This window comes from Armigeres subalbatus, chromosome 2 (genome assembly GCF_024139115.2).
Source record: "Armigeres subalbatus isolate Guangzhou_Male chromosome 2, GZ_Asu_2, whole genome shotgun sequence".
Lineage (NCBI taxonomy): Eukaryota > Metazoa > Arthropoda > Insecta > Diptera > Culicidae > Armigeres > Armigeres subalbatus.
In genome coordinates this window covers 111246975-111307922 of record NC_085140.1, presented here as the reverse complement: position 1 = coordinate 111307922, position 60948 = coordinate 111246975, and the positions used below count along the sequence as shown (strand labels likewise).

At 40.4% G+C, this 60948-nt stretch overlaps 3 protein-coding genes across 3 annotated transcripts; 1 reads left to right on the top strand and 2 right to left on the bottom strand.

Moving 5' to 3' along the window:
• Positions 1-8985: 8985 nt before the first annotated feature.
• LOC134214944 (E3 ubiquitin-protein ligase NEURL1B-like) lies at positions 8986-9985 on the bottom strand. The gene has a single exon (XM_062694218.1). It carries the CDS (start codon positions 9914-9916, stop codon positions 9365-9367), a length of 552 nt encoding a protein of 183 aa, XP_062550202.1. The 5' UTR covers positions 9917-9985; the 3' UTR covers positions 8986-9364.
• A 4855-nt stretch (positions 9986-14840) lies between these two features.
• On the top strand, positions 14841-16891 carry LOC134210662 (GDP-mannose 4,6 dehydratase). Its single transcript, XM_062686839.1, has 2 exons — positions 14841-15147; positions 15228-16891. The coding sequence occupies exons 1-2, from the start codon at positions 15016-15018 to the stop codon at positions 16242-16244; spliced, it is 1149 nt and encodes a 382-aa protein (XP_062542823.1). The 5' UTR covers positions 14841-15015; the 3' UTR covers positions 16245-16891.
• On the bottom strand, positions 16773-29622 carry LOC134210661 (F-box only protein 9). The gene is made up of 5 exons (XM_062686838.1): positions 28961-29622; positions 27512-27953; positions 27130-27441; positions 26895-27075; positions 16773-17091 (listed from the first exon to the last, which is right to left on the bottom strand). Exons 1-5 carry the CDS (start codon positions 29265-29267, stop codon positions 16966-16968), a joined length of 1368 nt encoding a protein of 455 aa, XP_062542822.1. The 5' UTR covers positions 29268-29622; the 3' UTR covers positions 16773-16965.
• Between the last annotated feature and the right edge of the window lie 31326 nt (positions 29623-60948).

Genomic DNA, 60948 nt, shown 5'->3' with positions numbered 1-60948 from the left:
AAAAGTTGAAAAGTTACCATCCATAATACAAAACTTGGTTTCGGTTCACCTCTCGTCGAGGTCTCTACTCGAACACTGGATATTAACACCGTCCCTACCTTCCGGACAACAGGACCGAAATTTCATCCATCTGCTCAAATGACGATCCAGTGCAATGTCTTCAACTAACAATTTTAATTGAATAACTGAAATATATCAAACTTGGCACGACTAATTTCATAAATGTTTTTTGTTTTCTTATACTGTTTAAATGAGAATAAGTTGCCTCCACGAACCCACCCTTCTACGAGGTGCTTCTCTAGCCTCTTAACTAATGAAGAAATAAGATTTTATTTTAAAATTCACTATAATAAAGCATCGGCGAAAAAAGTTATTTCGTAAAGTAGTTATTTCAATGAAATTCGTCACTGTAATTTTAAACTAAATTTAATTACTGCGTATGATTATGCTTCTGGCGGTTATCATTGCTCCATCATAACCTCAGTCAGAAATGATGATCTCTGTCAGTGACAGCCGATTGCTTCAAATATCAGTCTGATTTGATAGTGGTTGCATTGAGCGCTGATTGCTATGATAAATAATGACTTTGGTTGTAACACTGCTATCAATATCACCTAAATCGTGGTAGTGATAGTGATACTGAGCAACTCTGGATGTAGGTAACGCGACCCCGGTAAGGTAGCTTACTGAAGCCTCTCAAATACCACGAAAAATGAAGATAGAAGAAAAAGAGAACGTTATTTTTGGCAACCGACCCGGCAACGAAATAAGGACTATGATTGGAAACTCGGTACCTGGAATGTCAGGACCCTAAACGAACCTGGACGAGTGAGCCTTCTGGCTCGTGAACTGCAGAAGGTTGGAGTGAACGTGGCTGCTATTCAAGAAGTCCGTTGGCCTAGATCCGGAGAACGTGAATTCCGAGCCGTGGACCCCACGACCAATACTGCATTCAAGTATAACATCTATCACAGCGGCGGTGAAAAAGCAGAGCTTGGAGTTGGTTTCGTAGTGATGGGCAAGCAGATGAAGCGAGTGATGCGGTGGAAACCCATTAGCGAACGAATCTGTGTGTTGAGGATACGGGGCAAATTCTTCAATTACAGCCTAATCAACGTTTACGCACCGACAAACGATAAATCCGACGACGTGAAGGACACGTTTCATGAATGTCTTGATAAAGCCTATGGAGAGTGCCCAAAGCATGACGTGAAAATTGTTATCGGAGACGCTAACGCTTAGGTCGGTAGAGAGGACTTTTTCCGTCCCATAATCGGTAGGGAGAGCCTTCACTCCGTTACCAATGACAACGGCCTACGGCTAGTAAATTTTGCTGCTGCCAGAGGGATGGCCATCAGTAGCACCTACTTTGCACGAAAGAACATCCGAAAGCACACCTGGAGACACCCAAATGGTGAAACTTGCATTTCTCGGATGTTATCGATGTGCGGACATTCAGAGGTCCGAACATCGACTCTGATCACTACCTCGTTGTCAGTAAAATCCGATCACGTTTGTCGACTGTATCGAACGAAAGATCACAGCGAACGATGCGTTACAATATCCAGCGATTGTCGGCGGAAGGAGTATCGGCTGAGTACCGCTAGAAGCTCGACGAACGGATAAGTGCAATCAACGTTAGCGACAACATCAACGATCTATGGGAGTCGATCCATGGAGCGGTGAGTACAACAGCACGAGAAGTGGTAGGCACTGCACAGAGGCGACCCAGGACGGGTTGGTTCGATGTGGAGTGTCAGAGAGTGACAGACGAAAAGAACGTTGCCAGAAGCCGGATGTTGGTGTCAGGTACCGGAATAGAGATCGGTACAAGGAAGCAAGAGCAGCCGAAAAACGAACCCACCGCAGGAAGAAAAAAGAGTACGAAGAACAAGTGATTAGTGAGGCGCAGGAAGAATGGAATAGAACGATATGCTGAGGTTTTATGAGGCTGTCAATGGCGTGCGGAGAAAGACAGCGCCATCTCCCGTCATGTGCAACGACCAACAAGGGAATTTGCTGACAGATAAAACTGAAGTGGCTGCCAGGTGGAAGCAACACTTCGAGACTTTGTTGAATGGAGGAAGTGACGGTGCATCGGTGAACAGAATAAATATTAGCGACGATGGACAAGCTGTGGAGTCACCTACACTAGATGAGGTTAAAAAAGCTGTTAAAGAGCTGAAAAACAATAAGGGTGCGGGGCTCCCGGCTGAACTTCTCCAGGGTGTCTACTCGAGATCTGGGGGAAAATTCCCTGAGTTTTCCAGGTTTTTCCAGGTTCTAAAATCATATGAAAAAATCGGTTTCTGCAAATCAGAATTTGTAAATGTATGCGGGTTATTATCTTCATAAAACTAGTATGAATACAGAAAACTTGAAGAATTCTAATTGTTTTTGACTCTAACTCGAAGGGATTATTTTCACTACTTCGAGTTCTTGCTCTTGCTCCGTATTGCTCCATTGAAAGAAAGCAGTTATGCAGTCAAATTGAAGATTTTTTGTTACGCGTCGTTAGCAAATATTAACAAGAATATTGATTCGGGAGGATATACTCCATGATAAATTCCTTTTCTAAAATTGCGGGGGCACTGGAGCTGATGATCCATTTTGACTTGTTTTACACAGGCTTTGCGAAAAAAAATCTTTGTTTCCAACAAATAAGTAAATGAGCTTGTCTATGACGACTGTTTCTCCGATTCTATTTTCATCGCACTTGTGTCAGGTTGCGATGAGCTTGTTTTCGTGGCTTGTAACGATTGTAAGAGACTTATGCCTCTCTTTATCGTCTATCGTTTTTATCTTTTTCAATTGAAGCGGGCTTGGTAGTCATATGGCTACTGCTTCTGCCTCATACGCAGGAGGTCGTGGGTTCAATCCCAGGTCCGTTCCATTCTCCTACTTTGTATCTTCCTCTTTATTTCTCATGTTCTAGCAATCGCTAGAACTGGAAATGGACTTCCATACCGTTTCCATTATTATTCCTATACCTTCAACTTGAGTATTCTATCAGTAATCTGATAGAATTGGAAATGAACTATAGAGCTCGTTTCCTACATCCAATTAGAAATTCCATCAGTTACCTTCTCCTATCTATCACATTGGCAGCTCGTTAACCAAGACGGACCTCTGCCTCTCCAACCTTACCCAGAAAATCCAACAAATTCCGCATGGCAAGTGCAGAGGTATATTCGGCTTGCAGTGGAGTGGTTCCATCATCATTTCCTCGCATTTTCTACATTGACTTGTATTCTGACGTGGCAGGCGCCAGTATGACCTAACAAATGAGATCATCAGTACTTGTACATTGAAGATGTGTGCTAGTCCCAAGCAAACATCTGTTGGTTCTCTGTGCAAGAACAGCTGATCTGGTCATAATGGAGTAGCAACTACGAGCAGTCAATCAAGCTCAAGCTCAAGCTCAAGCTATCGTTTTTATCGTTTTCAATTGAAATTGAAACTAACTTCAAACTCTGCGTTACTTCTTTGATTTGATGAGATGAAGAACATTCCTTGGAATATCTCGAATTATCTTGTTTATCTACTTTAGCGGCCATTTCAATCATTGACCTCTACAGCACCCGAGTCACTTTTTACGATTTCTAGGCTTCAGATCAAAATTGACCAAAATGTCTCGAAAAAAGGAATTTGGAGGCGTTTGGGTGAACAGAAGTCCTTTCTAATTAAATTCACCCTGTTGTCAAGGTATCACTAAAGTATCTAGATTTTAGTGGCAACCAGCCAAATTTAGTCAAAACTTTACAGAATCTTTGTCTATGATAAATGATAGTTGACTTTTTATGCTTTCTTCCTTGAAGAGCTTCGAGCTCATAGACTAAAGTGACCAGACGTCCCGGATTATGCGAGACAGTCCCGGATTCAACATTGCTAGGCGTCCCGGATAACGTCCCGCATTTCATGATGATTCTTTAAAGTTTGGGAAATCTATGAAATTTATAGGAAATTGCAAACTCAAAGAAATCCAAATACTCAGAGAAAGATTAACTTAGGTAGGCTAGAGATTCAACTGAATTTAAAGAATGAAGGTTTGAATAATTTTGAGAAAACAGACAATTTTCGTAAGTATTAGAGAATGTAGGCATGCCAAGGATTATTGAGTTTATATGTCAGACTCTGGATAACGCAAAAATCTTAGAAACTTGAAGCATTTGAATCGGAAGGATCTGAGTCTGCTCTAGAATCTAAAAAAAACTGGGATATCAGAAAATGTGACAAATAAAGATCCTTTAATCAGCAAAGATCTAAAAATCTGAATATGTAATCTGAACGACTGAAACATCCGAAGATTGAAAGAGACAATTTTACTGTTTCCAGCCAGTGCTTTTTCAGACTGAACACTCATCTCCAAAAGTCAACGGACAATAACCAGTAGAATGAAGAATATTTGTGTTATCGAAAAGCTTCCATGACTGAAACGGGAATCGAACCCTCATCTCATAATACACAATATAAACTGAAATCGGTTTTAACGTGGGGAAGGCGTTTCACTTAAATCAAAACTGCGTAAATCTCAAATTCCGCACAAAAATAACGATTTCATCAAAAATCAAATTTCTGCGGCTCCCACGTGTTTCCGGGGCCGAAAAATCGTGTAAAAATAGTCGCGTAGAAACTATTCATGTGAAAGACGACCCCAGTGTACTACACAATATCCTCAGACGAAGTACTGATTGTAAAACATTTGTTATTTAAAAAATACTTTAAAATACCAAGATTTTTTTGTATAAAATCAAGTAGCTACAATCATAGGTTGATAGAACAAAACAAAACAACACTTTCAAAACGACTTGTCTGCCTTTGGAAATAAAGATTCGAACGTCGATTTGACGAATCTGATAGCACTCCTACGCAAACAACCATTACCAACAGGTAGGTGAAGGTTTCGGCTACCTGATGACGGCGTTGGTTTGTGTCGAAGTGCTTTCAAATTCGTGAAATCGACGTTGGAATCTTTGCCGCAGATAAGTCGTTTTGAAAATTTTGTCTTGAAAACATCTTTTGGAACGATTTGATACGCTTGTGTCCTGGATCGGCCCAAGAAATATCTGGTCACTGGTCTGGAAAATTTGAGTTTATAGTCCGCAACTGCAAATCACTTGTCAAATTTGTTTTCTAGCAGCCAAAGCAAATCTTTAAATGTTGGCGATATTTTTTCAAGCCGTGACAACATATTGCTATATTTAACGATTTCTTATTTTTTGAATTTTCGAACCATGTTGCAGATTGTAATTGTCGACATTGACAACAAATTCAGAAACTTGTGCATTGGCAGTTAATATCATTGAAATGTCTTATCTAAGTTGAAATAAAAACAACAAAATTGAAATTTGCAGTTCCAAAATAATTCCCTGATTTCACAGAAATTTCCCTGAGGATTCCCGGTTTTCCCATGTTGAACAAAATCCCCTGAGTATTCCCGGTTTTCCAGGTTTTTCCAGAGAGTAGACACCCTGTTCTCAAACATGGCAGTGAGCAGCTTTATGAAGTTCTGCACCATATTATGTCAAAAATATGGGAAGACGAGGAACTGCCTGCTAGCTGAATGTTTGCCCTCTCTTTAAGAAAAGTCACAGACTGCAGTGCGCCAATTACCGAGGAATAACCCTCCTTAATTCGGCGTACAAAATTATGTACCGTATTCTGTTCAATATATTGAGACCGCTTGAAGAGTCCTTCGTCGGCGAATACCAAGCGGGTTTTCGTGAGGGCCGATCAACGACGGATCAAATGTTTACCCTGAGACAAATCCTTGACAAATTCCGGGAGTACAACTTGCAGACACATCATCTGTTTATTGATTTCAAGGCGGCATAGGATTCAGTGAAACAGGATGAATTATGGCAAATTATGCTTGAACATGGTTTTCCGGCGAAACTGATACGCTGATTCGTATAACGTTGGACGGATCGAAATCAAGCGTAAGGGTTGCGGATGAAATATCGACGTCATTTGTTACCTTAGATGGATTAAAGCAGGGTGATGCACTCTCGAACCTACTGTTCACTATAGTGCTCGAGGGAGCGATTAGGAGAGCTGGTGTGGAAAGAAGCGGTACCATTATCACAAAATCGCATATGCTCCTGGGATTTGCGGACGATATCGATATTATCGGAATTGATCGCCGTGCCGTGGAAGAGGCTTTTGCGCCTTTTAAGAGGGAGGCAGCGAGGATTGGACTCACGATCAATACCAGCAAAACGAAGTACATGGTCGCTGGGAATCAACGTGGGTTCATTAGTGGTGGTGGTAGCGAAATAGTGCTGGATGGTGAAAAATTTGAAGTGGTAGAAGAATTTGTGTATCTTGGAACATTAGTGACGTGCGATAATGATGTTACCCGCGAGGTGAAAAGGCGTATTGCAGCTGCAAATAGGGCTTATTACGGACTTCGTAACCAGCTTAAGTCCCGTAGTCTGCAAACGAAAACAAAACTCGCGCTGTATACTACTCTGATTCTTCCGGTGGCTTTATACGGCCATGAAACATGGACGTTAAAGGAGGCTGATCGGAGTGTTTGAGCGTAAGGTGCTGCGGACAATACTCGGCGGTAAACAGGAGAACGGTATCTGGCGGCGTCGCATGAATCACGAATTGTACCAGGTGTATAAAGGGCTGGATATTATCAAGCTTATACAACACTGCAGACTATGGTGGGCTGGACACGTTGTTCGTATGCCAGAAGAACGTCAAGCGAAGATAATATTTAGTAAAGAACCCGGAAGAGGCCGCAGGTCCACGGTCCTTGAGCACATCGGCGAGTATGCGTGTGCGATGACACTCGGACGATGATCAGCCGATCCTTACATGGAGAACAGACGCTCAATAAGATTTGCACCTCCGGAGAGGAGCAAACCCCCCTTCCCTGTCAGCATACGACCATAGTTCCCATCGGGGTTGGTTACCCGATCTTTCCTAAGGTTGCTCGTATCCCGGCCAGCACCGCGGGGAGGTAGGGATAGGAGTTGCTGGGTAAGAGGCTACACGGATAACCTCAGAAACTCATATACTAATCTAACAAGGAAACATAAATAACCGGAACGGGCTGCCGAATCCGTTGTTCACGCTATGAGTTGGTTTCCCGATCAGGATGCAGAACCACATGGACGATCACAACAATCACGCATGATTCTCAACATGCTCCGGGTTCTTTCGCTTTGATTCTGAAAGAATATGTTATTTGTTCACAGTTTGTAAAAATAGCAACAAACTATCCAGGATTTTTACTCACCTGTTAAGGACCGCGAGATGGGGTCTATTTTATTCCTTCAGGTACGCGAAGTACCAATGGTACGCTTTACCCAGCATTTGCCGTGCCACCCTTCCTTAGTTATAAGGAATTTTTTTCCAGACTCCAGTATTTAAAACGAGATAAAACTACTCAGCTTCCAACGGCGATTTACCGTGAAAGTGACAAAATAATTGCCTACCCAAAGGCGGATGTCATGGGTTGAGTGACAACGAAAATGTGACGAATGATAACGTACTGTAATTCATGCTGCCTATCTATAAGGCGCTCGTCGGATTGAATAACTATTGTGACATGGTTAGTAACTATCGTAACGTTGGTTGTATATATTGTACTCGTAATTTCCAGAGACCTCGATATTAATTAATCAAGAACTAACTAAATCAGTCATTGATCTGAGCGAAACTCAATAGCGTTCAAAAATAACATATATTTCGCTTTATGGATGCATAATTTGGTAAAACTAAACTTGTTCAATAGCTTAAAAATGAGCGAGATTTTTATGGTAGTAAATTTCAGAATTTGCACACATACATGCATACAAATGATCTCTTAGTGTCTCAAAACATGCTTACATTTGCTATCTAGCTTCCACTGTAGAAATTTTTGAAATCCCGTTCAATTTTTACGTTTTTGCTTTTCTGAGAATTTTTTTTTTTACATGCTTCTATATGTTCCTCAATTAAAATCATTTGTTTCATTGAAACAAATCAGAAAAATAGGCATAATTCCATTACATATCATTTGTTACAATTATAATTTCAATGTCAAAGTGAATTTGTTTCAAATACCATACATTTTATTTATTAATTCACGTGATTTCTTGTTTGATTAATACGTAACACACCTGCGTAACGCATACAAAGTGAAATTATAGACATTTCCGAAGGATCAAAAATGCATTTGAAATTTAATTTCGTATTGAATTTCCATCATCGTCACTCATACTCTAAACTTTTTCCAGATGTCGCATAGGAGCTTCGACTTCCCGATCTTTAACGAGAAAGGCAAAAATCACAGCGATCACAGCAACCCATATAGCCAACTGTTTCTGAAAATTTCATTAGATATTTTCTCAACGAGCACGAGGTAGGTACCCTCTCCAATTTTTTTTTCCTGAAAAATTCGATTAATTTCTTATGATACCTTCCCATTATTACTCATTTCAGCCCTTATGAACATCAAAATGGCCGAGACTAACTATTCTCGTAAAACGCAGCTTTCGTCCGGTAAGACGACTTCCGCACCAAAGAATGTCGCACGCCACACGTTCATGGATGGGACGGAAAAGACCAGGGCAAGCCATGTAGAAGACGCAGAGGAGCTGGACACCACTAATGTCGTTATGAATTCGACCGTCAACATAGCCGAGTTCGCAGACAAATGCCATAAGATGGCACACCGATATACTGAATGTTTGAATGCAATTGAAGAGAGTGCAGAAGAATGTATCGCAAAGGCAGCCAAGTATCGGCGACTGGAAGGCCAATTGCAGGCGCAAAAACGTGACATCGCTGGGAAGTTCAATAGCGTATTGATGGCCAGCCGGGAGAGACGAGAAAAACGCGAGAAACGTTTGATTAGCATTCTGGACAGGATGACCTAAATTTAAGAATCTTGTGGAGTCGGTGCTAAAAATTAAATGGTACCTATTTGTCGATATACGTAACTAATGAATTATTAACTTAACACAATACCGTGTAATAATAAAATGTGAATATTGTATGAACGCATTTATTTAATCAAACTAGTTCCATTTTCAATTCAATACCTATTTACCATCATTGTATGTTATATTATGTGTACTGACCTATCTTACACCTTGCTGTACGAGAGAAGGTATTAAGAATTATCTGGTTTTATGGAAGTTTCATAAATATGCTCATTCGGGTGGTCACACAGGAACGGATCAGATGAAAAAAAAATCGACTCAAAATAACAAATTGGGGCAAAGACGGGTATTTAAATCTAGGAACTCATAACTCGATGACGCATTTATTAAAACAAATAACAAGTTAAAGAATGATCAAATAAACTCAGAAAAGCATCAACAATGCCTTGATAATAATTACATACCGGTTCTAGTGTATAGAATCATCAATTACGAAACAGTTGGATAATATCCGGTGCTTGCAGCGGTCTGGAGCAAATCGGACACTTCGGGCGTACCTCAATTTCCATGGCAATGCACTGGTAGCAGTAAAGATGGCCACATATGGTAGATGCTGCCTGCATTTGAAACACGTTTTCGAAGCAAATGGGACAGGTAATGCCATCCGACACGCCCGGAGGAGCTACGCTTGGTGGCGTTGGGGACATAGACTGGGAAACAGACGACGCTGCCGCCAACTTTGCTGCCTTCTTCGGTTCCACATCAGGCTCAGGTTCGACAATGATGCAATCGTCATCATGGACAGTCTCGATGGGGCGCCGTTTCGGTTTTGAAGAACCTGACGGCCCCGACGTGTTCACGTTGGATGGCACTGTAGATTCTTTTCTTATTCCACAAACTCTTTGGTTTATTGCAGCTTCTTTCGCTCTTTGATTTGGCAATGAAGCTAGAAGAGCTTCTGCGCGTTCAATTATTTTTATCATAGTTTCACCTGGATCCTCATCCTCAGAGGAATTTCGTACAATTTCCAAGTCCATTTTTAATTACTTCTGAAAGCGAAAGGAATGACTTTTTCCTAAAAAAAACTGTCTCGTCGTTCAACCGAAAAAAAACAGAAAAAAATCCTTCTCATCATTTATTATCTTTTGTCATTGAACGCCGTCATTAAAAAGGGCAAAATCAGCAGAGACCATTCACAAATTACGCAATACACGCTAACTTGAAACCACAGGGGTACATACTTTAAATTCGAAAGTTCAAGCTCTATCTGGAACACTGAGGAAAATGGACGTATGATTTTCAATCAAACGCCTTATGAAAATTTGCCACAAGAAATCGGTATGAATTTCAATTGGAACTCTTGGAGGAATGCTCAGAGAAACTCCTGAAGGAACCACTGGAAGTATTACAAAAGAACCCTTCTGAAGGAATTGCCAGTGGAACTGATGGAGGAATTTCCAGTGGATAAATTATAAAAAGAACTTCTGGAGGAATATCCAGAAAAAATCTACGATAAACTCCCGGATATTTTGTCTCTTTGTAGATATTGCTTTTTGCATTGAAACTTTTCGTTTCGTTACTGAAATCATTGACACTTGTCTTCAGCGACTGCTTCCGCGATAGAGCATTTGCACATTTTATTCACTCATACATCTATATTACTGTCAAAATGTGCATTTGACAATTAAATTTTCAGCTAAAAGCTCTATTTTTGACACCGGTGCACTCACACAACCAATCGACATCAGTTGTCAAAAAATCAGGAGTACCAACTTGACGACTATCTCCTTGTCGCCGAGTCTGGCGCTGAGTGCTCGGCGCGGAAACCCAAAGGTGGGAATAAAATTTTGGGGCTTATGCGCAATATTTTAAATCGCATCTGGTTTTCTCAGGCCGAATGATTACGAATAAGGAACCATCAGGCGCTTCTATTATCGGCGCTTCCGGTAGGCTTACCAGAAATTTCAACAATTAACAAGTAAGTAAGTATTATTGATTAGGATTTTGAACCTGCCTTGAGAACAAAGAACAACATGGGTGCTGCGGATAGAGCCGCTTTTCTGCTCTCAAGCGAAATCAATCCCATAAGCAAAATTATTTTGCAGTTACTCGGCTGTCAAACATTTCCCGCTCTTCGAATTTCTCTTTCCATGCTGCATGAAGGCGCACAAATGCGCGAGACTCTACATGACTTTACGATGCTTTTCATACATTCTTGCTCCAATCAGCTGCTGAGTCTGAATCTGAAGCAGTGAAATCTCGTAACGAATGCTTTTTAGTTGTATTCCTATTAATTTTCAACTCGAAATATAATGTGAATATATTTGTTACAAAGAATACAAAACTCAAACTAAGTTTATTTTTATTTTTTCCTCAAATAATAACAACACTTCTCAATATCTGGGTGCTGCGGATAGAGCCGCTTTTCTGCGCTCAAGCTAGTAGAGGGATATTTTGAAATTACTCCCATAAACAAAATTATTTTGCAGTTACTTGGCTGTCAAACATTTCCCGCTCTTCGAATTTCTTTTTCCACGCTGCATGAGGGCGCACAAATGCGCTAGACTCTACATGACTTTACGATTGTTTGCATACATCCATGCTCCAATCAGCTGCTGAATCTCGTGAAATTTCGTAACGAGTGCTTTTTATTTGCATTCCTATCAATTTTCCGAGGGGCGATTCACTTGTGTATTTTCGATTCAGGCCAGCGTATTTGATCACGTATTGATGTATTTTTCGTGCATTTATATGTATTGTATGCAATATTGTAATTTTGTGAATTAATGTATTTCTCCGTGTAATTTAGTATTTTAGTGTATTTTTATCGAATAAATGTATTTATTTAAATCAAATGTTCGTATGTTTTGACGTTTCATTGTTTACTTTAAATTTTCGGCTGAAAATGCGTTTCAAAATATCATTTGTTATTCCATTCCATGTTATTCTATAATTTATTTGTTATTACAGTTCCAGATGCTTTTTTAATGGATCAGCAAATTACATGTGAAATTCAAGCAATACTGAGATGTTTATAACGAGGTTAAGAATGCTGCTTGGAGTAGACCGAGAAACGTCAAGTACGCTCAAGCAGTCTCATTTGACAGGACTTCATCTTGAAAATGTTCCCGACAGGAGTAAGAGGCTTCACTGAGGGGAAAACTTGGGCTTGAACTCTTTCAAATAACTGACTTTCCTCCTAATGACTCGCACAATTATGCGAATACCGCATAGTCCATCATCGGTAAAATATATTTAGTAATCCGTGGTGGCCCGGTCAGTGCTAAGGAAATAAAACACGATCATTGGAGGTCGGAGCTCGTCTCATAGTGGTGCCACTATGGCCGGCTTGTTACGGATTCGAATATTGCGTTGTTATACAAGAAGTTATGTTCGAAAGCATGAATCACTGTCCTTGGCTAGTTGGATGTATGCGGACAACATTTAAATCACAGAAACCCGCTAGCTAGCTAGCTTTTTTGCATTTTTTTTCATTTGAAAAGTTCATAACATTTATTAGCGCAAATTATCTGCAGTTGAAAGTAATTGAAAATCGAGGAGCGATGCACTCAATTACTTTCAATTCAACCTAAGTCCTGAATATGTTCACCGAATTAACGCTCTCCCGCCCACGACTTTTTTCAAAGATTTCAATAGGAAGGAATCATCTTTGAGAAAAATGCTAGAACAAAAGTTATTTGGCATAGCCAAAATTAGTGGAAAACGAAAAAAAAAATGATTTTGATTGTTTTCAATAGTTTCACTATTTGTATTCAAAATTGATTATATTTGCAGTCTAATGGAACCATAAAGGTGTGTCAAATATTCCTTTTTGTCGTTGAAACAAACGATAAAGTTTAGAAGGTGCAAAATTTGATGGTGCTCCACAGACACCATGGGCGGGAGAGGGTTAATACGGTAAATATGAACCCCCCTGCGATGCACCGATATTTATGATCACGTCTTGGTAAAAATCCGAAAGTCGCATATGCAATGTTTTTGACATTTTGAATCTCGGATGTTGATAATCGGCGAACTGCACCTGATCTTAAACGTGGTTTGTTTGAAAAGCAAGGGACTGGCAGATCCTCGAAGTGCGTAACAAATATTGGTTTGAAATTAATGAAGCGAAAATGAAGGGGATTCTCTCGAACAGCTACCAAACTTTCATTTTCTTTGTGGCGTGCTCGGTGACGTGCGTTTTCTCGCGTAATGACGATTGTACCCGTAATTAGATGCGTTTGATTATATTTTTTGCATTATTTGCATTAAAATATGATGTTTGAATTTTTCGTGTAATGATGTGTATTTATTTGTACTATTTGTATTTTTATGCAATAATTGAATTTCCGTGCATTATTTGGATTTTTTGCATTATTTGTATTTTTATGCATTATTTTTATTAGCGTATTTTTGATTCATCATTCGATAGTAGTGAATCGCCCCTCGCAATTTTCCACTCGAAATATAATGTGAGAATATTAGTTACACTAATAAAATTCCACACATTTTTAATGGCAAAAATCTAAAGAAATTTACAAATAAATTTTATGTGTGCGTTAATAACCACCCGCTATAGGAGAATCCACATAAAGGTTATCAGTTAATAAGGGTTATGTGTGTTTCCACATATATGCTATGCAAATTCACATAGCCGTTATGTGGGAAATGCTATAGTTAAAATTTATGTGTGCCACACATAATGGATATGATTGGATTTTTGTCAGTGTACAAAGAAAACAAAACTCAAACAAAGTTTAATTTTATTTTTTCCCCAAATAATAACAATACTTCTCAATATTAAATCAGAAACGAACATAACCACAATCTTCAATGTTTGGCTCCGGCACAATAGAAAATTTTGGCTTCAGTTTGACAACCAAATCGATTCTATCCGCACCACCCAGCTCAATATAAGATCTAAAACGAACATAACCACAATCTTCAATGTTTGGCTCCGGCACAATAGAACATTTTGGCTTCAGTTTGACAACCAAATCGTTTCTATCCGCACCACCCAGATCAAAAGGATGGAATGAAAGAGATGCCAGATCAACAACTCAACTCAAAATTTGGGTTGTTTGATCTACCTGTGTACCCGTGTATGCCGGCAATATTTTTCTCTGGGTGCAAAAAAGAGAAATCAACACACGAACTGATGGAGATAACAACTGTCACTGATCGTTGATAACAAAGGAGACAGAAAGTGTAAATTCATCGTGCCAGCTGATTGAAGGTGCACAGCCAGGTGAGAGACGTAACATAATGATCCAAGAGATAATTGAGAAGGCAACAACACTAAAGGTGACCGTTCAATGGATACCAAGTCACATCTCTATCAAGGGTAATGAGATGGCTGACGAACTAGCTAAGGCAAGAATCAACTCGAACCTCATCCTGGAAAATGGAATATTTATAAAAGATGCACTCAATATTTTCAACCAAAGGTGAATAAAGAACACCAATGACTGGTATACCACACACGCGGAGGAAAAAAAAAATTCTTCTCCATCCAGCCACATTTTAACGACACACCCTGGTACAAAAACAAACCATTGAACAACAAAGAGGTTCGATGCATAAATCGTCTGATGGCCGGACATAGCTTTGCTAATAACTGGCTAGCAACAATGAAGATTGTCGAAGATCCAGACTGTGAGGTGTGCCTGACCATAGACACAGCCGATCATGTTATTTTGCACTGCAATAAATACGCCATAACCCGCTCGAAGTACAATTTCGACGGTAGATTCTGGACGCTAATTGACCTCTTCAAAACAAATGATATGAACACTTTCCGAGACGTCGTCAACTTTCTAAACGAAGTGAAAAAGGAGTTATAAACAATCCCACGGGTGCTGATGTTTGTGCCCAATAACGGACGATGCCCGACTGCGAGACATCAACAAAACACGCAAACATCCAAACTCACTGGGCATATGGTCTCTGTCACCGGTCCCATCACAACATAGAATGAAGAAGAAGAAGAAGAAGAAAGTGTAAATAAATAGGAGGTGTAAATAACACGTCAACCATACAGTTTTTATTCATACAGCTGTTATCTTTTTGGGAAGAGCTTTTATTTTATGAAATCAGATTTTGCGCCAATTGAAGCAACAAAATCCCATCTACTGCAATGTCCCTCGAGAATGGTTCAATCCGGAAGCGAAAACTTTCGCTCGAGAACCACTTGGCAACTGATTCGGAAGGTAACAGTTCGTCGGACCCAAATCGCCGGGTAGCGCTGATTACCGGCATAACTGGGCAGGTAATTATTTCATTTCAATCAGTGATCAATCAATTAGAAAAAAAAAGAATTTCACTTTCGTGTTTATTTTTCTTTTCTAGGATGGATCCTACCTGGCGGAGTTCCTATTAAAGAAAGAATATGAAGTTCACGGCATTATACGACGGGCAAGTACTTTCAACACCTCGAGGATTGAGCACCTGTATGCGGATCCGCATAGCCACAAACAGGGAAAAATGAAGCTGCATTATGGTGACATGACGGACAGTAGTTGCCTGGTTAAGATCATATCCAGCGTACGTCCTACGGAAATATACAACCTGGCCGCTCAAAGCCACGTCAAGGTGTCATTTGATCTCAGCGAGTACACGGCGGAAGTGGATGCTGTGGGTACGTTAAGATTGTTGGATGCAATTCGAACTTGTGGGCTGGAAAAGGCAGTTAGATTTTACCAGGCCAGTACCTCTGAACTGTACGGGAAAGTGGTGGAAACTCCGCAGAATGAAAAGACCCCATTTTATCCGCGGTCCCCGTATGCCTGCGCCAAGATGTACGGATACTGGATTGTGATCAACTATCGGGAAGCTTACGATATGTTTGCCTGCAATGGTATCCTGTTTAATCACGAATCGCCCCGACGAGGAGAGAATTTTGTCACAAGAAAAATTACCCGATCGGTTGCGAAGATATCCCTGAATCAGATGGAGTGTTTGGAGTTGGGTAATTTGGATTCAAAGCGCGACTGGGGCCACGCACAGGACTACGTGGAGGCTATGTGGATGATGTTACAGCAAGAGCAACCGCAGGACTATGTGATTGCTACGGGGGAGTGTCACTCGGTGAGAGAATTCGTGGAAGAATCGTTCAAACATATTGGCCGTGAGATCGAGTGGCGAGGAACGGGATTGGAGGAGGTGGGGGTAGAAAAAGGAACCGACACTATTCGCATCCGAATCAACCCGAAGTTTTTCCGCCCGACGGAGGTAGATTTCTTGCTGGGTGATGCCAGTAAGGCCAAACGGGAACTTGGATGGGTGCCGAAGGTGACATTTTTGCAGCTGGTTGCCGATATGATGGCCGCCGATATTGACCTTATGAAAAAGAATCCAAATGCTTAGAGGACCTTATTTTCTGTGTTGCGATCCAGTGTCGCGAAATATAACAGCCTTTCATGTTACGACATTCCTTTGTAAAGTTGTACTGAGCATATGATGTTTTAAAAGTATTTTTTGGCTTAATATCTAAGACAAACCCCGTCACGACACTTCGTTCGTTGGGAATATACGTCGATAAAAAAGTCCGTTCACAAATTACGTACTATAGAGGTATAATTTCAACATAAATCAAAACCCTGACTATCCGCACTCTACAACTTAACGTAACAAGTGAACGGGCAAAACAATTAGTTCTTAGGGCCGATGTCCACGTAGCGTTTTTACAAGTTGCGTACCTTGCATGGACGCGGCGTGCACGCAGCTTAAAAACCCGATACGTGAACATCAACTCTTAAAATGCACATAGGAAGTGAACACGTAAAAAAACCCTTTCAGGAAAAGGTGTTTAACATCACTATTATAGTGTTCCAGTTCCTATTTTATATTATTTTAAGGCTTTCTTTCGATCCTAAATTAGTTAAATAAGTACGATTGGATTATATTGTGTATAGTTTTAAAACACTTTCACTGTGTTATTTTGTTTCAGTGTAATAAGTAGCACAGCAACTTTTTATGTGGAAATAAATCAATTATGCCAGATTAAGAAACAACTTTTAATAGTTACCTACCTCAGTTTTGGTAAGCTACCCAGAAAATGGGATAAAACGGATTACAAGAGACATCTTCACTTGAGAGGACCTTCTGATTCTTGGTGGTAGCTCTTAACACGTGAAAAGTACAGCGCTGGATATTTGTTGGGCGCCAGTTCGAAGACCGTCGTTTTCTCTTGGTTATTACGCAACTGTACCATCTGCAATGAAAGTTGAAAACATGTAAACAAAAGAATGTAATTTGGAATACGATTATCGTAATTTGCCGATTGGAGGATGTTTTGTCTATACTACAAAACGCAGAGTTTACACGCTCTCTTGCGTTATGTGATATTGAAAACAAGCTCCTAACTTGATGTCTAAATAATAAAAATAATTAAGCCTTATTAAAATAACTTTTCGTTTTTCGTTTTTCAATTTTCGTCGATCCCGCGTGTTTCATGCGTGCCTCCTATATTAAAATCAACGCCGCACACCGTTTTCTTGCACACCTCGAAAGATGGTCCTCCTCGAGCATGGTCTAAGTTTCATGTCCGTAGAGGACCGGTGTGGTGGTGAATCTTTTTTCACGGCAGTTTCTTCTGGAGCCCGTAGTAGGCCCGACTTCCATGATGATGCGCCTTCGTATTTCACGACTAATATTATTATCAGCGTTAGCAAGGATCCAAGGTTGACGAATTCATCGACCACCTCGAACATATATCCATCTATCGTAACACAGTTCATTAGCGGGCTCGGTTCCGCCCACAAGCAGGTATTTTGTCTTCGATGCATTTTTTTTATTCAATTTACTTTGGCCTCTTGTTTCCATTTTTTTAAACATACTTCGTGAGAAAATCTAATACATTTTCAATTTTATTGCTTACAATTCAATTTCACAATCGATAAAGAAATTTGCTATACTTTTGAGCACTTTTAAATTTCCGCTTTTCAGAATCAACTCGAGATCCGGATAAACTCCTTCCATGACATATTGGCATATAGTGTTTGTCGCTGTACCTCGTAATTGATGCAATCGAACAGAAGATGATTAGGCGTTGCTACGGTTTCTCCATAAGAACAAATATCATCCTCAACAATATTGTTCCTTTTTAGATGGGACGGTAATCTGGAGTGGTTGCTTAAGACACAGAGAAACAGACGTCTCACTTAGAAGGAAATGCAATCAAAATCATCGTCACGAAATCATTATCGCCCAATAAGGTACCAGTCAAAACGATTAATGCAAGAGATGGCGTTTTTTCAATGGTAGTAAAATCGAAATTTCATCACTATGAGACTACTAATCAGTGCAAACTAAGTGCAGGAGATAATGTTTTCACCTCATACTTCATTCCTTATCACTACTTTATTCTAAAACACCACCATTTTCCATAAATTTGCAAAATACTTGATTTTCCCATACATTTTATCGATTTCCAACTACCATTCTTCCATGAGCTCATGGTGAAAATTGTGAAAATCTCAGAACATAGAGTAGCAGGCTTAACAACACAGATAGAAACGCCGGTATCGCCACTCAGTGACGAGTACCGTAAACATGGTGCACGGAAGGTTGTTGTCTACACTTTTTACGGCTGCTGCGCCCGGGAAGTAAATGTCATCGAAGTACACTGGATTTTGTTTTTACGCGATTTACATTTTCTCAATTTTTCACTCATCCTAAATGTTTAACGTATATTAATTATCATGTGATTTTTCTTTGATTTATTCTGGATTTTTTGAAACATGTTGCGAAGAGTTTGGTGGCAAATTGAAGTCACACGATTAAAAATACGAGCGAAAAAAAATCGTGTAAAAACAAAATCCTGTGTAAACAGTCGGTCCCTTATTCTAAATTTACTGTTTGGTTGAGCGGCAACCAGATGGCGGTAGTGTGTAAACGTCAAACACAAGCAAAATCGATGGAAGCGTCATCGGTGGCCGATTGACCACCTACAGAAAATTGAATTCACCGTTAAAAAGGTGAACGATGGAACATGTGATGAGTTAGACGTCTGTTTCTCTGTGCTTAAGAGATTGGAAGCTATAACTATTTCTCTCCGTGAAAAACACGAATGTTTGAAACAAGCCTCCATTGAAACTCTTGGGAGGACCCTGCTGCAAAATCTTTCTTTGGTACCTAAGTTCCACTGGGTTTGCCATGCGTTCATTGCTCTCAACCGTGTTGGAAACACTATATCCAAACAGGTGAATCGATAATAATCCAACCCACCAGATTGACATGCCTCTTTCGCTGCAATATCCGCTGCTTCATTGAGTTGGATACCACGGTGGGACGGCACCTAGAGAAAAGTAATTTTAGATCCTTTTTCTTCTATGCACTGCACTATCATTTTTATTTCAAACCACACTGTAGGTAGGCGAGAAGTAGTTTTTGTACTACTAAGGGATACGAGGCTACTTAGACTATCTGTAAGCACTACATAATCCGCCCGTGAACGAGAAGCAATGATTTGTGTAACTTTCCGGAGCGCTAGTAGTTCAGCATTGAAGACCGACATTTGATTAGATAGTTTGATTTTACTAACAGGGTGACCGTCACCATCTACTACATACTGCAAAAGCAGTGCCACTGATTGTTTTCGATCCATCCGTGGCTAGATGCGCTGTGTTGGGATAACGGTCTGTAAGAACCCTCTTTATGACTTCATAGGCCCTCAAAGATTGATTTTTTTTCCAATTCTGTAGATGCTGTTTGGTCAACTGCAAGTATTTTCTGCTTCGTAGTTAATCCAAACTCGAAACATGGCAACACGTCGAACATTTCCAGATGTCTGCCAGTGTAGGATGAATATTGCAGAATGCTTCTTCGAATCCAGGTGGGTGTAGCTCCATTCACTGTAGCCTTCACATACTTTTCGTTCCACCATTTGTAGGAATACCTTCTCTCGACGAATTTCATAGCTGCCGTTTCTCTTCTGATTTCTAGAGGTGGCAATAGGTTGTTTTCGTAGAACCAAGGACAATCCGTATGCATTTCCATTGTATTCGATCCAAGATTATTGCTTCACTGGCAGGAACACCACAGAAGAAGATGGACGCATACTCTAGAATAGGTCTCACACATGATTTGTAGATAGTTAGAAGAGCTTCCGGATCCGCACCCCATGATTGGCCTGCGACTAATTTTATGAAGTTCACGATCAGGTGCGCACGATGTTTGATGTAGGAGTAGGAGAAATGTTCACCCCAGTATAATTTGGAGGTAAGATTTAGTCCTGATAGTTTCATCGAACGACTGTATTCAATAAGTTTGTCCTCGATCCTTATGTGAAGCACATGTTCCACTGATCTTTTGGAAAAAAATCATTGCAGCGCATTTGGTGGGAGATATTTGCAATCCTAAATTGTTTTTTTTTTGCACCATCGTATTTACTGCTTCTTGGGTTTTGTTAACGCTATTAGCAACGTTAGATCCACGAGATGCTATTGTTATATCATCTGCGAAATCCACCAGTTGTCCGACGACCGAAAAAGCCTATGAATTAGAAGATTGAAGCACATTGGACTTAGCGGTGACCCTTGTGGCAGACCTTTCCACGTTGTACGTTTGACTACAAGATTGCTTCCTAGATTGATCGTCAGGCGACGTTCTATGAACAGATTATAAACGGATTTGATGAGGCAATCAGTAATTCCGATGTTTTTCATTTGGACCACTAAGGAGGCTATGTGTACATTATCGTAGGCTCCTTGAATGTCAATACTGCAGGCTACTACATATTGTCTACTTTCCAGTGCACTTTGGGCTTCGTCGATGAGCAAATGGAGTGCATCCAAAGTCCCTTTACCCTTTCTGAAACCGCATATTTCTTCTGGTAGAAGCTTATGATGTTCAAGAAACCATTCGATTCTTTCCTTCAGCATATCCTCATAGCTTTTACGCAGACACGACGCAAGAGAAATGGGTCGATATGAGTCAGCATCTGTAGGGGATTTCCCGGGCTTAAGAATTGGCACTACCTGGGAAGTTTTCCAATCATCGGGAATGATACCGGCTTCGAAAATGCAATTGTATATTCTTACTAACACACGTTTAGCTATCGGAGGTAACCTTTGAATCACTGAATAATTAATACCATCTACTCCGGCTGCTGTAGGCTTACTCTTGCATATAACTGACTCAAAATCCAGTAATGTGAAATATGAACGATTGTAGTTGTTACCGACGCGACAATCACAACAGAATTTGATCCCAAACGAACGGCGCTGGCGCGCGCCGATGTACCCAAAACAATGAAAATGATTCCTACAGCGACCCGTCCGCACATAATTAATTACGTGTGCGCCGCAGTGCAGTGCACTTCCAGCATAGGTCAGGGCGATTTGTTTGTGCTAGACTCAGCAGCACCACGTTCTGAACGCGCGCATCAAGCCCATACGGCGGATTGATGGGCGCGGGCAGAACGGCAATAACCAAAAATTGTAAAATGTAGAATAAGCAAAAATTATGTATATATACCCTGCAGTATCAATAAAGATTGAAGTTTTCGTTTTAGTCTAAAGACGGCTGTCTGTTGGTTAAGACCGAAAAATCCTGGCATCCAGTAAGGAAAACACTGATTTCCACTCTTCTGCAGCATAGACTTTCTGAGCAAAAGTATACTAGCGGGAAGATTAGGAAGGAAAGTATTTCCACATGGTAGTTCAGTCTCGAGTAGATGAAACTCTCTTCTTGATTCCATCGCATAGGCTTTCAGAGCAAGGCAACTAGCAAGGATCGAGAATCCCGAGTGAAATCTATTAGAGTTGGTCCGCTTCGGCACAAGTCTTTTGCTAATACCCCGTTGCGTGTAAGGAAAGTCTCGTTCACCCTGGACCTTCGCACAGGGAGGCAATTCGCGCGCGTAACAGTAGTGTTCACCACAATTACAGGCCGGAAAGTAAATTTCGCTTTCCGCTGTAGATGCAGGTGCCAACTTATCTAACAATAAACTAGCTTGTTGATTATTCCGAAGTTGTTGATTATTTCCAGTGCCCTTGAATTTTCTTGCCAGGGACCAGAGAGACGCAACCGATGATTGGGAATTCATACACATCGCAGTACTTCTTCCAGGATTCTCTTTTTTTTACTTTGACCATCCGTTTAAAGTGCCTTTCCGCGTCCATGTAATCACAATATTTCTCATATTCAAGTGTACGTCGCCAGATTTTGAACTTAGATATTGAAACATCCAATGCACCGCTGAGCTCCCTATCCCAAAACGGTTGAGGAACTTTGGGAAGCCTTGCTTGTCGTGGTGGAGGCGAAGCATGCGCCAATGCGATCCGTAATATTTCGAAAAATTCTTCGTATGTCATTTCTTCATTTAATCCGTCCAATGCTTCTGCTGCTGTATACGAGAACATCTCCCAATGCACCTTTTTATAGTTTATTCCGGTCGTTCTTGTTTCAGCAATTGTCATTAGAGTTCCACAGGAAATAGGTAGATGGTCACTGCCATGAGGATCCTCCAGCACCTCCCAATTGAACAGAAGACTAATTGCAGAGGATATTAAGGTGATGTCTATTGCACTAGGAGGGTTGAACCTTGTGATGCTACCATCATTGAGTATTACCAGATCGGAGTAATCTAAAGCGGCGTGTAAATAATTCTCTCTCTGATTATGGCGAGCATTTCCCCACGATGCCGTCGAATATAGGAAGCGTCAATTCTTTAGGGTCCAATTCCTGTCTTGCAGCAGCCAGTATAGAATTCTGGGATGACGAAACTTGTTTGAGCACCAAGGTGGGTTTCATATAAGCAGCTGACCGAGGAGTGGAGTGTGTTGATTAGATGGATAATATTTGCTTGTTTACTGCTTACTCCTCTACAATTCCATTGCAGGATTTGTAGAGGCATCACTTGAGTTGGGCTGCCGATGGCGCTTCATTATAATCGTAAGGAACTCATGAGGATTTGCACCATCTGGCTCACGATATCGCTGATAGTAGCTAGCAATCTAGCTTCTGCTTTTTCTTCTGCCGACGCTCCGATAATATCTTCGACCACTTCAATTACTTCTTGAGATTTGAAGGCTTCCTCCACGACTGAGCGCACACTGCTTTCTACGTATAGTTCCAGAGTAGGACACTCCTCCTCCAAGCTGGTAGACGGACGCCGACGCTCGCTTGGAGCCGGAGAAAGTTGATTCATTTCCCTCTTGACTGTCGTCTAAAGATGCTTGTGTAACGATGATAGGAATACTAATCGGGTTAGATGCAGTAGTCATAGAAGAAAACCAATCCTTAGGTCCTTGAGAATGTGTCTCGTTTCTTTTACGATCCGCTTCACGACGACTAGCTGCATACGGGAAGTTCTTAGTGTCATTCGCTGAATGATTTCCGTTACAGTTTACACATTTGGGATTCCCAACGTCACATCCATGTTCCGATTCAGCACTAACATCAGATTCGGTACATCTGTTGCACCGAACTTTGCTTTTACAATTTTTTTCCCCGTAACCAATACACATATTGCTTAATTGGGTAGAGCACTCTGTTTATCTCGATATGTGTAGGTAGTGTTTGCCCTGCAAACGTAATGGAACGTACACACGGTCAAGCAGTTTGACCAACATTGACTCCACTTTTCGTTTATTCAAACATCCATCAAGTTTTACCAACAGCGACACGAACAATAAATTTATTCGACCAACAATATCACACACGAACGACCGAAGCGCCAACTTGAGCACCAACCATCAAAAAATATATGGGGGTTTGTGCAACTTCACTACCAGGCTTCGGAATTCTCACTCATATGAATAAAAACCTAGGAATAATCCCTTTGGCGGAGTGTGATTTTTCATGTTCCCCTGTGAGGAAGTATTCTCAGCTCACACAACATGTTTATCCGGATAGAATGACGGGTGATTAGTTCGTGAGCGTAGGGGCTCGCCGGATAATTTAATTGTGATCAACCAATTTTTCCTTCTCGTCGTTTGTCTAGATAAATTTTACAAGCATATTTACAAATATTAAGGATCGTGACAGGATTCGAACCCAAAACAATTTGGAAATGTTTAGAGCGCCCACTATAACCATGCCATAACATGAACTGAATGGAAGAAAGAAAAACTACGGTATTGAACCTTCTAAATATCGTGGCGCATCGTCAGATTCAATCAGTCTGGAGCGGCAAAGTAAGCAGCATTTATTTCGCGAAACACGGGAAGAGGAATAACAATTTTTCGCACCATCGCTTGTGCCGGAGTTTATCGCGCTGTAATTTATCCGGATAAAATGGATGGTGGAGCGATCTGTTGTCGCGTGAGTGAGTGAAAAATCCGAAGGCTGTTCACTACAAATGCTCAAACATGTTCGGCAAACCTTGACTCCACCCCCGACAACTCAAACCAAAATCAAACCGTTTTAATTTTTTCCAACCGAGCCGCCAACTGTCAAATGGTTGTTCGAACAACTTCACACACGTTCGAACAAAGCAGCAACCGAAGCGTTTTCTTGGGGGCGGAGTCAATGTTCGTCAAACTGCTTGACTGGTGTGTACGTTGCATAACGATAATAGTAGCCAAACGTTCTCTTCCTTCACCGACGTGCTTCGTAATGCGACGAATTTCAATGCCAGCAGGGTTATTGTCTTGCATAACTTTGGTTTTTTCAAAAGATATAGCTGTCTGAAGCTCGTCGTCATCCACTTCTAGTTCCACATGTCCAACTCCTAGTGTCTCCACAAGACGTTGGGGAATGGAAAAACATATGTTCGGGAAATTTTCCGACACCAACATATTCGCTGCATGAGCCGATGCCAATAAAATTTTAACACGACGCTTCGACAATGGAGTTGATTTCACATATTGATCCCCTATTGATCTTTCTTGAGATTGTCGACGGTGCCAAATTGGACCCATCCTTGCATTCGCCAATTACAAGAAATGGTCCCGATGACGATGCGGGATATTGCCTTCGGCGACGATAATTGACGACCTCGTTAGCCATAATTTAACCGACGCGATACAATTAGCTTTCGATTGAAACAAAGGAAAAATGCCTCTATACACTTTGTTGCGACACGTCTGTTGCCTATCACGACTAAAGCAGCACTGTCTTCGATGCATTCATCACCAGTCCAACTTTTGTTGCTCCACGTTTCAGGCGGGTGTACACAGCCTTTGCAAATTTTTTGCCTTTGCAAATGTTCGGCCTTCAATGTCCATGTCACCCGCGAAACAAATAAATTGACTGGATCTAATAAAAATCGTACACTGCTACGCCCCGGCTCTCCGCATGACACCTTCTAGCGCAATGTTGAACAACTGGCACGTCCATTACTTTGTTTTAGTTCCCGGCGCGATTCGAACGAACTTATGTGTTCGCCCGGTATCTTCACACAGTTTAGTACACTATTCACGGTTGCTTTAATCAGTCCGGTAAGCTTCCCAGGGAAGCTGTTTTCGTCCACAATTTTCCATAGCTCCACTGATCACAGGTCTGTACTGTCGTATACCTACCTGGATACCTGGTTGGGTACAGCGTCGATACACCTGTGCCTGGCGTATTGTAGAGCTCCATAATCGTCGGTCATGGGCGATGTTCTACCAGTTTCCCTGAACGTTCAGGGTCCCCAGGTCTGATTCCACCACGTGCAGCCAGCGTGTTCGTGGCCTTCCATGAAGTCGCCGGCCCCTATCTGGTTCTCTGTTTGTGATGATTTTGGTGTGATTTCGTTATTCTTTCTTCCGACATTCGCACTAAGTGACCAGCCCACTGGAGTCTGCAGTATTTTATGCGATTCACAATATTTCTTCAATTTCTCTTCACTGAATCGTACACTGACTGCTTTGAAATCAATGAACAGATGGTGAGTCTGCGAGTTGTACTCCCGGAATTTATCAAGGATCATCCACAGGTTAAGCATCGGCTGATGGGCTCTCACGAAAACCTGCCTGGTATTCGCCGACGAAGGGCTCCTCAAGCGGTCTCAGTCTGTTAAACAGGATACGCGACAGGATTTTGTACGTCGAGTTCAGAAGGGTGATCCCTCTGTAATTGGCACACTCTTATCTGTGCTCTTTCTTATAGATTGGTCATATGAGGCCATTCAACCAGCCGGCAGGCTTCTTCATCCTCCCATATTTTTTGGATAATGTGGTGGATTGATTGATGCAGCTGCTCACTTCCGTGTTTGAGTAGCTCGACCGGGATCTCGTCCTTCCCAGCAGCTTTACTGTTTTTCAGCTCGTTTAGAGCCTTCTTAACCTCGTCCAGCGTTGGTGGTTCCACAGCTTGACCGTCGCTATATGACTATGTCCATCCTGCTCCTTAATACACCTTCATTTTCACCGTTCAACAAATCTTCGAATAGCTCCTTCCACCAGAATGCCACCATAATCTTGTCTGTCAGCAAATTCCCCTCTCGGTCATTGCGCATGGCGGGCACTGGCGCAGTCTTATGCCGCGCGCCATTGACAGTTGCGTAAAACCTCCGCATATCGTTTCTATACATGTTCTCCTGTGCTTCAGCTATCACGCTCTCTTCGTGTTGCTTTTTTTCTGTTGTATGCCGCATTGAAATCAATAAACAAATGATGCATTGGAACCTGGTATTCACGGCATTATTAAAGGATTTGCCGTACAGTGAGCGGCCGTCAACGAAGCCGGCTTGATAACTTCCCACAAACTCATTCACTATTGGTGACAGACGACGAAAGATGATCTGGGATATCACTTTGTAGGCGGCATTAAGGAAGCTCGAAAGCTCTCACACTCCAGCTTGGTTGCTCGTATCCCGGCCAGCACCACGAGGAGTTGCTGTAAAAACTTAATTTTGAAAAATCATTGTTTTTCATTCTGGCACCTCGTAAACTATTAAAACACTCTTATTTGCACCACGTGCCTCGCTTGGCCTTACAGGTAATAGGTACACGCAAATGGTATTACCGACGCGAAATCTTCCCTAAATCGTAGCACTAGCACTTTCGAAAGCGGAAAAAAAGTGAAACCAAATAAACAATAAGAGGATCTACCAACCATCATCGGCAGTGTTCATCGGATACTTACTGAATACTGCTTCCAGTGCAACTGTGAGTAAGCTCGCTTTGCGGTGCTTACGATATTCAATTCAAGATAAAATGTTTGCTGACCGTATTCTCCGGCAATTTCTTTCTTACGTCCCGGACGTTGACTTTGAACGTTCGATCGATTGCGTTGTATAGCAATAATCACTTCATCATTGTGTAATCTGCAAGCAAATTATGACATATTAGTAGAAATTTCTAATCAAACAATGTTTTACCTGTAGTGTCCGTGAAGAATCTCGGCTTGCTGTGCGTAACGGTTCTTGAGCTTCCCGACACAAGCCTGCGGTTCATCTGCGCTGGTGAGCATCAACACCTTCCCATCGGCAAAGAACCGACAGTAACGATAGTACTCCACCAGCTGAACCGGTCGGTAAAACTGATCCTGGAAGCTGTTCTCACCGTAACGCAGATAGCTTGTTCGGCTGATATAACATCCGTGGAAGTGCACCCTTGGGCGATTGATGTACATCTCGCGCCAGGTTCCGAAAGGTGACCCCTTCAGGTGACCAACATTGACGCCCCATATTCTAAAAAAAAAACAAAACAAATTTCATTATCTACGTACGTTTAACAGACGATAAACCATATATCAATTACCTTACACAAGCCCGCTTCCAAATCTCGGAATCTCTTGCCAGCAAATAAAATCCTCGACAAACCCTCGCGAATCGTTCCATCGATTTGAGATCGAGCTCGCTGGACACGACCCACCGCAGGATATAGAGAATGACCTCCATCGGTAGGTCCGAAAAGTGGGCCGATGTTACAATCAGCATCTTGTCCGCCGCCGAAGCACTTTCGAACAGCTTACCCGATTTGGCCAGCAGAGACTGGAAGCGCAGCACCAGATCGACGTTTTCCAAATTTTCGTCGTCTTCCAAACTCGCTTGCATCAACTCGTTGGACAGCTGCTCCATTTCCAAGTTCATGCCGGCGGTTGCGTGGTCCTGCTGCTTTGCGATGTCGTAGATTTTGAACTCGATATCTGGTACCAACTGGACTGCCTTGCGGTAGAGGCGCATCGCTTCGAAGACCTTGCCTGTAAGAAGGAGGGTTATGGTTCTGAATGTTCCAACTGCCAGAAATAAATTGAGATATCATCAACCATTTCGGCATTTTTGATCGGACATATTTTTGTATAAAGATACAAACCTACTCTGAACCCACCTTAATTTTTAAATAATCTGTGCGTGGACTCTTCCTATTCCTCTCTCACAATATGACGAAATACCATGTGAAGTCATCGATAATGATTGATAATTCAAGTGTTGAGCACTATATGCACCAAATCAGTTTTGCGGGTTAACAAATGCCGTCAGTTATCTTATCAAACGGTGATTTAACTGAACATTGCAATACATAATATTATTTTAGATGAACGACACACTGAACTGTGTAGAACGTTATCTGCTCGTCACAGTTCTGTTTCTCTTTCAGGGGCTATGCACTAATTATACGGAAGGAGTTGGAGAGTGTGATGAATTTTTTATTGATTAAAAATCAAAGGATTTAGAGAGGGTATACCTAAGAGAAAAAAATCTAACTAAATCCATACGTCGTTAGTATATCGCTTCTTATAAATCAATCCGAGTTGTCCATCAGAAAGATTAGAATGCTTTTTGAAGAGAAGTAAGATTTCTGTTTGATTGTGGGTGGATATTATAAACACTCAAATAATTTGCCAAATTGATTATACTACTGTCATTATATTCTTTATCATGCATCTTTATAGAATGAAAAACGTAATTCCTTGTAAAGGAAACTAGTCTAGAACTAAAATTCCCAGTGATAAAAAATCAAAAAAACATTTTTAAGAAATTTACATCGTAGCGAGACCTCTTTGCGATTTGGGCGTACATAATGATGCAAACATTGGGAAGCAAATGATGAAGCAGTTCCTGAGAAAATTACGATATGTATTCGACAAAACAAGACTTTTTCTACCAGACAACAGATCCTCTAATGAATCGACATATTATAAAATCATATTCGCCCAAATCGCAATATAATCCCGCTTTCTTCCGCCCATCGCCTATTCATACCAACCTACACGCTCCAACTCAGACCCTTGCAGGAATAAAGCTCGCGCCTGCTGCTCAATCGACACATTCTCCTTTTCATTCTCCAATCCCGCATTGCCACCGGATGGCCGAGGTTTCTCCCTATGCGGCGAGCTACTTCCACTGGGGCTGCCATCTTTCCGCAACTCCTGCTTCCATTTTACGCGAAATTCGTCCAGCGCCGACTGGATAGTTTCGGAGCCGCTTTCTTTTCCCACTGACACCTCGTCCGACGGCGAGGAGGAAGAACTCTCATCGTCGTCCTCTTTGCCGGCGTCTCCGGTTGAATCCATTCGGTCCGTTCGATTTGCGTTTGCTGTCGCCGCCGCAGGTGACCTTGAAAATTTTCTATCGCACAGTATCCGGTGAGAGGTCTATCAATAGTCGCTGCCTAGTTCACGGTCGGAGTAGCGGATCACAATCACCAAAGGGGACCACTTTTCACGGGAGCCTCCAATTTTAACGACTTGATTCCACTGGAACAACGATATGGCCATATTATTCCGGGGCGACTGAGGGAAAATTTGTATGGCGGGTGCTCGTTTCGTTCCTTTTTCGTCAATTTTACCAAACACTGGGCTGGTGCAAAATTACGCGTTGCACATCTTCGGAGCGAGACGTCTTTTCGTGATGGAAGGAAAACCAAAATATTGCACCCTTTCACGCACACTACTAAAAAGTGGTGTTTGGTTGTAGCCGGATTGTTGCATGCAACCAAGCGTGCAACTAAACTTGCAAGAGAAAAAGCACAGAAAATGTCAGGCAGACTTTTCATTCTTGAAGTTTTGTTTCAAGCTTTTATGAATGTGGAGCACAGTAAGATAAAATGTATATTTAATCATAGAACAGGTAATTAATTAATAGAGTACATGTCTGATTTCGTGTTCCTAGAGGGAGTGCTTACTACTAGAGATCCTATAATTTTCCAAACGATTTAGCAACGCTTTTACTTTTGTATTTGTTAGCAAACGCTTCCAGCACTTGCAGCGCAAAATGTTGAAGCTTGTAATGACTTTGCATATGATAACAATTTGGTATATGTTTGTTTGTCCACTAACAGTGTTTAAATAAGCATTGTCACTAAAACAAAAGCCCAATACAAATGAGCGAAACACGGTACATGGATTATTTCTACTCGCGAAAGGAAAACAAATTGTTTATTCGATGAAACTTTTCTTAAAATCTATTTCATAGAGGTATATATACCTCTCAGTCTGCAACAATAACAACACAGACAAACAGACATAACACATTGAACATTGAATGTAAATTTTACTTATCAGGTTCATAGTCGTTCAAACACTAACGACATCTGTTGATTTCAGTTAGTCGGGCAAATCACAAACCAGATTGCGGTAGTGAGCAAATGTCGTGTAAGGATGGTATCAGAGCTGAGCTCATCAAGATGGGCCCGGAAAAGCTGGCCACTTGCCTGCACAAATTGATAGTTAGAATCTGGGAAACTGAACAGCTACCGGAGGAGTGGAAGGAAAGCGACATATTGCCCATCTACAGGAAAGGCAACAAGCTGGAGTATGAGAGCAAAGTGGCACATATTCCAGATCATCTTCCGTTGTCTGTCACCAATAGTGAATGAGTTCGTGGGAAGTTGTCAAGCTGGCTTCGTTGACGGCAGCTCGACAACGGACAAGATCTTTACTGTACGGCAAACTCTTCAAAAAATCCGAGAATACCAATTCCCAACGCACCATCTGTTCTTTGATTTCAAGGCGGCATACGACAGTGCAGACTGCGTAGAGCTATGTAAAACTATGGACGAGAACAGCTTACCTGGGAAGCTTACCAGACTGATCAAAGCAACGGTGGATGGTGTGCAAAACTGTGTGAAGATTTCGGGCGAACACTCCAGTTCGTTCGAATCGCGCCGGGAACTAAGACAAGCTGATGGACTTTCATGCCTGTTGTTCAACATTGCGCTAGAAGGTGTCATGCGAGGAGCCGGGTGTAACAGACGGGGTACGATTTTCAACAGATCCAGTCAATTTATTTGTTTCGCAGATGACATGGACATTGGCGGCCGAACATTTGCAAAGGTGGCAGAACTGTACACCTGCCTGAAACGTGAAGCAACAAAAGTTGGACTGGTGATGAATGCATCGAAGACAAAATACATGCTAGTGGTCGGAACCGAGCGCCACAGGGCCCGCCTGGGAAGCAGTGTAACGATAGATGGGGATACCTTCGAGGTGGTCGAGGAATTCGTCTACCTTGGATCCTTGCTAACGGCTGATAACAATGTTAGTCGTGAAATACGAAGGCCAGGGCCGGATTTAGCCAGAAGGGGGCCCCGGGGCCGACGGTATGTGGGGGCCCCAAAATGAACAAAAAAGGTTGGTTTTAGTACATAAGATTTGTGGGGGCCTGGGGCCACGGCCCCCCGCCCCCCCCCCCCCTATAATCCGGCCCTGACGAAGGCGCATCATCTGTGGAAGTCGGGCCTACTACGGGCTCCAGAGGAAACTGTGGTCAAAAAAGATTCACCACCGCACCAAATGTGTCATGTGCAAGATGCTGATAAGACCGGTAGTCCTCTACTACTACTATTTGTATTTTTTGACTATCTGAAATTTTGAATATACGTACATTCTTTATGGCCAAAAACATTATCTGAGTTGGGGATTTCTTTGACACGAACACGAAAGTTTTTAAAAACTAAAATTTAAAATACTTTATTACCGCGCACTTCACTTATCGACTACTTACTATGAAATATACACTGGTTCGCTTTTATCAACTAATTGTGCATACCTTGCACATTTAGCACCCCCTAACACCTGATTGCAGTGCAGCGTGGCGTGATGTGTCACATTGCGTGAAACTGCGCCTACTGACTGCTCTCTTCAGATATACCGCTGGCCTTTGCGCAATTGGCTTCAGTATTCTTGGATATTAAGGGCGCTTTTGATTCAGTTTCCATAGAAGTACTGTCAGACAATCTGCACAGTAATGGACTACCCGTAATTTTAAATAATTTCTTGTACAATTTGTTGTCAGAAAACAAATTAATTTCACATTCGGCACACTGACAACTTCCAGAAATAGCTACATGAGCCTTCCCTAAGGATCATGTTTAAGTCCCTTACTTTATAATTTCTACGTTAAAGATATTGACAATTGTTTGGAAGGAAAATGCACGCTCAGACAACTTGCAGATGATGCCGTGGTCTCTCTAAGAGGTCCATGTGCAGATGTCTTGCAAGGACCATTGCAAAGTACCCTGGCAAATCTGACTGTTTGGGCCAGACATTTATGGATCGAGTTTTCACCGCAAAAAACTCAGTTGGTTGTGTTTACTATAGGGGGGAGTAAGTCTGTCATACACGAACAAATCAAGCCTACCTAAGATGTATTATCCGGGCCTCGCCGCTTGGGAAAGGCGGGCCACCCTGGGCCATCCCGCTTGGCAAGTGTAACATTTTTCGAACTGGAATCTTGTAGGATATTGGTTAACCTACACTACTGCTGACTAACGAAAAAATGGTGGGATTGTTTATTTACATTTGCTTCATACTACATAGGCGTAGTCATCAACGTTAACAAAACCTAATCGTTGAATGCGAACACGATGACCGCTTCCAACTTTATAGTGGCCGGAAAATTAGTGAAAAATGTTGAAAGCTTCTTGGAAGCCAAATGGCGTCAGACGGCGGTTCCAAAATCGATATAGGTGTATGGATAAGGAGGGCAGGGACTGCTTTGTAAGTTTAAGAAATGCGTGAAATCTGTGCTACTATACGCTAGTGAAACATGGTGTGCATCAGGGGACAGTCAGCGGATGCAGGTATTCATCAACGGTGCTGGTAGCCTCACAATAGGCTCTCAAACACCATTCTTCTTACCAGATGGCACTAGCCTCCATAAAGAAATAAAATAAGTCGAACGAAATTTAACCTGGCACATATTGAGGCGATAGCTGGGCATCATCCAGGATGCGGATCGTCCAAGTCGGTGCTTTGCAGCAATTGGTGTGCACATTACTCACAAATAACTTAGTAAGTTGAATGTAATTTGAATTATCGGACCGAATTTCAAAAATTGAAAACGGATCACTGCTTAGTTCTCACAGCAGCACACCGCAGAAATTACTATTCGAGACCTTGTCTATCCACACACTCTGCATTGCTCCAGCTCTAGTTAGCCCACATTGAGAGCGACCAGCCACTCCCAAGTACGAGGCGCTTCACGACCACATTCACAATCATTTTTATCTGTTCTCAACACTTCATTGCGTGACCATCGCAAGTTACGCCCTAAACATTGACGGTCTTCTAGATCTCCCTCTAATACCTCACCGCGGATTTCATAGCACGGTCACCCCGATCTGTTTCCAACTTTCATTGCGCGGTCATACCAATCTGCTTTCTAAATTTAATTACGCGGTCATTCCAATCCGCTGCCTACATTACATTGCGCGATCCTCTAGATCCACCTCCCAAATTTCATCGTGCGATCATCCCGATCCGCTTCCTACATTTCATTGCACGGTCATTCTGATCCGCTTTCTAAATTTCATTGCGCGGTCATCCCGATCCGCTTCCTAGATTCCATTGCGCGGTCATCCCGATCCGCTTTCTAAATTTCTTTGCGCGGTCATTCCGATCCGTTTCCTAAATTTCATTGCGCGGTCATCCCGATCCGCTTCCCAGATTCCAGTGCGCGGTCATCCCGATCCGCTCCCTAAATTTCATTGCGCGGTCATCCCGATCCGCTCCCTAAATTTCATTGCGCGGTCATCCCGATCCGCTTCCTACATTCCATCGTGTGTTCATCCCGATCCACTTCCTAGATTCCATTGCGCGGTCATTCCAATCCGCTTCCTAAATTTCATTGCGCGGTCATTCCGATCCGCTTCCTAGATTCCATTGCGTGGTCATCCCGATCCGCTTCCGTCACTTCATTGCGAGGTCATCCTGATCCGATTCCAACAAATCCATTAAGCCTCCACATCGATTCGTAGTCACAAAGTTGCATGCAGTAACTTTAACCATTCACAACCCTAACAATCCCAATCAGCAAGGTCCAGTCGCAAACACAATTCCTCAATCCATCTGAAATCCCCATTATAAAAACAAACAAACAATAACATCTGTTTGGAAAGGCCGTTCCTATAGTAACGTACACCAATACGCCAACACTCTGTGAATGTCTATTAGACTGGCCCAGGATACAAAAAGTCGTCCGATTCTACGGGGCACCCCCCCGGATTTTGCCTTTGGGTAAGAAAATCATTCTCTGAAAATTTCAGCCTGATCGGTTATTACATAAGCTGGCGCAATTGATTTAAAGTTAATATGGGGGTTTCAGCCGAAATATATGGAAAAATACACCTCGGTTACTATTTCGTACAGGGAATTGGATGGAAAAGCCCGATTGAGCCCAGATTTGCAGGAAATGAAGTTAACATGCCAATGAACAATTCCACATAAAATACTACTATGATTAAGTAAACTTTAAATTAGTTTTTAGCTGATATATTTGGAGTTTGGTTGAGCACTTTGAAATTAATTAATTGCCTTGAAAACAAGCGCATATAATCGAAGGTAGCTGCGATATGTGTTGTGGCGCGCGTGCAGTTACTTATGTTTCAGTGCGCGCGAAATCACGCATCGCAGGCACCTTTGATTGCATGCGTATGTTTTCATGGCAATTAATGAATTTCAAAGTGCTCAACCCAACTCCAAATAAGTCAGCCAAAAACTGTTTTAAAGTTTATTTAGTAATAGTAGAATTTTATGTCGAATTGTTCATGGGCATGTTAACTTTTTTTTTTTGTCTTTATTAAGGAGACTTTCAGCCCGAGGCTGGCTCGTCTCCGGTATGGCATGTTAACTTAATTTCCTGCAAATCCGGGCTCAATCGGGCGCTGCCATCTAATTTCCTGTACGAAATAGTAACAGAGGTGTATATTCCCATATATTTCGGCTGAAACCCCCATATTAACTTCAAATCATTTGCGCCAGCTTATGCAATAACCGATCAGACTGAAATTTTCAGAGAATGATTATCTTACCTAAAGGCAAAATCCTGGGGGGTGCCCCGTAAACTCCAACGACTTTTTTTTCTCCCCATACTAGCCTGGGCCACTCTAATGTCTATGTTGGCCTCAAAGGGAGCAATAACAATTCCAAATCCATGGGGCCAGGCGTTTGATTTCCTCAATGCAGCGAGACCTTCTCAAAACTATGCTCTACACTACTTCACCCCGATCTCAGCATCAAACCCATCGACCAACAATGATGTACTTGATCAATATAACAAATTGCACCATACTCAATTTGTTAGATTTTCACTACTGTGCAGTGTGCACTGCTGTTATGAAAGAAAACAAAAACACAACAACTCCTTTGCGCGCTCGGATGCGTAGTATAAAAATCCCTTTTACACCATCACCACGAGCATGTGCTGGGTGATTCTCCAGTAAATAGAATTAAGCTCCTGGCAGGATCGCCAAATACAAATTCAAATCCTTATAACTTTTCGAAAAATTGATGAAATTGGACAAAACCGGAAGCATTCGACGGCAAATTTAGTCAAGATTTAGGAACATGCACGATCACGAATACCAGCAACCGGACACCGGAGATGTTCCGGATTTTCGGAGGCCATGTCAAAAACACATTTTTTCTGCCGCTCGTATTTTTGTGTGGTTTGAAGTTACATCGATAAACACTATTTTCCTAGAAACTAGATCTTATTGAAAATTGAATGCGGGCGGTTGCGCTAAGATCCGTTGAAAAACATCCGAGATATGGCCATTTCAGTAAACCTGGTTCCGGATACTATGGTCAATTATGTATATCCTTCCAATCACGTATATATTATCCGGTACCATATCAATATTGGTATCAAACTTCAAGATTTTTCATGGAGATGCTTCAGGAAGCATATGCAGGACGATCAGTTGGCCTGACCACTCTGTAGTAGGTTCCAGGTGCCCCGGGGAAGTGGTCAATTTAAAAAACATTCAGAACCTTATCAATATGGGTATCAAACTTCAAGATTTTTCATGAAGATGCTTCAGGAAGCATATTCAGGATGATCAGTTGCTCTTACCCCTCTGTAGTAGGTTCCAGGTGCCCCGGGGGAAGTGGCCAATTTGAAAAACGTTCAGAACCCTATCAATATGGGTATCAAACTTCAAGATTTTTCATGGAGATGCTTCAGGAAGCATATTCAGGACGATCAGTTACCCTGACCACTCTGTAGTAGGTTCCAGGTGCCCCGGGGGAAGTGGTCAATTTGAAAAACATTCAGAACCCTATCAATATGGGTATCAAACTTCAAGATTTTTCATGGAGATGCTTCAGGAAGCATATTCAGGACGATCAGTTTCCCTGACCACTCTGTAGTAGGTTCCAGGTGCCCCGGGGGAAGTGGTCAATTTGAAAAACGTTCAGAACCCTATCAATATTGGTATCAAACTTCAAGATTTTTCATGGAGATGCTTCAGGAAGCATATGCAGGACGATCAGTTGGCCTGACCACTCTGTAGTAGGTTCCAGGTGCCCCGGGGAAGTGGTCAATTTAAAAAACATTCAGAACCTTATCAATATGGGTATCAAACTTCAAGATTTTTCATGAAGATGCTTCAGGAAGCATATTCAGGATGATCAGTTGCTCTTAACCCTCTGTAGTAGGTTCCAGGTGCCCCGGGGGAAGTGGCCAATTTGAAAAACGTTCAGAACCCTATCAATATGGGTATCAAACTTCAAGATTTTTCATGGAGATGCTTCAGGAAGCATATTCAGGACGATCAGTTTCTGACCACTCTGTAGTAGGTTCCAGGTGCCCCTGGGAAGTGGTCAATTTGAAAACATTCAGAACCCTATCAATATGGGTATCAAACTTCAAGATTTTTCATGGAGATGCTTCAGGAAGCATATTCAGGACGATCAGTTTCCTGACCACTCTGTAGTAGGTTCCAGGTGCCCCTGGGAAGTGGTCAATTTGAAAACATTCAGAACCCTATCAATATTGGTATCAAACTTCAAGATTTTTCATGGAGATGCTTCAGGAAGCATATGCAGGACGATCAGTTGGCCTGACCACTCTGCAGTAGGTTCCAGGTGCCCCTGGGAAGTGGTCAATTTAAAAACATTCAGAACCTTATCAATATGGGTATCAAACTTCAAGATTTTTCATGAAGATGCTTCAGGAAGCATATTCAGGATGATCAGTTGCTCTTAACCCTCTGTAGTAGGTTCCAGGTGCCCTGGGAAGTGGCCAATTTGAAAAACTTGCAGAACCCTATCAATATGGGTATCAAACTTCAAGATTTTTCAAGAAGATGCTTCAGGAAGCATATTCAGGATGATCAGTTGCTCTGACCCCTCTGTAGTAGGTTCCAGGTGCCCCGGGGGAAGTGGCCAATTTGAAAAACATTCAGAACCCTATCAATATGGGTATCGAACTTCAAGATTTTTCAAGAAGATGCTTCAGGAAGCATATTCAGGATGTTCAGTTGCTCTTACCCCTCTGTAGTAGGTTTCAGGTGCCCCGGGGAAGTGGCCAATTTGAAAAACTTGCAGAACCCTATCAATATGGGTATCAAACTTCAAGATTTTTCATGGAGATGCTTCAGGAAGCATATTCAGGACGATCAGTTTCCCTGACCACTCTGTAGTAGGTTCCAGGTGCCCCGGGGGAAGTGGTCAATTTGAAAAACATTCAGAACCCTATCAATATGGGTATCAAACTTCAAGATTTTTCATGAAGATGCTTCAGGATATTCAGGATGATCAGTTGCTTTTACCCCTCTGTAGTAGGTTCCAGGTGCCCCGGGGGAAGTGGCCAATTTGAAAAACGTTCAGAACCCTATCAATATGGGTATCAAACATCAAGATTTTTCATGGAGATGCTTCAGGAAGCATATGCTTCAGGAAGCATATTGAGGATGATCAGTTGCTCTTACCCCTCTGTAGTAGGTTCCAGGTGCCCCGGGGGAAGTGGCCAATTTGAAAAACGTTCAGAACCCCATCAATATGGGTATCAAACATCAAGATTTTTCATTGAAATGCTTCAGGAAGCATATTCAGGACGATCAGTTTCCCTGACCACTCTGTAGTAGGTTCCAGGTGCCCCGGGGGAAGTGGCCAATTTGAAAAACATTCAGAACCCTATCAATATGGGTATCAAACTTCAAGATTTTTCATGAAGATGCTTCAGGAAGCATATTCAGGATGATCAGTTGCTCTTAACCCTCTGTAGTAGGTTCCAGGTGCCCCGGGGGAAGTGGCCAATTTGAAAAACGTTCACCCCTATCAATATGGGTATCAAACTTCAAGATTTTTCATGAAGATGCTGTATGTATGTAGCTTTGACTCCAACAGAGAATCACTCAACACAGCTCGATGTCCTTGTACTTTAGAATCCTCCTTACAACTGCCAGCAGTAATGGCTGTACCTTACATGCATAGGGTGCGCAAGGGCTTTCATAGACTGATTCATACCACACAGGCAGTTATTTTCGTCTTTTCGCCAAAGTCTTGAAAACCAATAATAATTCCCAAACTCATCCGTACCAAATCGTAAGCTCAAGAGAAATGTTATGCTATAGTGGAGTTCTAGCAAATGGATGTAGCTTTCATTGGTTTTAGCCCCTACGACGATGAACGGCAAAACCTGCCGTGTCCTTACCAGATTATTTGCCTATACACAAATAAAGTCTGTCTATAATAAACACTTATTAATATTATCAAATTTGACGAGTGTTGAAGAATACTTGAAGCTGCATATTCGTTTCTGAAAGAATCAGCTGTCACGTGAATGGAACGTTTCAGTAGTTCGTATAGAGTGTGTTAGTCCAACAATCAACCGGTAGCGGCGGCGTTTCCGACATGATACTGACATCGCTATTTTCCGTTAGCTCGAACAATTCAACTGAAGTTTCAAGAAATTTGCTGAGATTCCACTGACAATTTTTCTAAATTTCTCCTCGGGTTGTTCTGTTTCTTCATAACAAAGAATTCCCTCTTCAGAATTTCCACGGAAGTTTTTAAATTTTTAAAGAAAATCCAGAATTTTCACGAGAAATTTCATTGAAAAAATCTTAACCAAAAAAGAAGAATCTCTTTAAATTTTCACGAGAAATTATCGGCAGGAAATTTTCTTCGATTTTCACGGGCATTCTTTAAAATTTACGAAAAAAAGTTCTACCAGAAAAAAAATAAAAAAACCATCAGAAATGCGTAGAAATATTTTAAAGAAATTCTCTTTAATTCCTACGGGGCATTATTTTGAAGGTAATTCTCACATGTTTTCCAATTCTTCTGAATTCCCATTTCCACTAATCTATTCCTAACTTCTAAAGTTGATTTATCTAATTTATCATAGAAACACATCAAATTCAAGGACCAACGGCATGACAGATGTTGCACAACGGTGCGTCAATGCAAAGTGTCGAGTTGACAAAACTACTTTCGATGGCAGCACACACCTGATACCATCCGCACTACCGAGGAAAATTATCTTAACCAGTAAAAATACGGCATTCCAGATCTATTTTGAAGCATTTTCTTGCACAAAATACCATGCAATTGTTCTTTTTGTGTTTCTTTGTTCTGATTCATTATATCGATATCGAAAGCGAAAATATCGATATGACCGATATATTGAAAGTAAAATATCGATACAAAAATCGGATATCGAAACAAAAATATCGATATTCCGATATATCGGAAGTATCGGAACGTTCCCAGTTTACTGTAGTATTAACGCACCGAATCGTGGAATTCATGCAATTTAACACAGAGTTTGAACCCTCTCTTGCGTTATATAGTATGCACAAAAAACAAACCTCCTAAGAAATTGATGCGTGAAAAAAAAAGTTATTAGATTGCATAAGCATACATTTATATTTCAAGTTGATCCGTTTTGTGTCAACCGGTGGATACCTGTTCTGAACACTCATTTGTTTCAAATTCTATTCCACGCAAGCCCCTACATTATATAATAATGAGTGCTGACAACTCAAGATATTTAAGATCATGAACGGAGGTAGGCATAACTTCTAGGCAGGGCTGGATTTAGCCGTAAGGGGGCCCGGACCAACAGTTTGTGGTTGGTTTTGGCACATAAGATTTATAGGGGCCTGGGCCAAGCCCCCCGGATCCTTCCTATATCCGGCCCCGCTTCTAGGAATCGACCACCACCAGAACCTAACTCCCAGATTCCATTAAAACTCCGCATCAACTCGTGGCGAGTGCAGAGGTGTTCTCGGTTTGCAGTGGGCGTATGATTGCATCATCAATTTCTTCCCATCCGAGATAGACCATGAGGACGAGGCCAGCATCGTTATCGACCATGTAAAATACTAGAGCTCTCGGACTGTGCACATTGAGATGGAAGAGCAAATCCCATGCTTCCATCCATTGATTCCCTGTGCAATTGCGATTGTTCTGGTCAATCGCGGAGTAGCAACTACGAAATGCACGGTCATCATGCTCATGCTTATTAGAAATAATATTTTTATTAAATACATTTGAAATTTAACAATTTCCACGAGTCTTCCACTTCCGACCGATTGATGTTACATCAATCATACCTTCATGGCCTTGTTGTGTAAATACATAGTGTAATAAACTGAAACCGTCCTGCTATTGAACGATACTATCGTATTATAAACATCAAGGGAAACCAACGAAAATTGGTTTCTGGGAAACAATTTCCCAAAAATATACAACGTTAACCACTTATTCTGACAGACGGTGCCGCCTGGAACAAGTGCCAACCGCCATATCTGACTTTCTCTCGCCTATTAACACTGTCAAAAGTCATAAAATGCGCCTTTCCTTCCATCCCGCTGCAATGAAAAGCAAAGTTTCTGAATGATTGCTGAATCAACGAATAAGAATGAATTTAAAATCCGATGTAACTAGCTAAATGTTATTGCGAAAGCATAGGATCGTGAGATTATTAATTCAACATGATGCTGTATACTTTTAAAGGGGACTTTGCCTAACTAACATAAATTCTGGCCTAACAAGTTGAGTGGCTAAATGATAGAACGGATAGAACAAGCCCGCGATCTGTTTACGAATTGCTTCTCGGAAAACTTGCGAGAAATGCAGTAAAAGTGCGCCTTGCACCGCTATGGGAGGAGTGGCCCAACAAACTGGTGCTGTGTGTCACGTGCGTTTGCTCAGATTCGATGGTGAAACACGAGATCAATCGTAACTATAGGCCCCTGTCGTCGGGATGCGTTTGGTAAATCCGGTGGGAGAAGAAAAAAAAGCCGAAAGAATTTTCGGCAGTAAAACTGAACCAAAATGCGTAAAGATTATGTTTACGACTTCTTAAGACGTTCCGAGTCACAATATGTCAATGAGCTATTTGGAGTGAATCTGTTTTTAATAGATGCACTGTCGCAATGTGGCGATGTTGTTAAGATTCTAGAAATGTATGTAAGGTAATTATTTCTAGTTTGCTCGGCCTTTTATTATGCTTTCAATTGAATAATAAGCTGATTTAGTTGAATACAAAACATTTAACAGTTATTTAATAATTTATAAAAGCATTAGGCGAATTTTGCCTTTTCAAGACATATTGCTGTAGGGCAAAATATCCGATAGTCGTGGGTGTTCCTATATAGATGCGGCAATGTTATTTAAACAAAATCTACGTATTCAACGCTGCAACCCATGTAATTCTTCTTTTAATTCGTTGACTTGTCATTACTCGTCAGAATTTTCCCGAGTTATGAGGCTTCAGAGACGCCGTGATTTAAGTTTAAAAATATAATAATTTATACACAATTCAATAAAAGATCTTGGAATCCCAGCATTGTTTCTAAAAAGTTTGACTGCTATCAACTTGAAGTCAGTTCAACGTTCAAGCGTTCAACGAAAAAAAAACAACCAAGCTTTGAGACGAACATCTGATGAAACTTATAGAAAAATTGATCGAAAAATGTTTGAAGTTCCTTAGCATTTCTAGTGAAATGTCTACAGGAGAATATTATAATTGAAATTTGAAAAACGGGTAAACACATTTTTTGGTGAAATTTATGGAGTATCTGAATGATAAGTGAAACTACTAGGCTAAACAGTCGTAGTTTCAGAAAAAAAACAGAGAAATCCACCGTAATGCGGCAATGATGTATTTCTCATGCTACATAAAATGTATTTTAAATTTACATTATAAAGGCGAAAAAAGCACTTTAGGGGAATAGATCGCATTTTTAATATAATTTTGCATGTTTTTGTATTAATTTGCCACAATTCTAGAAAAAAAAAATTTTTGATGGAAATCAATTATTTTTGCCTTTCTCGTACAACAAAGTTGTACCAGAAAGGCTTTCATTTCACTCCCAAAACGTACTTTTTATAGAGCGCTTGTAGACCCATAGTATTATATACCATTCGATTCAGCTCGACAAACTGAGCAAATGTCTGTCTGTCCGTGTGTGTGTCCGTGTGTGTGTGTGTGCGTATGTGTGTGCACATTGAAACATTAGCCAATTTTTCTAGTACTAAACCTGAATTGATTTTGCTACAACAAGTTGCATTCGATGGGGAATGTTTTCTTCTTGTTCACTATTGAGTTTCATAATGATGGCACTTCTCAAAAAATAGTAAATATTCAAAGAGTTATGAGACATCATTATTTCGTAACAAATAAGCTATCGATTTTCTAGGTTATGTTCTCCCAAGACACAATTTATTCGAAACCGGCACACTGACAGCATAGAATACACAGCTTACACGGAAGAGAAAACTTCACAAAGAAACATAGAAACCCATTAATGAGTTAAAAAGTACCTATTTTAAGATTTCATGTATACACTGAAAATTCTCGTTTATTTTTTCAAAATGACCTAAGAAACATATTTTCATGAATGAATTTTAATATTGCGAGCAACAGACCAATATGATAGCTTTTGATTGCAGTACACAAATTAATTCATGAAAAAAGGTGACATATGTTCTTTTTAAAAGTTAAGCGTCATTTCTGCCATTTCTTTCCCCTATGGGCCGATGTGAGCAGTGAGAAGTGAAAAGTGAGACGTGAGAAGTGCGAAGTGAGGAGTGAAAAGTAAGAAGTAAGAAATGAAAATGAGAAATGAAAAATCACCAGATGATCCGAAATGAAAACAAAAATGTTTTTCCAAATTTAATCTAGACTATCCTTTGAAAAGAGCTGAAATTTTTTGCTAATATTTTCAAATGGATATAATAGAAAACGACGCATCCCACAAAAAGTGTTGTATGGGTGACCATCGCAAAATCAGTCAAACTTTCTAGTGAGAATATCGGAAACAATCCAAATTGAGCCCTACACTGAAAAAAAATAGTTAAAAAATTTAAAGTCGATTTGCGAAAAACGCCCTTTTTTATTTAAATGAAATTTTGTCTCAAGATATGTGATTATGTTCCCTACCAACCGTCCATACATCGCAAGCTGGGCACTCTTAAGGAAAAAAAGTTTTTTTAACAAAAACTTTTTCTTGTCGGAATTATTTTCAGTGTATTTTCATCTGAAATTAAACCAATGAAAGCCATCGTTATAGAACCCCAAGCAAATCTATTTTTATGATACATTGTCTAATTTAGTCACTAAATATAGTTTGTTTTTAAATTAAGAGTAATATTAAGAAGGGGTTTATATCTTCAAAAAAAATATTATATTCCATTATTAGCTTCTTTAGTTGCGACTAGCCACCCTATAACCAGAGACCGGCGGAGTGAAAAACTGTCGAAATGGCAACGTATGAAAATGCATGAAATCATGACAATGATACTGGCAGCACATGAACTTTTTGCTTGCTTCTTATGGAAGCAAAAAGTAAACAAGTCGAAATGGAACCACTTTTGACGGTTCGATTGGAATCAAGATGGCGTCTTCGCCGATCTCTTATTCTAGTATTTCTAGTTGCGACCAGTTACGACCAAAACATTGTACTCTGCCTGACTGTACATGAATACTTAATATGAGTATATTACCCAAGTAACACCAAGCATTACAATATTGCACATATATCAATCACAAATCGGCATGCTAAATGCTAATTGCATTAGATCAGTTTTAACGATGCGAAGTTGCATTTATTCATCAACTGTCAGACAACAATACACCAAATCAGCATTACAAATGCAGCATTACTGATGCTTTATTTCAACATGTCAAAGTAATGAGCCATTAATTCGATCTTATAATTGCCCTTTTCCACTTTAAGTCAACTTTTAGGGCTGTGTTTTTTACAAGCATATATAGCTTTATGGTTACTTGGGTATGTATACATATGTTAAATCCACCCCTTAAAGACACTGAAAAAATCAATTCCGTCAAGAAAAAGTTTTTGTAAGAATTTTTTTTTCCCTTCAAAGTGCCCAGCTTGCGATGTATGGACGGTTGGTAGGGAACATAATCACCTATCTTGAGACAAAATTTCGTCCAAATCGAAAAGGGCGTTTTTTGCAAATCGACTTTAATTTTTTAAATCGATTTTTTTAGTGTAGGGTTCAATTTTGAGTTTTCAAAAAGTTTTATTAGAAAGTTTGACTGATTTTGCGATAGTCACCCATACAACACTTTTTTGTAGGAAGGGTCGTTTTTCGATTATATCCATTTGAAAAAATCAGTAAAAACAAGTTTGACCCTTTTCAAAAGATAGTCTGAATCAAATTTGGAAAAAACTAAGTATGCACTTTTCTTTTTACAGCACCTCTTAAATATTGACCAATAAATTTACAAAAGGTCAACTTAAACAATCAGAACACTTGCAAGTTCCCAAAAAGTTCTATTTTAGCTTTACGCATTTTATTACATTTCTCGCATAACTTTTCAAAAGGACCTAAGTAACATTTTTCCATGAATTCTCGATTAACTTTTCAAAAGGACGTAAGTAACATTTTTTTCATGAATTAATTTGAATACTGCAATCAATAGCTTTCATGTTGTTCTGTTGATTGCAGTACTCAAATTAATTCATGAAAAAAATGTTACTTAGATCCTTTTGATAAATTATGCAAGATTTATAGTACAGCAAAAAGTCCATTGCTGATAAACGTTCATTTCGAACAATACACCGCAGATTGCTGGTTAATTTTTTGACATATACTCTGTCTCGCTCAAACCAACAGCGAATAATCTAGCGACTACTTTAACGAACTATTTAAGGAACAGCTACTTTAATTGACCGTGTCCATTTAGCAAGTACGGTGTTGAACATAATCTGGAGATTAAAATAACACTTTAATAAAGTTTAAAAAAAAAACTTAGCAAGTAACCGCACAATATTGAGTAAAACAAATGAAGGGTGTAGCATTTCTACATGTGGTGAATGAATTTCGCACCGTGTATATAACTGACAGCATGAATGTTTGTGTTGCTTCTTTCGTGCTTTATTGATGATGCTAACCTCTCAAGCAAAGTTTTCCAAAGCTTCAAATGTGGAACACGAAAACTAATGGACGAACACGCTAAAAATGAACTACTCAAAATTGAGTCGAATCCGACTCATTTTCATTAAAAACGGGACAACTCAAAATTTGAGTAAAAGATAGGGTAAATGATGTATCTTGGACAAGCACAGGACATTCATTAGAAAATATATCGAGATTGAATAGTATAAAACAATTGAAAATCACTAGGTTCATCCAAATACATAACCTATGATTAGTCTTGTGTCTCCATTGCCCAATTTTTGAGTAAATTACGTTTACTAGGTGTAAACTGTAATATACTGCGAACTGAAATATTTTCTTTTTGGACATCAAATATATAATTTCGACATGGAAAATGCATATATTTTGGACAGAGTCATTTTCTCCTAATTTAAAAATGGCCACCTACAGATCTCAATGGTATGGCTTACCTACACGTATCCACATTCATTTAAATGCATTTATTTGCTTAACTGACATAGATTAAACCATAAATTATCATTGTTTCGCAATCTTATCGATATCATTGAAAACAGCCTGAAAGTTGGCAATTAATGGTTCATCCATGTACTGTACATGGGAATGGGATGACCAATAAATGTCTGATGCGTAAAAACATAACTTCATTTTGGTCACTCCTTTTTCATCCGTCTCAAGTTCATGTTAAGCGATTGGAATATGTTAGTACATATCTAGATTACAATTAAACTTTGGCCGCAGGATCTCAAGATTGCCGTTTGAACCAATTTAAACGTGTTTCAGGTGCATGTTACGAATGGTCCTATAATGCATGTTCTCCTGCATACTGGCGTCCAGCAGGCACTTTGGTAGAAAGCTTTACATTTTAGATAATTTTAATGATAAATAATAGTTGATTTGTGAATTCTCATCAGGAGCCGCTAGAGTTGAGGTAAAAGTATGCAATAATCATAATTTCTATAAAAATTTTCCTACACATTATCTAAAATTAATCGAAGAAGCTCAGGCTTGTCCAAAATATGTACATGTCCAAAATATATCATTTACCCTACTACTTCAATAAAATGATGATTGCACTTAAACTAGGAGTCTGTTTGTCGTAAAATGCACTTTGATAGATAGATAAACTTGATTCGCATCTGTCGTATTAAAAATTGATGGAAGGCCAAGCTTAACTTTCGCGAAATCATCATTTTATTGAAGTAGTATCTTTTACTCAAATTTTGAGTTGTCCCGTTTTTAATGAAAATGAGTCGGATTCGACTCAATTTTGAGTAGTTCATTTTTAGCGTGTAGAGACCCGAAGCCGATGACTTCATCCGCTCGCATCAACACAGCTGTAAAAGTTTCATCGTTGGAAATAAAAATCGCATACCTACGTACATGCTTTCTCGTGCGCTCGTTACGTTTGCTGCCATTTTGTTTCATGCTTTGGAAGGAAAGAAGAGGCGTGCAGTTAGCCACTGCTTTTTGGTTTGGTTGGTTTGGGTGGAATGATGATGTAGTTTGGGCATATGGGTGATTTCATACACCTCCTTATTTCCATATTATGCGGCTTTTTTCATTTATATTTATGTGAATTGTTGGTTTCATTTTCACAAATGTACTTGTACAATATTATTACACAAAGGGATGCAAAATCAATGTATGACATACAACTAGTATTATTGAACTTTAATATTACATTGGTGAAAAAACACTACGTGGGAATCAGGAAAGTTGGAAACATATCGAATTTTAATCCATATGTATTTTTCAAAACGCGCCGTTGCGCTAATCATTGTATTTACTATCGCTAATCATTGTACTATCGCACGATCGCATATTTGTAACATATGCATTTTTTCCTTTCTCGTACAACAAAGTTGTACCGAAAGGCTATATGATTGCTAAAAAAAAACTTGATAGAAGGCCCGGAGACCCATAGTGTTATATACCGATCGACTCAGCTCGACAAACTGAGGTGACGTCTGTTTTTTTGTGTATGTGTACAAATTTTGTAGGCACACTTTTTAGAACTTAGAATTATCCGATTTACTCGCAACAAGTTGCATTCGACGGGGAATTGTTTGCTATTGGAAATGGGCCCGATCATTGCTTTTCGGAATTATTGAAAAATCATTGATATGGAAATGCTAATATCATCTTCCAAACTTAGACGTACATGTTCATGATAGCATTAGAGGCGAAAGTATAGAATTGATAGTTCCGTTAGGATACGGCAGGCATGAAGAATGTTTTTATAGAAGTCGATTTGAAAGCGAGCGGAGGGCAATATTTGTGATGGCACATATCGCACGACCTTCCTTCTGCCAAGCTCCCGTATGAAGGGGGAGGAAAGAATATCAGTGTGGAATCTGATATATCTCCACTGGCTAATCATTGTTTTTCCCCAAAGGTCCCCCTTGAAAATTCAAAGAACATTTTTTTTTGAATGGTGGCAAGGCAAAAATATTAAAAATGATCGAAAAAATGTGATCTATTCCCCCAAAGAGCTTTTTTGACCTTTCTAATGTGATTTTTTCAATATATTTTATAATGCACGAGAAAGGCATCATCACTGCTAGGTGGATTAATCTGGGTTTTCTTATCATAAGACGAGTTTTTACAATTCCATTTAATTTCACCACTTGATTGTATCTTTTACATTTTGTTTTGCATTCGTATAACAATAGAATAACACGTTGAAACTTTTATGTACAAAAAGCAGTGAAATTTTTTAATCGATAAATTTCCTAAACCGAGAAGTTGAACCCAGCTTCCTTCAGCATAGTCTTGCTTGGCAACAACGCATTTTCGAGCACGGCTAAGGAAAGCCTCCCAGAATATGTAGAAATAGTTTTCGAAATTTCATTTGCCCCTTACAAATCCTTTATTATGTCTGACAGACGGGTCAGATATAATGAAGAGATTATCTCCTCTCCCTGCCGTCCTACTTAGTCACACTTGGTCGACAACTAAGAAGCTTTGCCCAAATCCAAAAAAAAATCCTCAGGAAGTTCTTCGTGATTTACTCGCAAATTCTTTCGTCAAAATCTTCTCTGCATGTTCTTCGGAAATACCTCAGAATATTGTTTGGAATTTAATCTGTAAATTCTGTCTTCAAAATTCGATCGGTAAATTATTCGGGATTTCCTCGGAAAATTCTCTTGAATTTCTTCGAGAAATTTTTCTGAATTTTCTCAAAAAATACTTCGTCCGGAAATTCTTCGGCATTACTTTGGCAAATTCCTCGGGAAATTCTCCGAAATATTCTACGCAAAATTCTTCGGAATTTGGTATGGAAATTCTTCCAAATTTTCTTGAAAATTCTCTGCAATTTACTCCGGAATTCTGTCAAAAATTCGTCAGCAATTTCTTTGAAGTTTCCTCGGAAATTTTTCCGGAACGTCATTGGGAGACTCTACAGAATTACAATGCAATGGAACGTTTCCTCGAAAAATTCTGCAAAGTTCAATAAGGAAATTCATCGTTTTTTTCATCGATTTTTCCACGGGAGATTCTTTAAAATTTCCACGGGAAATGTCACGGATTCACTGCGGGATTCTCCGGATATTCTACAAAAATTGAGTTGTCAAAACGTTGAACGATGCTTAATTCAACATGAAGACACACTCAACTTATCTGCAACTTAGTTTAAACAAACAATTAAATTTGAAAGACGTAGTTGCATGGTAAAAAATATGCAATTTAATGATTTTGTTTCGTGTTTGCAACATACAGTCCAGTATGCTTTGGTTGTTTGTTTCCAAATGTAAAACACGTACTGCATTGCAATGTTGATGAAACATTGATCACAATTCGAACGTTTTGACATCCTGATGCAACTTTTTCGTGCTTTGATGTTTTTTCAATGCTGTTAATGAAACTGAATAGAAACAAGGTGCTTTTTGGAAGATGTTGCATGTGCTACTTGGGTCAGGTCCTCTTCAACTGCAAAAAGCCATCGTGTACACGGCCTCTTCCGGGTTCTCTATTAAATATTATCTTCGCTTGACGTTCTTCCGGCATACAAGCAACGTGTCCAGCCCACCGTAGTCTGGCGTGTTGTATAAGCTTAACAATATCCAACCCCTTATACACCTAGTACAACTCGGGATTCATGCGACGCCGCCTTCTCCTGTTTACCGCCGAGTATTGTTCGCAGCACCTTACGCTCAAACATTCCGAAAGCTCTCCGATCAGCCTCCTTTAACGTCCATGTTTAATGGCCGTATAAAGCCATCGGAATTTTGTCGTATGCAGACTACGCGACTTAAGCTGGTTACGAAGTCCGTAATAAGCCCTATTTGCAGCTGCAATACACCTTTTCACCTCGCGGGTAACACCATTATCGCACGTCACTAATGTTCCAAGATACACAAATTCTTCCATTTCAAATTTTTCACCATCCAGCACCATTTCACTACCACCATCGCTAATGAACCCACGTTTTTTTTATTCCTTGTTGGGTATCTTCATCACTGCGACCAGTTCATTGATCTATTGTGATACATTCCCCTTTTATTTTAGCTGAGTCATAATGACGTATCACTATTATTATTAGAGATCGTCATCGAATGACTTAGAGCATTATCCCAGTTCGGCACTACACTTCTCATGAAATGCAATACCGTATAGGGAATTGATCTCCAGATTTCAAAGGGTTCTATTAGCCCCTTGCTGAAGAACTTACGTCTTTGATTAAAAAGTGCCGGACATTGGCATAATAAATGTTCAGAGTCTTCTTTCTGCATGCCACAAAAGCGACAAGCATCATCTTGAAGTTTTCCTAACAGCTTCAAGTGATAATGGCTCGGACAGTGGCCTGTTATAAGACCGGTATACATGGAAAGATCTTTTTTAGAAAGTTTTATGATTTTGCGAGTCACTGAAACGTTCGGAGTGATAAATCGCTTCGATTGCCTAGCAATAAACGTGCTACTCCAATTGGTTACAACTTTCGAAGATTCCCAAGTCTTCAACTCTGCTCTAAGAGAAGAGGCGGATGTAGCACAAAAAGGTTCTGGTCCCACAAAATCCTGAGATGATCCGAGCCTTGCTAATTTATCGGCTCTTTCGTTTCCATCAATTCCACAGTGACCAGGAACCCAATACAAATTGACTTTATTACGACAAGACAATTTTTGGAGTGACTGAATACACTCCCAAACAGTTTTAGATGTGCATGTGGCCGATTTCAGAGCATTTAAAGCTGCTTGACTATCGGACATTATGCATATATTTGAATGTCTATAGTTTCTGCGTAAGCATATTGAGGAGCATTCTAGTATTGCTTGAATTTCTGCTTGGAATACAGTTATTGATATGTCTATTCCTGGACCAGTTATTCCTGCTCCAACTCCAACTCCAACTCCAACTGGATTGTCCATTCTTGAACCATCCGTATAAAAAATAATCGAGCCTGGTCGGAGGTCTGGCCCTCCCTGTTGCCACGAGTGACGTCCTGGATCGAATACTGCAAACTGTCGAGTGAAGTTGAATTTTTTTTTTCATCCAATCTTCATTGTTCGACACTAAGGGGTTTATTCTAATAGTTTTTAGAATACTCAGGTGTCCTATCATATCACCTTCGAAGAGGTTTACGGATCTCTTTATCCTTAAAGCACTCTTCTCCGCTTCTAATTGTATCAACTGATGCAAAGGAAGTAGATAGAGTAGTGCTTCCAGTGCTTTCGTTGGTGTGCTTCTCATTGCACCAGTCATTGAAAGAGTTGCTAGTCTTTGAAGTTTTTCCAACATTCTCTGAGCCTTTACCTCCACCACCAGACCAATGAGTCATAAGTAATCCTTGGCCTCACAATCACCAAATAAATCCAATAGATCATTTTTGGCTTGAGATCCCACTGATTACCAAATGTTCTTTTACATATCCATAGAGCATTTGTTGCTTTTTGTATAGCTTGCTCCAGGTGCGTATTCCAGTTTAGTTTACTGTCAAGATATACACCAAGGTATTTGACTGTATTTGAAAGTTCTAAAACTGTGCCTTTCAGTGTTATGTTTTTTATGGAAATTTTTTTCCTTCGTGTGAATGGTACAATAGTAGTTTTGGAAGGGTTTATGCTCAGTCCTTCTCTATCGCACCACGATGAGACGTAATTTAATGCTGTTTGCATTCTATTAGTGATAGTGCAATCATATTTCCCTCGTACGATTATGACTAAGTCATCAGCAAAGCCGATAATTTCAAAGCCTTGTGCTACCAGACTTTTGAGAAGATCATCAACTATTAAAGACCACAACAGAAGGTGATAGCACGCCTTCTTGTGGGCACCCTTTAAGAGCTCTAACATTTATGAATGAGCTTCCCAGGTTTGCTGATCCCCTTTTTTGACAACATTTCATTGATCCAGGTAACAATGCATAGATCAGAACCATATTTTGTCATTGCAGTTGTTATTGAATTATGAGATGTGTTGTCGAATGCTCCTTCAATATCAATGAAAGCAAAGCAAAGCAAAGCAAGTGAAATTTCTTTTGCATCAACAGATCTTTCTAATTTTGTAACTACCTCATGGAGAGCTGTTACTGGAGATTTTCCTTCCTGATACGCAAATTGATATTTGCTTAAGGGGATTTTATTTAGATAATTTGACTTTATGTGTTCGTCAATTATTTTTTCCATTGTTTTCAACATAATGGATGGTAAACGTATTGGCCTAAAGGATCTCAGGGTTTTATCCTTTTTATTTGCCTTAGGGATGAATGTGACCCTGACTTGTCGCCATCCAGTTGGAATGTAGCTCAATGATAGGCTAGCCTGAAATATTTGTGTTAAAATGGGTGTTAAGGTTGCCTTTCCCTTCTGTAGTAGTACAGGAAAAATTCCATCCCTACCTGGTGACTTAAAGGGTTCAAAGGAATCAATCGCCCATTCAACTTTTTCCTCAGTAAAAATGTGTTTGGCCAAAGCACAAGCATCATACCTGGTTCTTTCCAATCCAGACGTTTCATTCGTTGGGTTGCGAATATTCATTCTGTTGTTCTGAGTCCCAGTATCTAATACAGAAGTACTTTGGTCTCCACTATGGTTGATGATAGAACATGGAACCCACGTTGGTTGCCAGTACATATGTACTTCGTTTTGCTGGTATTGATCGTGAGTCAAATCCTCGCTGTCTCCCTTTTAAAAGGCACAAAAGCCTTTTCTACAGCACGGCGATCAATCCCGATAATATCGATATTGTTCGAAAATCCCAGAAGCATATGCAACATCTTACTAAAAGCTCCTTGTTCCTATTCAGTTTCATTAAAGGCGTTGGAAAAACATCAAAGCACGAAAAAGTTGCATCAAGATGTCAAAAACGTTCGAATTGTGATCAATGTTTCATTAAAATTGCAATGCAGTACTTGTTTGACATTTGGAAACAAACAAACAAAGAATACTGCACTTCATGTTGCAAACACGAAACAAAATCTTTAAGTTGCATATTTTTCACCATGTAACTTCAATGCGTCTTTCAAAATTTAATTGTTTGTTTAAATTAAGTTGCAGATAAGTTGAATGAGTCTTCATGTTTAATTTAGAATCTTTCATCGTTTTGACAACTCACATTTTATTCCTGTGATGGTGCAATCAAGTAACAGGAAACCTGAGTACAAAACTTCATAATCGTATAGTTTTTATTGCGAGTCAACATGCAGTCCCTTCGAAATGTTGAATGGTGCTGTGGTAGAGTGAATCACAAGATCCATAAATCGAATCCAGTTTTATATTTTTATTTTATTTTTTTTCCGCTGTAGTATTTTGCAACATTATTGCAATTTTACTGCAATCGAAGGATGTTTCCGTAGGCTCCACCTCTTGCGCTTTTTAGCTTGCAAGATAGTTATATTTGATGGCACATACGCAAAGATTGCTTCTTTCCGAATAGTTGCAACACAGTGAAATTTTCAGAAGTGAAACAATTTGTGCTGCTTGGGATATGTGATCTTGTGATAATGGTACCCTTCTTTGCACACCAGCTCTCCTAATCGCTCCGCTATATTGAACAGTAGATTCGAGAGTTCATCATCCTGCTTCAATCCATCTAAGGTAGCAAATGATGTCGATATTTCATCCGCAACACTTACACTTGATTTCGATCCGTCCAACGTTATACGAATCAGCCGTATCAGTTTCGCCGGAAAACCATGTTCTAGCATAATTTGCCATAATTCATTCCGTTTCACTGAATCGTACGCCGCCTTGAAATCAATGAACAGATCATGTGTCTGCAAGTTGTACTTTTGGAATTTATCAAGGATTTGTCTCAGGGTAAACTTTTGATCCGTCGTTGATCGGCCCTCACGAAAACCTGCCTGGTATTCGCCGACGAAGGACTCTTCAAGTGGTCTCAATCTGTTGAACAGAATATGGGACATAATTTTGTACGCTGAATTAAGGATGGTTATTCCTCGGTAATTGGCGCACTCTAGTCTGTGCTCTTTCTTAAACCAACCAGCTAGTAGACAATTCCTCGTCTTCTCATATTTTCGACATAATATGGTGCAGAGCTTCATAAAGCCATGTTTGAGGAGCTGGTCCTTCCCCGCAGCCTTTCCAACTTCATCTAGTGTAGGCGACTCCACAGCTTGTCCATCGTCGCTAATATTTATTCTGTTCACCGATGCACCGTCACTTCCACTATTCAACAAAGTCTCGAAGTGTTGCTTCCACCTGGCAGCCACTTCGGTGCTATTTGTCTCCGCATATCATTCTGATCCATTTTTTCCTGTGCCTCACTAATCACTAGTTTTTCAAACTCTTTTTTCTTCCTGCGGTTCGTTTATCGGCTGCTCTTGCTTCCTTTTACCGATCTCTTTTCGATGATCGTGTACCCGACACCAAGAGACCAGACACCAGAGCTGCATCCTGAACAGAACATGAGCAAAGAGCGTGCCTTGATGTTCTTGGTTTTAAACTCTGAACACAGTTCAGTGTGCACTGGATTGGTACACGTAAAAAAAGTTAATGTTGTTTTTAATATTTTTAATTAATATTTCTAATACTTTTTTGCCAAAGCAGGTGCTTAATGACATGTATCAGAAAAAACTTATACACCCGATTCTTTTTTTACACGGGGGATGCGTTCCGTGTAAAAAAGTTTTCAGTTCAAAATTTGAAAATCCGTGTAAAAAAAGTTTTATGATTTCTCGACGAATCATGCAAAATGGAGCAACTTTGCAAAAATTTTGTATAAGATTTTTTTTACACGGCCGTGTAAAAAAAATCCGTGTAAAAACAGAATCGGGTGTACATCGCATTAGTCACATACATTCGGAAATTTATACTTTTCATTAACTTATGAATGTTATTAGCTTTTTGATATGGGATCATTCATTAGGTGGCATAATGAAGAGTATAAGTATTTTCGAATGGTTTTTTGCCATAACATATAGGGTTAATTTTTTACGTGTACGCAATTGAAAACTATCATGGTAACGAAGGTTCCCTAGATCTGTAACTATGCAAAAACATACGAGCATGCTTGATTTCTATCCATTAGATGGCCACGTGTTTCATTACTGCGCGAAAAATGTGTAGCATGCCGTCGCTTGAATTTGTTTTCCTAGGATACGAGTTGCTATGTTAGGTCCGTGCTCTTGAACAGTGTCGAACACACGTTCTCGTGTTGGATCTGGATCTGTGGTTGACAACCTTAATCGAATTTTACTAATAACGAGGTAGTGATCAGAGGCAATGTTTGCAACTCTTAAATCGATGACATCCGAGAAATGGCACCCATCCATCAGAACATGGCCTATCTGGTTGCAAGTTTCACTATTTGGGTGTCTCCAGGTGTGCTTTCGGATGTTCTTTCGTGCAAAGCTAGAATGCAAAGTAGGTGCTACTGAAGGTGAAGTGGCCATCCCTCTGGTAGCAGCGAAATTTACTAGCCGTAGGCCGTTGTCATTGGTAACAAAATAAAGGCTGTCCATACCGATTATGGGACGGAAAAAGTCCTCCGTACCGACTGACTAAGCGTTAGCGTCTCCGATAACAATTTTCATGTCATGCTTTGGGTACTATCCATAGGCTTTATCACGACATTCATAAAACCTGTCCTTCACCAATATGGTACCATATTACCATATCGGTCCTTCACGTCGTCGGATTTATCGTTTGTCGGTGCGTAAACTTTGATTAGGCTGTAATTGAAGAATTTGACCCGTATCCTCATCACACAGATTCGTTCGCTAACGGGTTTCCACCTCGTCACTCATTTCATCTGCTTGGCCATCACTACGAAACCAACTCCATGTTCTGCTTTTTCGCCGCCGCTGTGGTAGATGTTTTATTTGAATGCAGTGTGGGGTCCACGGCTCTTAATTCACGTGCTCCGCATCTAGGCCATCGGACTTCTTGAATAGCGGCCACGTTCACTCCAACCTTCTGCAGTTCACGAACCAGAAGGCTCACTCGTCCAGGTTCATTTAGTGTCCTGACGTTCCAGGTACCGAGTTTCCAATCATAGTCCTTATTTCCTTGCCGAATCAGTAGCCAAAAATAACGTTCTCTTTTTCTTCTATCTTCATTTTTCGTGGTATTTGAGAGGTCACTCACCGTGGTCGCGTTACCAACATCGCGCTGGTGGGGCTGGTATAACTGACGCGATACAGCATTTCGTTAATCAGCCGCTGGGTACCAGGCAGACGCTGTTCGAGCCGCACCTCCTGGTGAACAGACGCTCGAAGGGTACCTTCTCACTCTAGCTGATGTCAGAAGAACAACAGTGCCCAGGCTGCACTACCAGCTAAGTACGCAACCCTTAGCTGGCGGTCTTTTGTCATCGGACGACCCATGGAAGCGTGAGATAGGAACTTGTGTGGACCAAAGCTATGTTGGGCGCTCCTTCCTTGAAGTCAACCCACCATTTTGCAGCCCAAATTTACTTCTCTTCTATTACTTCTCATTTCTCAATTATTGATGGTCACTTCAAATTTTTTTGGCCAAACGACATTTTCATCCATATGACACGTTCCGCAATCGACATTTAAGGATGTATGTACATATGACCCGTTCTGTTTGTACCGCTCTGTTTACGGTCTAACAACCTTTTCCACCATACATTCATTTCAGTGAAATAGATTTCAGTTAGATTACTTTAAGCCTATCGTGTTTTTCGCTTAAATGGATGTCAGCCGAGTAAATTTGGTCAAACAAACCTTGCCCCATGGCTCAAACTTCCTTTTCAGTGCATGACTTGGTCGCGAGTTACTCAGATAATCATCGACAGCGGGGTCCTTTTGCGGTGGAATTTTCACCAAACAGATGATCCACATCCATGAAAGGCTGTTTGGTAAAATTTTCAATCGAAGGTCTCCTAGCACAGACCGGAATTCAAAAGCAGCCTCTTATGAGATGCACGGAAATTCATTCAATTTAAATCTTAACTGTTTGTTTTGTCACGATGGCAGTGAATTTGATAAAGTTAGCAATGGTATGTTTTTCTCACCGATTCTCTGCCTTCTCGGCATACATAATGTAGCTACGTGCCACACATTGCGTGTAGTGCCGGTTTGAGGTTTCAATTTTGTTTTCGTTCGTCTCTACAAACGACTTAAACTGAAGCAGTAACTCTATTAATCGTGCCACACACCGTACCATCCGTTAGGAAAATGAGGCTTGATGTGAAAATTTTTCTTCCGCCTTGCTTTGCGGTATTTAGATTTCCGCTTCGCTGACAAGCTCAAATTAATGGGAACTGTTTTTTTATCTCTGGATTTGGAATTTTCGAAAAGCAAGTTTTAGAATCGCGACCTCTCGTCGCATAGAAAGAACATTTGACTTTTAGCACATTCCGACGTTGAGCTGCGAAAATACAGTTTGGTGCATGATTTAATTTATTTTTTCTCTCTCGGCATTTGAGTGACAAAGTGGTCGAAGTACCCCGAGCAAAAAAAAATGGAAATTCTTTTATTTTACGTTCCCTGTCTGCAAGTTGTAAAGTCAAACCGTCCTGGATAGCTATATAGAGTGTTGATGAGTTGCCCGAAAACAAAGCGAAAAGGAAAGAGGCCATCGGAGACCAAAGACCGGAATTCCTCCATGGAGGGAAGATTAATGGCCTCAGTCGCGCAGCGCTGACAAGATAAACCCGTGCGGTTTTGGTTAAGTAGACTTCAGTTCAGTTGTTCGTCGCACGCCACTGGGACCACCGTCGCCGAAAGAAAAAGGAACAAAGTGCCAGCCTAGGTGCGGCAAACGGAATCCAACTGTGGCCAACAGAGGAAAATATTTTCCGAGCGAATCAATGTTGAATAACGTATCAGAGGAAGATGAATATTTTATTTTGTGACACATTTTTAGTAACAAAAAAAGGAATTTATCAACGATGTTACTTTTGAAACTGCGAGATTTTTATTTAATTATTAATGCGCTAAGCGTTATGAAAAGGAACTTGGACGATCATACCATTTTGTCCAAATGCATGGAATACTGAATGTTTAACTACTCATAATGACCTGGTCTAGAGTAGTGGGAGGTAAAAAATGTTTCTCAGTCAAAAATATGACAAAAGATTTCGACTCATCTGAATAATTCATTTCCGTCCTAGCAAAAAAAGGTGTCTTAAATGTAGTATTAGTATGTAATTTTTTTTTAAAGTTCTAATACTAATCAAACGATAGTTTACTAATTCCTCAGACGCTGTTGGGAATCTCTGGAAGAACATCAAAGACATCCCGCAAAACTTTTACTACCTTGTGGAAAGTTAAACCCCGTACAAAATGTGCCGCCATTTAGTTTACCGTTTGAAAAACAGTCGATCCAAGAAACCGCCAAATGAACGCACCGTGGTTGAACAGATTAACTAGCATAAAAATTGTTAAAACAAACAAACAATCGGTCAAATAAATAGTCCATAACTACACGAGCCGAGGAGACCAACCGCAGCCAGTTATTGCCCGGTGTCGGTGTGGGTCCCTCGCGTTCGAAGGCAACCATAATTACGAAAAGCGTGGATCCACACACCATAAACCTCCGCCGTTTGATGCTCACAGTCAGTGTAAGTTCGGCCTGGCCACATTTTACTGCGCGGTTCGAATTTCTACGGGACTAGAGGGCCAGCTTAGCTTCCCCGACTGGTCCAACTGGATGTGCTCGTGCTCATCGATCATTGTTAGAAGCGAGAAAAAAAAAAATGAAGCATTAAACAACCACCCAATGCGAAAAACCTATAAAAATTGGCCACCTAGTTTCGTTTACGAGTTCACTGACAATGATGTGGTAATTTTTCTAAATAAACATGTGGTTATTCTGCCTTTGTTCGGTGATTGCTTCGAATTTTAGAGTCCAATCCGTAGTTTCGTATTGAGACGTGTGGCAGAAATGCAGCAGATGGGGAAGTGGCTGGGACCGAATCCTGGACCGGTCAGGGATAAAACTTTCTTGAATATTATTTATACGGAATTACTAACAAAATTAACTGTGAAGCCTTATGAAGTTCATTCGGATTCCTTCCAGACTGGTCTTAGGATTTAAGCGCATGATACTAAACAATGGTATATTTTTGTTGGTTGGATGGTCTTTAGGAACTCATCTTGATCACAATATTCCGCTAATAAATATATTGTTTTGGCAAACGTGTTATTTGTCCATAAATCGGAAAAACGGTCCAAAAAATTTAAAAATACTTTTTCAATTGCACGATTTTATTCGTAGGGGAGGAGGTTCGGTTGTGAGCACCCTTTTGAATTTTGTCCATAACTTTGGTTTTAGTTGGTATTATGTCTACATTTTCATACCAATGGAAAGCTAGACGTACAACCTTACTGCTAGAGAAGAAATTGGTTTGATTTCATCGATTTGAAACATTTTATTGGCAATTTTGCAAATTTGGAATTTTAGGATATTTCAGTTTTGTGTTTCGGTTGTGGGCACCCTTGAAAATCCGGCTAATAATGAAGAATAACAAATGAAATCCACCCAGTTCCAAAGAAAAAGAGTATTTTATTAGTTTTAATTGTCACGAAGCAATAAAAAACTTAGATTAATCCACCTAGCGGTGATGATGCCTTTCTCATTCATTGAAGAAGGTAACGAAATTAATCACTTAAAAACGTCAAAAATAGCACTTTAGGAAGTTGGATTTTACCTTTTTCATCAATTTACATATATTGCATTCATTTATATACATCGCAAATACATTTTTTTCAATTTCGCATTTTTATTCTCAATGAAAATAAATGTTGGGGGCAGAAGGGGCTATGTCCAAGGGCTTGACGATCCCTCCCCAAGCCATCTGCGTGTTGTGGCGCCTGCCTAGGATGTGGTGGGGTTTGACAGTGGGACCTGTTAAACCTCTATAAAAAGCTGCATGAATCCGCAAGTAGGCTCCGCCAAAGCGACCGTGTGCCGCTCAAAGCGCACAAGCCCAAGTCCTGGTGTTATGTGGGACGCTAAACAGCCCTGACACGACAGCACTCCGACGAGACAGGAGGTTTGCGCAGGCCCAATAAGCCGCCTTTAAAAACAACTATTACGAACGACATAGAATATAATAGGACTCGATACAATCGGCAACGACCTAGGCGACGACACAGCGGGCAAGGTGGATCGATCAGGTGGAGGACGATTTGTGGACCCTCCGCAGACTGCGTGGTTGGCGAAGTGCAGTCATGGACCGAGCTGAATGGAGAAGACTTTTATGTGCAGCACAGGCCACTCCGGCCTTAGTCTGATAATAAATAAAAAAAAATGAAAATGAATGATAATTTTTCAACAACTTCGGAAGTCAATGTATAAAAGGTCCAATTTTAAATGGCAAACAATAAGACTGAATTTCCCCGCCGTATGCAACTTGTTGCGTGTAAATAGGTTGGCGTAGTTCCAAAAAGCGCATATACAATGGTTAGACGCGCCTAAAAACAAATCAATAATTAAACTGATTATTACAATAAATTATGACTGAATAATCCGAAGAAAATGCATAAAAACAGCATAAAAATAAGTTTGCTGATATGTTTGTTCACAAACTCAGTGATATTGAACGATTTGTCAATGAAAAATAGGTGCTCATAACCGAACCAAAGGTGCCCACAACCGAATTTAGCAGCATTTCAGGAAAGTGATGAAAAAAAATTCGAGCTGAAATTTTGATAGCAATTGAACCACAAAATAGACTAAATTTACCATATGAATACGAATTAGAACTCACTTTTTTAATTCAATCACACCATTTCATGACACTTTGAAAAAGGTAAAAAAAAATCTTTTTGATTTTCATGTTAAAAAACTCAAAGGTTCAGCCCAATCGGGTTGTACGCAAAGGTGACGTAGGACTACGTAGCTTTTCGAAATTGATGGTATATGCCATGATAATTTGTGTCTCTTTATTAACATTGAGCAAACTGCTCGAAGGACAACTGAAACAAGAAGTCGAATAGTTGCTCCCAGTTAGATGGACTTTGAATCTCCAAACGTGGAATTAACATGACTCATCGGCCTCATCGCCGCTGAAGCCACTAGACTGGGTTTCATTGCAGGACATTGCAATCATAGAAGACACCATACTCAAAAATGTCCGGAATAAGGGAGAAATAAGAAGAATCAAAAGTAGCGTGAAACCAAACGCAAATATATTTATTTGAAACGTTTGGTTTTCGC

Bases quoted from the DNA above. Each gene is read 5' to 3' on its own strand.
- LOC134214944 (XM_062694218.1), bottom strand. From the start codon at position 9,916: ATGGACTTGGAAATTGTACGAAATTCCTCTGAGGATGAGGATCCAGGT.
- LOC134210662 (XM_062686839.1), top strand. From the start codon at position 15,016: ATGTCCCTCGAGAATGGTTCAATCCGGAAGCGAAAACTTTCGCTCGAG. The intron at 15,148-15,227 runs GTAATTATTTCA...TTTCTTTTCTAG, and splicing joins TTACCGGCATAACTGGGCAG to GATGGATCCTACCTGGCGGA.
- LOC134210661 (XM_062686838.1), bottom strand. From the start codon at position 29,267: ATGGATTCAACCGGAGACGCCGGCAAAGAGGACGACGATGAGAGTTCT. The intron at 27,954-28,960 runs GTTGGTATGAAT...TCCTTCTTACAG, and splicing joins GTCTGAGTTGGAGCGTGTAG to GCAAGGTCTTCGAAGCGATG. The intron at 27,076-27,129 runs GTAAAACATTGT...ATTTGCTTGCAG, and splicing joins ATTCTTCACGGACACTACAG to ATTACACAATGATGAAGTGA.